Raw genomic sequence first — 72089 nt, 5'->3', positions numbered from 1 at the left:
CCAATCGACGCGGAATCCTCCGTAGATGGCTAAAGGCTATTTTGAATTCCGTTGATCTTTCCCTTTTTTTATTTATTGCCCAGCGAAGCGGACGGATTACAGCTAGTATATTTTTACTTCTATATGTACTTATATTAAAAGGGAAACTAAGTCCGCGGTTTTTCATACACAATTATCGCGTTATAGTTGATGACACATACATGTATAAAATTTTAATATGACACAGAATATATGTTGTAAAACAGTAAATAAGTAAGCTCAAGGCGTTATTAGGTCACATTGCAGTTGCGCATGACTTTGCAATGCCATATGCTGCAGGTGTGTGCGTGCGTGATGTGTGTATGATGTGCGGGAGCTTTGCGAGTGTGCGTGTTGCGGGTCGGAGAGTCGCGTACGCGTCCACTCGCCCGCAGCGACTAATAAATGCCTGTTTAATAAACATACCGCCTGTGTATCGCTCTAATTGCTGTCACATTGCTATGCCTATGAATTTTCATAAGGCGAGGCGTGCATTCATAAGATCATCGTTTATTCCTATATTCAATTCGATTAGAAGATTTAGTCCAATGCTACGTAACCTAAGGAGTTACATGCCGTTTGTGGTATCTGATCAGATCAGATCAACAGTGATTATTTTTCGATTAATTTAAATGTCCTTACTATTACTACATCTGCGTATACTCCGATTCAATATACAATATTTTACAAAATAAAGTTATTTTTGTTCATATTATGTATGCAGGCAATTTCGTACAAATTATTGTTTTATAGACAAAGAGATCTCGGAACTTGTTCTCGGAGTTAACGGTCGGCTCTTCCCCGAACAGCTTGCGGTTTCGACGGCCGGTGGAAGATCAACTTAGTGCTCAATAAATCTGTCTCTTAGCAAATTCACAGGTCGTTGCCCGATCGAACAAAGGCTAGCTCTGCTGCGTTTTTTTAACTATTCAGATACAAATGTATTTATGTTTCACCGTTGAATGTATCGCTAAACACCACCAGCGAAATAAAATATATTTTTTCTAAAGAATATTAAAAGTCAAACCAATTTTCGTTAACGAATTTAAAGTTAATAAATTCGAACAAAAGTAGGTAAGTGCTATTTACGCGTAATATACACATAGCACTTGCGTTCTGTATAATATACAATGAGATCATATTAATCAGGTACTTTAGTTACAATAGCGTAATAGAACAGCTTTTCTGCTAGTACCGGTATAACAAATCGATAAAAACAAAATATAACCCTTTGATTGATTCCATATCTTAATTTTTAGCGGAGAATGTTTTAAAAGCGCCCTAACATGTAGAAATCGCTGATCCGATAACTTACTTTAGGTGGTTATTTTTTTACAATGACTGTTTACTGGCTGAATGTTTAACGTGATTGCAAAAGGTCACTGAAGACCACGTCCATAGTATTCACTCCCAGAAGCGAGGGTAGGCCGCGCAATAAAAGGCGCAGAGAGCGAGCTCCGGAGGGTCAGTTAACTATTTTAATGGCTTTTTCTCTTCTCACAGAGGGCTCGGAGCTGCATTATTAAATTCCTCTTCGAAATTAAACGCTCTCGTGTCGTTTCGCATTTACCTGTCCGTTTGATTTAACTACAGCGGCCGGAGATCTATAGAGCTTTGTTTCCGTGTGCGTTGAACTTGTGATATTCATTAGCAAATAATGAATGTAAGTCTGTTTGTTTGTAGCATTCCGTCGAGACGAGGCGCGGAGTGGCGTGCTTTAGGGTAGGCGATATTTGTGCGATACTTCGCGTTTTTACAACTTGGTATATTAAAATGTATGTATTAGCTACGGCGGCGACCAGCGGCTAGAGACGGGTTATTTTAGTGACAATCAACGCCTTGCGTCAATATGTCGTGCGAGTCGCGGCGAGCCGGCAGCCAGCGCATACCGACACCACATACGCACACATGCACACGCCTATCAGAACAAACCGCTCGAGTAGATTGACATAATGGTCGAGTTGGTAATTAGTTTTATTTTCATTTACGAGCACTCGCGAACGATTTTAAAACAAAATAAACGACTCGCCTGCGATTTGAATGTACTCGATGTCGACTATACGACCGCAAATGCTATATCGATTCTATTTAACAATTTCTTTCAATGAAAAATTTCAATTCCATATCTTGCCTCGATCTCGTTTCTTTGTACGCCCGCGACGCTTATCGTCTTAGGTATCGGCATTATGGAATGTCAATTAAGACTAGAAGTGTCAATGGGCCGATACAGGTTCAACTCGAGTCGCTATACATAGATTTGTTCTTGTGCAAGCAAGTACAAAAGTGGTCGCCAGGGCAAAATTAATATCTCAGTCGCGCCGACTGCTGCCTGTGCGGTATCACTAGGTATGTGGCTGTGTCATTCGAGCGAATGCCTCCGATATGCAATACTTCCTTAAAGGTAAAGCGATCTAGAGTGTTAGTTTTAATCAATGGTAATTAGCTGCAATTATTATGTAGGTATCAATCAGAGGTAAGTGGGCGAGGCGGTATGTGGCGGGTAATGTGGCGAGACAATGATGCAGCGCCAGAATGCGCGCCGCGACGCCGCGCGGCTGCCGCGCCGGCCGGCGGCTCGGCTGCCTCGCGCAGAGCCGTCCGTCACGTCCATTGAGTGGCGCGGTAATTATAGCGACGCACTGCCGGGTCCGCCCCCCGCACTCCGCTCCGCGACGATTGATTTACTACTGATGCTATTCCTCTTGCGCGCTGTCCATCACGGCCGGCCAATATTCAATTAATGTCTTAAAGCAAATTCTAGAATTACCCACTCACTATCACCCCGTCGTTCTCTGAAATTTGAAACATAGTCAATGTCACATCTCAATTTAATGCAATCACAAAAAAGGACAGCGACGAGTCCGCTCACTTGAGCTGAATGGATATATTTTGCGTTCTGAAAACAACGCTAAAAAGTTGATATATCGGTGCACGGAGGAACGCAAATAGACCGTGGAGCAGAGAGCAGGCAGCGAGCGCTGGAGGTAAGCGGAGCAGGCCGGGTCGTAATTTATGCATGTTTAATTAAAGTCACACAGCCGGAAGAGCCACGTCAGATTGATGAGTCACTCGCTGCCAATGTGACAATTACATTGCGAATTCATTCTATAACAAACCGTGGAAGAATCTTAAAAAAATTAAGTAGAGCCCGCCGCTGCCGTGTTTATTTTACGATTCAGATTTTCAGTTGGGAATAAAGTTTTAATCTATATTTACAGCGGGTCCAACGCTCGGGGATTTGTGTACGCACGTTATTCAGGTACTATCAGCTCAACTTAAGATTATTTTTATGTTCGATTCGTATCGTTTTTGCTACTGCGTGTATAGAGCAAGGTAACGGGTGTAGGATATAATAATAAAATTGTATTTATAGAGCTTAACGACCAGCAAGAAATCAGTAAATACTATTCTTCACAAATACATTAACATTATCAATGAATGCCTTTAACGCTTTTTCTCGTAATCTCGAATCGATTAATGGATCTCATTTGTAACTGATTTTAACCTAAGATTTGAATTTATCAATTACCGACGCTTTAAGTAAGTGCGGGATTTTATTATAGAAAGGAATGCCTAATCCCAGGAAACATATATTCAATTGGGGAAACTCGGAGTTACATGATTATCTCTACTTTTCGTATCCGATGACCGACACTGATATTATATTACGAACAATTTTCTACAGCCACAGATAATAATTTGTTGGTTTGTATTCCGGTCAATAAAGTGCCCGCTGCCCAGCCAAGCATTCCTATTCATGCATTCAGCCAAACATTGAACAGCTATTCCTTGTCTCATAAGATAATTTGCTTTTTTATTTTGTATGCTTGTAGTGTACGAGGTATATATTTGTGTGTAGTTTACTTGTATATGTATTTTTGATTTTAATTACTAGTGTACTGAGAATTACAAACAATCTGACACCCGAATAATTTCGTTTTGCATCAAGTAAAAAACTCAGGCTACATTTTAAGACATCTCAGTAGTAAAGTACCCGCCTTGAAATATTTCTTAGTAGCGAAGACCGGCTCTGGACTTTTTACTGCGGCCTCCTCGGAACAGTAAATAAAATATAAATGACATCATGACTTGGTGGTGGGTTTGAGTAGATACTCTATCGCCAAACAGCAATACTAACATTTGTCGTGTTTCGGTTTGAATAGTGAGAGAGAGAAGTAAAGGTACGAGAGACTTAACATCAAATGTTTTGGCGCATTGAAGTCGATTGCCACTCCGCCTACCTATTCTCTGTAAAAATATGTAAGTAATTGTTTCAAGTAGTAAATAATAAAAACACACACCTCAGTCTACTCGGCTGAGGTTCCTACCCTTGGCATCACTCACTCATCTAGTACTTCGTATTGCTTCTCCGACCTGAATACAGAGTGGGTGAGTCTAATTACTTTTTTAAAGGGATTTTTTTTTTAAACCTTCAGTTTTATTGTTAATCGTGGCTTATGAACTGGTTAATATTTCCTACAGAACCCTTAACATCAGGTGGCGAATTTGCTCGGTTGTCTTACCAATATACATTTAATATATACTGAAACGAAAATGGAGTATCTACAAGTCTGCAAATTTTTTATCTTGCAATGTTATAAAGTACTCTGCGGACGATCTCTACAAAGACAATCTGTTGATTAATATGCGACGTAAATTGTAGAACCCTCGAGTCGGTTTAATTTGTAATAACAAACCGCACTACCGTTACATGCCCGACAGGAGAATATCTGGAATGTGAATCGACGCCGAATCTCAGCGTATCTAAACTCTACCCACGAGTGTGTCATTTCGCTTGTTCTCCTCGGTCCGTCCGTCCCACTGGTTTTTGTACTTTTCTGCCATATTGTCCTTCGTCGACTATCACACAATGGATGACGATGAGTTAGACTCTAATATGCCAGATATACGTATATTGTAGTAAATTAACCGCTTGTTAATATCGCTCCGCTGGACTAAGATCTCATCTCTCGAGGAGTACGTTTGCCAACAGGCAGCTCTTATACTGGGATACAGATGTAGAAATTTTGACTAACATTTTCGTACGATGAATTATAACAATCAAACAAACTAAACAAACGAAGGCTCTATACTGGTTTTCCGGTTCAACCTCGCTGCGGGTAGAGTAGGTACGTTGTATCTACAATTATATCAGATACAGAGTGTTGTGTAGACATATTATTTGAACGGTCGATACAATGTATCACATCACTATGCCAGGTATATACCTACTCCGTACGTGTATCTGATTTACTAATATTTGAATATATCGGTACTTTAAGTTTATATAAATTTTAAAAAATCAAACGACATTTCACAACTGTAGGTAAATTGAATGTTCAACAAATTGGTTTCCTGCAAATGCCTTGATTGGCTAATTAATTATACACAAGTATTTAAATTGCCGCATAACTTCGATCTGACAGGGATTATACTAAATAGCTAATGTTATGTTTACGCAGCATTTTTGTAACCGTAAATAAAGCTTTCCGTTAACATTGTTATCCGCTATTGTGTACATGGCGCGGATTTGGTATTAGTATTGTGTGTAGGTACATCATTACACAGTGTAAAACAAAGTCGCTTACCACTGTCTGGCCCTGTGTGCTTAGATCTTTAAAATTACACAACGGATTTTGATGCGATTTTTTTTAATAGGTAGATTGATTCAAGAGGAAGAACAAGGAATAATACATGCATAATACAGCGGAGAAACACTGATCATTTTAGAGGTTTCTAAAGTGATGTCGTAAATAAACACATTTTTTTCCCTTACATTACGTTTGCACTGCTGGCTGAACCCTACGAGATAGATCAAAATAATGTACTACAGTATTGTAAAAAGGTTACACCTTAAAAAGGTTTTCAAAGAAGTCTCCGATGATATATGTCTATCTCTTAGGGATAACTTACAATAACCCTTTTTTATCCTTTACTTTTCACAAGAAATAATGGCTTATTTTCGAAGCGATTTTAAGCAATACAGCCTTTCCAATTAAGTACCTAAAATACATTGTGCATTTAATATAGATCAATAAAGCCCTTTACAGCATGTAATTTAAATGAATGTTTTCGAAGATATTACAGATTTAAAGCGCAGGGACATAGCGGTTTGTATTGTCTAATGACAACAAAGCTGTGAACGTTGTAAGACATTCTGTAGTAAATATATTTAGTATCAGCATTGCACCCGCGCGAAGTCGGGGCGGGTCGCTAGTACTTTGATATAAATACACTGATTACTATTGAAATTTTATTAAGGAGGTATAATTGGATATTAGGTATTAAAGTAAACGTGATAACGATCTATGTACAAAATACGTTAAAGTGTACATATTATATTTGGTATGAACTCTCTACGCTCGCGACTTCACTCGTGCTTTAGACTGTTTGTCGCGACTGTCTGAATATGTAGATAAATACTTCAGTATTGTATAAAGGGTTTTCATTTTATTCGATATTCCAGCAACTATTGTGTGTTCTTTCATTCTATTTTCCACGATAGACATCTTAATCCACCGAGGAAAGGTGAAAAATATAAGTAGGCATATAATTTATGAATGTTTTGTCTAAATTATGTAACGGATCTTTGACGACTTCGTATAGGTAGATTAATACGACTTGCACCGGAAAAATCGTGCCGTTGACAGCTTCCACGTGTGTCTGCGAATATCACAAGCGCTTACAGCGCGCATGTCCCGCCCGTGTCGGCAGTGCTGTCTACATATCATCGGATGACCCAGGTGCCCATACATGCCCGTACACCTACTCGTTTTTATAAAAAAGAACCTTTTGACTCGTCACTGATTATTCCCATTTATAATTTTACGATCTTATTTTGCAGGACTTTACTAACACCCAAACCAGTCGTAGGTACATGTATACATACAACTCTAGACGTAGGTACAGGACGATACGTTTCATTGAATGTTGCTACCATTGAAATTTGGGGCCATTGATATTTTTCATAGAGTCATCTCATAGAGTTTACTGTCGCCGTGTCCGTCCGCGGGTGTTGTTGTTTATTATTTGATTGGATCCCGGAGCCGCAAAAAGTGTAATTGCCGCTGTCAGCGGGAAGGATAGCTAGATGAATGTGCGCGCTGCGCCGCTACGCGCACTATGAATGCTAGGACGGATGGGACACGCGCCTGTAACTTATTGTAGCCTCAATTAAGTCGAAGGCTTGACAAAGAAAATTAGTTATTTTAGAAATAAAATATATAATAGTAATATTCCTCCTGACCCATTTCGGACTCGACCGCTTTTATCTTTACAATCAAATACAAATACCTTCTTCAGTAAGAATTTGACATCTATTATATTTAAATAGAATTTTGCTGTCAATTTTGACCACAGCCAAATTCCAAACATTGCGCTGGTATAGTATTGTATACAGTTACATGTTTAGCACTAAAACTAATTAGAATTCATATAAATGAACGTATCTATGATAATTCCTGGGGATAAACAATCATAAAACAAAGAATGTGTACGATCAACGATAGCAGCCATGGTGAACCTAACGGTGAGGCATTAGCGTGAAGCGGCGCGGGCGCATAGTTTGCCCTTATCGGGCGCGGGCGAGGCGAGTACGGCTCGAGGACTACCAGTAAGTCATATCTAACCATATACGTGCTCATTACTTACGCTAATGTCTAGTATTTACATACGGTTGCGACAACTGTGCACTTCATTGCGCTTTCGCCGGTTCGGCTTAACTTCATCTCACGGCTCGGACTGCGACTGACTATATGACGCGATGTAAATCTTTTATTTAGTTTGACCTAGATTTGACTAAAATGGTTATTTAATTACATGATACCAGTTACTCTCCGCAACTAACAGAAGTGTAAAATGGCTAATATCGATCGAAATGTTTACATACTTATTAGGCTCTTTGATAGGGGACGGCTGTTGTCTCAAATGCTTTTGAAGCAGACGATCAAGTGGGCCACTAGATGAAAAAAATATAGATGAATGAATATGGATGACAAAATCTTTAATTTGCCGCCGGCTTGGGTTATAGGCTATTAATAGCCTTGTCCCTGTTATACACTCACTCACACGGGAAACCGGAACACGAAAATACAAGGTATTATTGTGTGGCAGTCGAATAAAAAGTAGGTATTATACGTGTAAATGTGAATTAACATTATTATTTAAGGTCATTATTTAATCGCATCCCGTGTTCGATAAACTGCAGCTTGATTTTTGTAGATGTATATTAGGAATTTTTAGAAAAACGGTCTGGTACCTACATGCCTTGTATCTACGGCCTACTAACCGGAAGTGAAGGTAGATTCGATCTGCACGTTGTACACAAGTGATATGTTTGCGGTATTCCTATTTTTTAACGCAGAGGAAATCTTTAGTTTATGCGTAAATTGAAAAAGAAAGAAAATATGTTTATAGCACATGAGTCAAATATTAAATAGATACAAATAAACTTCCTACAGTTAGAGTGTACAAAGGAGGCTTTTCTTGCTTCAAACGAGCGCTTACGGACAAACTTTATCGTGCGGTAAAATAAATAAGTAAGAAATTTGGTCAATTGTAAAACTATGACAACAGAAAATTATTGTAAACAAATATAAATATTTATACTAGGCGATAAAATACATCCATAAATAGATAAACCTATACCTAAGACATTATTTCTTAAGCAATTCTTGAAAATGTCTATTAAGAAATTTGAGATTGAGGTATTCCGTGGAAAATATAAACATTATACATGACTCGGAAACACGACTAGTAAATACTCACTAGTCGTGTTCTTGGGTCTTCAAAAGTGTTTGTGTTGTTTGAATAAATAACGTATTATGTTTATTAGTTTGAATGATCAGAAAACGCGTTTCCTAAATATGACCATAATCAGTTCGTAATATCTGCGACATGTTCTTATTTTTAAAACTAGTAAGAAGTTGCTTATTAACGCATGTTTTTTCTCAGTAATCGTTAAACCAGTGCTGTGCTCGACTGTCCCGCTCGCGTGATGTTCCCGTCCCGACACGTCCTGAGAACAAAATCGCGGGCGGGACTCACTTAATAAATAAACTTCTCCGTACATAATAAGATATCATGTTACAATATACGCATAAAACCAAAATTAAGAAAACATAAAAAATATTTATTACAGAAACACATGTAAAAAAAGATGCAGCAATGCTGAGTTCTATCAGTTATTAGGCAACCTGGACAACTTCTAGGAAAATACTAGATATAAACAAATATTACCTATATATTGTATAATATATAGGTAATATTTGTTATTGTATATTTTGTATAATATATAGATAATACAGTAAGTGTCTAGCCAGGCAATCTATCCGTCCGTAGGTAATGTTCTATTACATTATACATGCCTACCTAAGATATGTATCTTACGACACGGCCCAAATATTTTTACCTCATGCGTTAATTCAAATATCTAGTAAAATGTAACTACTGATTGAAATTTGTGAGCGTTAGTTTTATTGTTGGTATAACGCGTGTAATTACTATACACTTCTGTTCTGCTATCCTGATGTTGTGACGACTAAAATGAAGTAACGCTACCACTAACTTGAAACGTTTCGAAACTATATAACGACCGATAGGTTCGAGTAAGTCATTCGCTCGAGGTCTTGTCCCACGTGTCCCGTTCTTATCAGATCCAGTTTTGCGTCGCACTCGACGACACTATCCGTGACTAAAGATAGTCAGCTCAGCTCTTACTAAACGAGTTACGGCTACTACGGCTACCGGCTAGACCGTGCAACAATGTTATCTGGTATTGATCTGGAATTTGTATAACAGTTTTTCCTTATATTTATTTAATTGATTCTTACTCGATAGCGAGTGCGCTCTATTTCATCGATGGAGTCTCCGTATCGAACATGCTCTGTCAATCTGTATGTAATTTTTGCAACGTATTTGTTTATCTTTATAAAATTATGTTTTTAAAGTATATAATTATATTTTTATTTTATTTATTACAAGTTAAAAATCTAACGCATCTAAGTAAGAAAGACATTCCGTGAAATCAAAACAAAAATCAAAATATGCTTTTTTCTAGTAGGTTTTACAAGCACATTTGAATCGTCATTTTACAAACTGTATTAAGTGAAGCTACCGACGGTTCGGAATGTGGATTCGACCAAGAAGAACCGGCAAGACACTCAGTAGTTACTCTTTTTCAACATTTAAAAACAATAACATGTGTACATATGTACGTATATAATATATCCTGCCTGGAAGTCAATAAGTATTAGCTCCACGCTTTTTCACCATCTATATAATTTTATATTAAATAATATGTTTTTTTTATTGATGAAACTTTTACAAATGATTTGAACTTACGAATTGGAGAAGTTAAAAATATCTGTAGAATGTTATTATAGAATATAGGAACGTATATAAGTAGCTACTATTCCAAGTGTCTACTAACAAACAATCACTTAAGCACGAACGTTACGTCATGATTCAGTAATTAAGATAAGTTAGTTGTATTTCCGCGTAACCATTATTTCACCAGACGGACGGACAGAAATCTCTTCATACGCGCTTATGTATGTTTTATGTCGCGAGTTACCTTGAAATAATTACACACCGTAATTTACTGAGTAGATTGGTTTTATTTTTTAAATTCGTTTTGTAGTAAATGTCAAGATTGCAATTGAAAATGAAGAATACCTTGGTCTGAATAAAGACATTTTGATAAACTTAGATTATTATCATCGCAGGCCACACACACAGTCTGATATGTGTCTATCAACTATTTCATTGCAAAAAAAGTCATACAAGTATAGCAGGAAGAGGAAAAATAAACGCTCTCTCACTTAGCGTTCATCCACGGCATTGTTCGATAACTGTGAAAAATTGAGCCGCTAACAGAACAAATTGAGTGAAGTTACCTCGCGGGGAATTATGCCGGCCTGCCATATTCAATTATGTCAAAGCCGAACACAGAGTAGAAAATCTCTTAGCGTTTCGATCTTGAATTGTGTAGATTTCAATCAATTGATAGGGTTTTTATTTAGACTGTGGCACGAGGGGGATAAATGGAGCCGAGGGCGTGGGGCCCGGGTGTGGGCGGGAGGTGCGCGGGGTGCGGCTGTGAAATTGATCCGTTTATACTTCATAATCATTGGTGAGAGTGCGGCATTACACGCCCGGTGCGCACCGAATCAAAGGGGCCGATTCACCGAGCCGCTTAGAAATACAACCGACAACAATAAACTCATCCACACGAAATTGTAACCTTTGAAACGCAGGCGATAGAGTCTACAGCTGCGTGCAGTTTTATAGTTGCTATGATTAGTGGATAAAGCGATGATATAAATTCTTAATAGAAAAGTATGTGTATCGTGTTGCACGCACTGATATACCTAATGCCCCCTCACAAATTAGGCCCAACTATCTCGTTAATGCAAGAACATATGTAGTTATAGATCAATACATCCGACATACCTATTAGCGCTTGAATTCTTTGGGTTTTTTCTCATTTACTTAATGGGTGAATAAAACCGTGCCGACACAGCATGTTTTATGGATACTCGTTACAAAAAAATAAAACACAAACACGGACGGACGGATCCGACTGAAACCACCTTTGATGTTTTCGAAACCGCGATCTGTTCGTGTGACATATATTATGTACGGTATGTAGATACAGATAGACCGCTCATGTAGCTAAGTACCTGCAGCACGATACCAAAAGTCTGCCAAATTATTATTAGACCGCCACCACTTTCAATTGATTTCGTAAGCCATTTCTGTGCTCTATTTCTATGCATTACGATGAGTTTACGTTTTAGGCGAGTAATTTATAATTTATCTCCAACGTGTGATGTTAGTATTGCCATGAAATGTCCTGTGGTATCTTCACATACGAGCTTGTCGCCTTTTAATATAAACGTATGCTTAGACTTGTCAAACAGCCGTATTTAATTAGCAACAGACCAAAACTGTGGCCGTGATTCTTGTTCAATTACTTACCTGTGTAAAGTCGTGAACTAAAGGTTGAAACGTACCTATATGAAAACGAAATAAATGATCTCAATAAACCCAAAGCAATCAATAGAGGTGAACGACTCCATATCGGGACATGCGCAGATGTCGCGAACGGTGGCGGTGACCATTTAAAAACAATAGAGTTCCGGTTCCGCTGTGCGCGCGCGCAGACCACGCGGCGGCCCACCTGCCGGCTCCGCGCCTCGCCGAACTGTTGACAGCTCGCGAAGAATAGTTTAGCCCTTTATATGTCACAATTTATTCGCACGAACTCGTTCTTAAATAAAGAGCAGCCGAACCGAAACGATCGGCCGATGGTGCTGCGCAGTCATTGTTTCGGAAGCGTTATTGGGCGTTCAGATTATATCGTCTGCGGTAAATAATGCCGCGAGATATAGCACGAGCTAAGATAGCTGTGATTTTTATAAGGATAATTATTTGGAATCAAAGAGAAACTAAGTACGTACCTATATCTTCCATATTACTTTGGTGGTTTAATTTTCCACTGAAGTAACAGTCTGTAAATATACCAGTGTTGGGCAAACTTATTGAGGAGCAGTTTGAAAGTTTTCAGTACACAGCCCTACACGGCTCTAATGCGTTTTAGTGGACATACGGGTAGAACAATGTAGGTATCTGACACGTCGCAAGAATTCTTTTTTTTGTCCACCACCGAGAACATGATGAATTAGTGAAACAAATTAAGCACATTAATTTTATTTTTTTATAAAATAGGTAGTACGTGCAAATGTATCCCCTGAATGTACGCGATTACACCATCGCCTAAACGAAAACATTGGCGCAGTAAGAAATACAAATTACTCCCAATCGCCAATGCGCCGCCAACCTTTGGAACAACCGTTCAAACCGAAACACAGCAGTCAAGTATAAAGCCGGTAGTATTCTACCGGGACCCCTGCTTTTATTTGTCGATTTTCCCTTTTCTGACGAATCATTGCAAGGTCTACGGCGCGTGTGAAGTTGCGGAGGAACACAAGGAAGTCCCATTTAGTAAATGTCGTTGACGGAAAGTGTAGAGTTTGTGTCTAACGAAAACGTAGCGGGAAACACTTACTCACGAATAAAAGCAGAAGTATTACACACGATCATTATAACCATGAGTAATTTACACAATACAATGTTTCTTAATTAATTTGACTCCCAATTAAAGCGTGGCATAAAATTACAATTAATGTGAACAGATAAGAATCTTATATTTAAGGAATTGCCGTAATCGTCAGGAGTAATATAATTAATACTTTCAGATAAATACATTTTTATGTGATTTAATTTGAGCGGTGCCTCCACGAGGACGTGCGGGGCGAGCGTGATCGATAATATACTGTTTGTGGTTAGTCTGTGCGATAATAATTGCTACAGATAGTGTTTTGCTTTATTTGACACAAGCAAACGTCAAGGCTTTGCCCGAAACATTGAAAAACTGCTCGTAAATATTTTAATTTTTTATTTATTTAAACTGAATAATATAATTCAGTGAATGTACCTAATGTAATGTATTTGCACAGTTTCTCACAAGATTAGGCAACTAAGACCGTGACCAGGAATGCTTTTATGACTCATTGTTGTTTCAACGACCAGACGTTTAATGTTTTCAGTAAACTATAACTTTGGCAAATAAATTCCAGGAGTCACAAAGCAAAAACATCCATTTCGGAGGTAGAAAAGTTGCGACCGGTTTTATAATTATCAAAATACTATTCTAAACAGTTAAATGGAAAAGTATTTCATTTCGTACATACGTCCGAACGTTTAAACATTTCCGAGAAGCGATGCCGATAACAAAGGGTTGCGTTCTTTAATTCGCTCGCAATACAATGAAGGAAAAACGGTCGTTTTTATCTTCAGCGCGTTTGTCGGAATCCGTCAATCTAACAAGTGTCGACGTCGGTGTCGCGGTGTCGGGGAGAGAGGGATAGACGAGGGGGACGAGCGGCGGGGGGAGTCGCCATTAGCACACAATAGCGCAGCTGAGGTACTTATCAGATCGCGGTGACCGCTTGACCCGTCAGCGCAGACTGACCCTCTTAAATGGTCAATTTACGTTTTGCATATATATTTTTTATTATAACGATAACATATTATAGTCTATGGATCTTAATGTAATATCTCGAATACTTTACACGCTACGCTGCAAATCAGTCATTTACTTATTACCATCGTAGGACAAAAAAATATTCCCACATATCTACAATGGGTCTCCGTATTTTTACGATTTCGATATTTATTAAAAATAGACTTTATCTGATTCGTCAGACGTTCGACAAAGAAAATCCAAAACTTGTATTGAATTGAAAGGTGGACTTAGTCTCTCTGCGAGCCCGAGCCGCGATGTCAGTAATAAATCCAAATCAAAAAGCAAAATATGAATGTCACAATGTGGTGAAAGTGTTTGCCATTAATTTAAAAATAAAAACTCAATATATTCAGGAACTCTATCCGTGGTGGGGTGGTCAGCGGCTTCCGGTGGTTTTTGCGACGGCACGTGTCCGTCGATGAATAATGTATCCAGGATCGGTCGTGGCTCGTCTGCCGGCTGTCCTGTTCACTTGTCACCGGCCAGCGCTCCGCAACCGTCCCGAACGATGTCATTTTAAACATTTATATTACATATTTATCGAAACATTTCACGTATATATCAACATAATTGTTTAAAGATCAATCGTAACGACCACTTACGTTTCTACGTATACAAATTGGTGAAAAGGGATCAGCGAGATAATCAATCGTTAGTTTAGAAATAAGATCTCAGATGGCACGAATAGAGCAGCAGGTTGTGGTCTGAAACGGCCAACGCACGGCGTCAGACAGCTAATGCGTTTTCCTTTTCTTATATTTATATCTGCTATAAAACATCATGTTGACATCACACCATGGCATAATGTATTTTAAAGAATTGTTTAATATACTGTAATAAATAAGATTAGATTTATAAATCTAATTAAGATTCACGACACTGGGAATGTACAAATACATATGTACACTCCTTTAAACAGTACGAACAACATGTGTATTATTTTAATAAGTACTTAAGTTAGATGGGTACCTACATGTTTAGTCAAATATTCCGATTTGTATGTAGGTCAAATAAAAGTTTTGCAATAAAAGTGATTGATTATATGACTGTTTTGAATTTTACGGCCGTAACCCGTGTGCGTGTGTGTGCGTTAGTGTGTGATGTCGGCGTGTACGCGTAGTTGTAGACGCATTCTTTCGAAGCAACTTCGATAAGCACACGCCGCCGCCGGTGCCATTTATCACTAACTTTTCGCCTTACAAAACTTTGGTTACGGAACGTTACGGTCCTAACACGCACTTTAACTTTTTAAGGAGCGTAGTATTATATGTTGGGCGCACTCACTTTGACATTTTATTAGGATTTAATGCTGCAATTAACTTAAGCACATGCGTGGACCCAAATTAGGGAGTCACGGATTTGGTCGAGTTATGAAAATGTATATCAAAAAGTGTTACATATTAGTTCATTTCATATGAAGTATTCCAGTATTTCTATATAGCAATCGATAAAAATATCATTGGTAGGTACCGCCCGATGTAGTAGCTGACTTTAGCGCAGAGATTCGCTATGGTTTTTCTGCGTCCGAAGATAAGCTGTGTATGAGAGTGAATGTTATCGAAATATATATGAACTCGTGTATTTTCACACACAACGCCGACTCCGAATACGTAGTGAGTCGCTATGTACATCGCTAAGCTCGGTTGAAAGATTGAAAATTGAAGCAAAAAAGTAATGTTACGCGTTGCTTTTATCTTTCTCTTGCTTTTGACTGAATTCAAATTCACATATTTAATACCCATAACAGATTTCATAGCTTATTATGAAGATTATAATTTGCCTGCACAGTGCTTGCCTACAGACTTGATCGTCTAAACCATTATTCCGTTTGTTCCCCAACTGCCGAAACTTGTACGTACGCAGAGCTACATGTAACGAGCCGGCCATATGAAGATTATAAAGTAAATGAAGTATTAATCATCGCTCCATTAGCGAACTTCCTAAGAGATTAACTTTCGAGCAAGTTGTGCGTCAGAGGCGAGACTCCACTCGCACGATAATTACATCCCTCCCTGTGACCTCGCACTGAGGAACTTAATTACAGCTCACTGGATGAGTATTTTAATAACAGCTTATGGACGTACCCCGGATAAATAAACGACGATTTACATATATTTTTTTCCGACATTTACACATTACATTACATATATTTTCAAACTAGATATCTACTTGTCTGAGAAAATTAACATTAAACTGTAGTCGAGCTTTTAAAATTCTTATATATTATGTAATTAGAATATGTTATTATAATACATATTATTCTCTAAGTGACCTTTATCTCGAATATTTGAGAAACGCTGCTTCCCAAAAAACTTACTAAAAATTATGCAGCAGTGAATATACTTTTACCAAATGCGATTCGCTCAGTAAGTAGTCATAGCGTTTGTTAGTGATTTTCAGGGCGTTTTACTGCAAATGGTCTTAATTTACTGGCTTAGCTACATGTAACTATTTACTGTACGTACTATCTCTTAAATGTTTTACATTTTAAATCAGATTTATATCTTTTTAAATATAACCCTACAACTAAATGGTAACAGGTTGTGTGAAGTAACGATTTGTAGAAGTATGATTTTGCTAGAGGTACCTATCAGGTTATGCAGTAGAGACGAACGGACAATTGTATTCATTCATTCGGTGATATTAAATTCACGTATAATAAAAATCGATGTACGATAATCTATTCATGAAGAATATGGCAGGTCAGACGGGTTCGGAGCCTCGTGTCCGAGTCACAACGAACATAATAATTGCGGTGTTGAAGACTTCCTTTCGCAATGTTTTTGCTAAACTTGATTTATCATTTTATTTCAAAATATTTTAAATTAATCAAATATCTACTTATCATCAAAAACTTCCCGTCTACATTTAGTCTAATATTTACCGGAGTTTGTTATAATTGAGTTGAGTTGATATTTACTGAGGTGAATAGACCTCGGCTATATTAACAGTAAACCTCTCAAAGCCCCGACGAGGTTGAACGGCTCTTATATTAATAAATTTTTTTAATTAACTTTAATTACCAAGATTGTCCTAGCAGTGTCTTCCAGTGAGGGTGACCAGGAAGTCAGGAAGAAAGGAGCTATTTTGTTATGTATAATAATAATCCTTTAGAAAACAACTTAAAAAATTAAAAAAATCGCCGAAATAAGTTTCCATGTCTACGTACAGTTCAGGTGTACTTTCACAGACTAAATATATAATCTATACCTACTTATATTATAAAAGCGAAAGTAGTTCTGATCCTTTTTAACGGCCAAACCGCTGAATGGAATATGTTAAAATTAGCTATGAAACAAACTTGAACTTCAAGAAAGGACATAGGCAACGCGAGCGAAGTCGCAGGCAAACAAGATGATTCACAATTATGTTCCGCGCGTTCCTACTCTCTTTTGTTTTACAATCTTAGATTTTAGTTTCTTGTTTTAGGACGGATATAGTTTATATAATTATATATTGTATTTTTTCTGGACGTGGCTTATTAGTTCCACTTTCCAATTTAAATGTAATTTATTTTTTTACAGCAATTATTATACATACATATAACGTTGATATCGTAATGCATACCTTTAGGTAGCTCTATTGTTATGGTTAAAACTCCCGATCTTTATAGATATGGAGATTTTTCTGAGATGAAAGCGTACCAAATAATGGAGTATAAGCGACAGTCCCGTACCTTTACTTGTAAGCGAGCAAAGTCGATGCGAAGTCGGGTAATTAGGTGTAATTAAGTTTTCGGCCAGAATTTCATGTCCTAAAAACATCTTCCACTTGGTCACCAAGTCGCGGAGCTTGATGGCGCAATCGGCGTCGTCTCACCGTAATTACGCCACCCTTTGCGAATAAATGTAAAGCGCAGATAGCGGAACGCGCGCACTCGACGATAATATTAATAGAAATATATAAAGTGCTTTAACTTTTGATTAGGCCTGATGTTTTAGGAGGAGGGTGATGAGTGTTTTGTTTCACACAAACCTAAGTTCATCACATGAGTGAGTTGGTACACTACAGCATCGGACTGAGCCTGTTCAGCTTGTATAGTCTGTAATAGCCATTTAGTTTATTATGTAGTTTATTTTGTTTTTATGTTGCCATTTCATAAAGCTAGATACGGAAATATCATTTCGCCTGTACTCATTAGGAGTGATTAATAGAAATTGTTTTACTACACAAACTTAGTATAATAATTTTACTACATTCGTTTAGGAACAATCCAATGGCAGTGAGCACAATGACGCATACACTGTACGGGAATGCAATATTTTCTTACGTATTTAGTGCCTGTCAGCGTTTGCCGTCGATAACAATATCGACACAATAATTTAAAATGATATCTTAATGAACTGACACGAACTTTGGATGGCTTTATTAGATGTGTAAACTTGTAAAAAATTCTGGTAATGAAAATAAGTTCCTCCCTAAGCAGCGTGGTTATGACTACCTCTTTGGTCTAGCGACTAGATAGAGATCAGACTAGAAGATACCGATGTTCTAGGTATAAGACCCAGGTCGAGCCGATAAAAAGCTATTGAGGTTTTCTGTAGCGGCTTAAAAAACTTATTAGCAACTCGGAGTCTGGATGTTGGAAGTTTGTAACCACAACTTCGTGAACCGGAGCGCACCTGTGTATGCAAAATCAAATCAAATCAAAAATCTTTATTCAATATAGAAGTGTTTACACTTGCTTATTGATTGTCAAAAATCTACCACCGGTTCGGAATTTAGCACCTCGGACCTGAGAAGAACCGGCGAAAGAAACTCAGCGGGATATTTTTTTTTTTTTTTCCATTTTGCATGTACAATAATAATTATATTTTAGTTATTTGAAACAGCCTGGAGGCGATCATTTCATTCCCAAGGTGTGCACACACGTGTATTATACTATGCCTAATATGTCTTGCGTAGTTGGTGTACACATCATCATCATTCAAAGATTTCAATTATTAACATTAGTTAGTTGCTTTGATTATTAATAAGAAAACAAATTACAGGTACCTGCCAAGAATTTTAATAAATCTCGTAACAATAAAGACAAGAAGGGAGACAAAACGAGTCAAGATAATATAAGCGTCTAGCGATAATACGGTTTTTGTGAAAAAAAAACAACTTCGAGGATCCAAGCGAAAGTGTACTAATAAGAATCAAATTCTGGTAAAAATATATTCGTACTTAATAGTACCACCCGCTTTCACTGCGTAACCTACGACTTGAATTAATACTTACAGTAAGAATATAAGTGTATGAATTCGTTCCACATAAAAACGTTATAAATAACGTTCTAGTTACTTAATCTGCCACATCACCGATCCCCTCGCGATTGAAATCGAATATCGATGTCTCGGCGCATTGTAATTGAAGTGCGAATACAGTTTTTATAGTAATAACTGGATAGGTATGCAGTTTTTACCTAAAGTCATATTAATTATATTCCTATTATATTCCGCGGCATTCCTCACTAATTGGGCGTTCTCGAGTTCGGCTCGTTACTGCCTGCTGGCTGCCGGTTTTGAGTACTCGTTTAAATAAAACGATGAATCAGATTGGAAATCACTTTGTTTACAATTAAAATATATAATTTAAATATGGTACAAAAATATTGATTACCATAGACCTTCGACGGAGTTGTGACAAAAACTATACTTACTTATTTTAATTTGTAGTCAAACTTTGAATACTAATTGAGTCATTAAAATACTCCCGCTCTTATTAAGGGCATATATTGTATATTATGTGTAATAACTATAATATCGCTGTATTTATTTTAACTAATGTAGTTACACCTTGACATCTCTGTCGTCAACTCTTCGTCCGCTATCCAACGGTCGCCTGCAATAGATCGCTATTTAAGCGGCTGGATCGCCTTCTTACGTACTTTTGTAACACTTATTTTATAGCTGAATGTTATTTTATTTGTGTACATTACGTTACATAACATTAACAGTCTGTAAATTTCCCACTGCTGGTCTAAGGCCTCCTCTATCTTTGAGAAGAAGGTTTGGAGCATATTCCATCAGGCTGCTCCAATGCGGGTTGGCGGATACACATGTGGCAGAATTTTGATGAAATTAGTCACATGCAGGTTTCCGCACGATGTTTTCATTCAAGAGATGAATTATAAACCCAGATTAAGCACATAAAAATTCAGTCGCGCCTGGGTTTGAACTCGCAATCATCGGTTAAGATGCACGCGTTCTAACCACTGGGCCATCTCGGCTCTATCTTTAGCTCTATATTTGAGTACAATGAAGCGAATTTTTTGGGTTGTATATTACGACAACAATACTATATTAATAAACATGATTGTGGCGTCAGTTATATGAATTTCTAGACGATTCTATTCGGAACCCGTTGTAGTGTTACGCTCAGTTTAAACTTTAAATAAAAGCGTTTTAATAAAAAAATATATACAAGGCAATCTTTTCTTTCTCTCCTTCTCATAGTCTGCCCATACGACCGGCTAGAGAGTCACCGCGAGTCCAACGGCTGTACGGAGGTGATTTCCAAGAAAATAATTTCACGGGAATAAATCACATCAAGAATGCAGTTATTGTTTTATTTTATATTCACTTAATACCAAACATGTGTTCAAAGATGAACTTGTGTGCAAAGATGAACTTGGAATTGTAATTTTTGTTTGTTCAAGCAACGCGTGAAAAGTACTGGATTAATCCAGTAGGTACTGATTAATTTTTATATACCTAACTTTTAACATTTCAAATCAGACTTTAAAAGTTATATGCACTTTATTATATTTACAATAATGGTAGCCTGATATACTTATAATAATGAAACTACTCCACTAAAGTACCCGATAGAAATAAAATGAGAACTGCGTAATAACTAAAAATTAAACGTGGACGAGATCGGATCAACTAGTGATCAAAAAAAGAAGAATTTGCAGGCAGATCGTTTAATTCAAATAAAGTTTATAATTATACTTATTTCAATAAAAGTTAAAAGCAAAAACGAATAATATTTTAATTGAAAGGCGTTTCACCATTGCGAGCAAAAACTCATTTGAAAACGATAACATTGCAGGTAATGCAAAATATCGAGCGCATTATTTACAGCAATACGCTACTTATGTTTACTTCGACACAGTATCAACTTTAAGTGCAGGGCTGTTACTTGAAACCAAGATGTAAAAAGGAAAAATCTCTTATGAATATTCAGATATATATTCAGTAAATTTAATTTGAAACCGACTTGCACAATCGCTAACAATCATAGCAATTAAAGTGTTATTTGATAATAATCAATAGGCGGACGAAAGGTTAGACCAGTGTGATGCGAGTGGAACTGGAACCGGAAAGTTGACAGCCCTAAGCTAAGCTAGGCTATAGTCACAAAAACGGATAGGTAACTGTGCTCGGCTAAAATAAGGAATGGTGTTCGACATTTGTGTACGTGTATACTTACCTGTATGCTTTTTATCATACCTAAACATTTTGTTCTGGTTTTGTTTGGGAAGGCGAAATAGGTATGTAGGTACTTAGTTCTAAAAATAATTAAAAGTCCCATTCAATTATTCCATTTGGTTTTTAAAAAAAAACGTGAGATAAGTATCATTTTTCAAGTTATATTTTTGAATTCTAATTTTAAAGAATAATCTTGCTAAGTTTTATTTACATGTTTAGGATGCTTCTAAATTCGTTGCAGATATTTTTAATAGATTTACCAATTATTTATCAATCTATTTTTTTTTCTTCATTCATGTAATTTTTTACTGCTTGTACGACCTCGATATCGCTACGCAGCCTGTACCTACGCTGTTGAATCATTGAGGCTTATAATAAAGTTTTGACTTGGAAACAAAAAGAAAAGCGTATCTACTTTATAAAAATGTTGCTAAATTAACTTTTTGTTCTGCGAATCCCGCGGTTTCACCCCAAAGACAATAGACATTAGGCATAATGGCGAAGACAGAGGACCCAACGCACAATGATCAAACAAACGTTATTCTTACATTGTTTGAGTCCCAGCATTGAATTATCACCTGGGAACGAAAGTTGTCGTCGGCGTCGTCTGCGGGTAACGCGGAAGCCGGGCGGAATTTTATACAGGGATTGCGAACAGATTTAATTGTCACGTAGGATTAAGTTCGGATTGTTTGTACTTACTTGTTCATTAGTGGGTGATACTTTCACTCGTGCGTACCCTCTGTGGTGCACGGGATTGTCATATGTCCTATGTCTCTGATAGGGACTCTTTAGTACCTATACAACGATGACTTTTGTTAGCAAATTAAAGTTTCAATTATTTTAAAAATAGGTATTAACATTTCATGTCTTGAATTAGTTACTAACAATACGTATATTTTAAATGAAATGAAAGATACGATTCATTATATTCTATTTAAAATGTTTAGAATTTATAAAATATTTTAATTAAATAGGTAAATATAATATTAACCTTTAAGTAGGTAGGTATCTAATTATACCTATCATATGTAGGTAGGTATAGATATGCTAAAATGGAAGATTCTACAGTAGGTGAGTACATAGCTCTGCTTTTACTTAGGTAAGTACGTAGGTTCCTACTTTACTACCTACGTAAGCAAAATTGGGTTAAATGTACTGCTGTTGTATCATAAAAAATCTAGAAACTAAATTATATACCTATTTCTTAGAAAGCATTTCTTAGAAATTTTATTTTGTATATGGACTCTTTTAATTTAAAGTAAAAAAATATATAGGTAGGTATTTGTAAAATTTTGTAAATATAATCCAATTTGTTTGTTATATTGAGGTAAGGTCCACGTTACCTATTACATAAAGACCTTAATGTTATTTTTGCAGGACATTCAATCTTTTCGATCGAAAAACGTATCAAATTGCGCGGCTCTATTAACTCGAGCGGTCGTGATCGGCCCAGCGCAGGACATTCCTGCGCGCGCGCAGGGCGGAGCCACTTTGATCTCGCCGCGACACGCCCTCCGACACACAAGCACAACCTCACCACATTATCGGCACACGGAGCACAGACAAACTCCGCTGCAATGGTTTATTAGAGTTAGACACGCGATCCTTAATCGCCGTCGCTCAGTGGTTACTGAGAATAACATAAGAAGTAAGCTTCGTAAACGTAAGCGCTCCTATTACTGAGGGCACGTTACATACAAGTATTAATGAGAAACGGTCGTTCAGTATCACAATTTAAATAAGGACAATTAATATAAACCTCATTTAAAATCACTTGGACGAAAAAGTAAATGAGTAGGTAGTTTATAACCAAAAATACTAATATATTGACGTAGGTAGGTACCTCCATAACAAACTCGTAACTATTTGTACCTACCTTATAGTAAACGGATTCGGTGGTCTAGTAGCTTAGAATGGAGTAAGTTCATAAGAGAGTAATTTAAGGAGGCTTAGGATTCATTATCACTCATACGGGTTAGGCCAATAGGTAATTAACCTATAGAGTTTCCCGAAATTTGGAAGTAACTAGTGTTAATGCACCGAGCCCTCGAAAAACATGAAAAGATATTAAAGAGCCTGCAGCTGTAGGTTCTCTTTCCGTTGAATCTTAGGTATTTGCATTCCATCGGATTATGAAAAATAAAATACTACCTATACCGAAACATGGAATAAGACACTGTAAAATAAACTAACGAAATGAGGGTATAAAAATTACACTATTGTTTGCGCAAATATTTGTGCACCAGGTGTTAGGTACGGATAGATATATTGTGTGTGTATTTCAGGATACTTTATATAAGTAGGTTAACCGACCTATTGATGAGGTAAAATTATTTAACTTAATAGTTGACATGCAATAAAAAAAAGATCTATGCAATTTGTCTACCTGTCGTAATGTATTGAAATAGATCACACCTTTGAACCAAATTATAGGTAGGTATATTCATGCGTATATCGATTCCCCCGACTCTTATCATTGCTCTGTATAAACACTAAAGTTAGATGTCGCAAACCAACTTCTAAATTATTTTCACTTAGAAATGAAATACCTATATCATACTCCAATCCAATCACCGAATTTGGCGAAATTATAAAGGTAGAAACCGCTTCTTTATAATTTCGCCACACTCAGTAGGTTCCTACTTGCTTGCTTGCTTTCTACTTGCTGATAATCCATCTTCAGACATGTTCACGCCTAAATTGACACATGTGAAACATATCATATGACAATATATAATCTAGCTTTATTTTTGTATAACAATGTATTGTTTTTACTAAATAAATTAATATGCTCTGCTCATTGTAACGGAATGTAGATTATGTGGGTATGACTATTTTGGGTAGGATAGATTTGTTTCGATGCAGACTTTGTTAGTGACATAAAGGTTTAGGTATGATTCATGAAGCTAGCTTTAAAAGTTCACCTCGATTTATTTTACCTACAGACTTGTATAATAAAAAGTAATCATCATAAATTAAATATTTACCTACAATTTGTGATATCACACGCGATAAGTATCTAAAACGAATGTAAATTTAAACGTAAGTTCTTACTTAAACGTAACTTTGTAACTTAAATATAATTAATTTATAAATAACCAGTTTAGATAAGAGTAAGTATTTTTATTTATATTTGCTTATTCGAGCATTATTTATAAGTGTCTACTTCTTTCGTGCAACTTGAATTGAAACTTGCAAATAACATGTGATTACAATCTACCTATTTATCTTTGCATAATAAGTTCAAATTACTTAAAATTAAATTGTAAAATTATCTGAAGTTAATATCTATTTTAAGCAGAGATAGAATGATAAAATTCATTTCATCAAAGTTGGTATTATTTTTAAATTCAACAATCCATGAATGTCTCTCGACATTAATTATATCAAGTTATTCATCCTTATAGAGCGACGACTTAAAAACGCTATAGTACATATGTATGAAGAAGCGAGGCTGGTCGCCGGGTTTTAATTACTGCATAAATACGTTACAGAAAACACTATCAACGGTAAGTTTTCATGTTCATGGCTTTTGTTTAATTCGCGACAAACGGACACAGATTTTAAATATCACGTAGGAAGTCGAATACGCGACAGAGATTAATCGATGTGTCCGAGATTAGAACGGCAATTATAATTTGAAAACAATACCAGATAGATTGATGTTTTTTTAGGCCTTGAATGGGGACAATGCTAACACGTGAATGAAAATGAAAAACAATACCAAAGCCGACACGGGGTCACTATTCCTTTAAAACTGTATTCGCTTGGCGGTTCTGCAGTATTAGGTAGATATACGCTAACCACTAACAAATGAGGTAGTCAAATGTATTAAAATATTTGGGCAACCCCATTTAACCTAAGTATATGATGCTGTAGGTATAATGTATGTATATGCGCCGTCTTAAGAATAGCGCTCGGGTTCAATCAGAGTCCTGGCTTGCAAGATTCAAAAAAGATTTTCAAGATTTTTTTTTATTTTTTAACCGGGCACCACACCGCTGTTCCAAGACTTGACCATCAATGGCGAGGCGTCATCGGCGGGTTTTTCGCCCCCTACATAGTCGCTAGGTTCATGATCAGATAAATCTTCCGTCAGATATTTACAATACAATATTAAATCAGTGTTTGGACTCGATGAGTAGATAGTAAAAAATATAATGGCGTAAATAACAACTCAAGATTTTTTTTTACCGAGATACCTTTTGTATTTAAAAAAAAATGGAATATATAGTGACTGAATATCTTTAGACATACCTATTGATTTCTTTAAAAAAAAGTGTCATAATTGTCATTTTTTTGTTCGCATTAATCTTCCAGCAATCGTAAATATTTAAACGAAACACTTTTACAATCTTAACGAGCTTGTAAACAGTGAACTACATACCGGCAACCCGATATTCGTAAATACCGCTCTAATCAGGGCGCAACATAAATATGACAGAAGGTCCTCGTGAAGCAGATTGTAAATCACTCAATTAGCGCGTTAAATCACGTTATCTGTGATAAGGAAGAGATAGAGCGCCGGCTGTCGCCTTTACGAGCGGTTATGTGATGTTTAATGTGGGCAGGCGACGCCGCATATGATTGATGGCGACTCGGAGCGCTCGCGACGTCAACGCACTCGGACTGGGTTAGGCCTAGTGTGGCTAATACTAGGATAAGGTCGGAAGCTTACCGCTTTTGTCTGTAGTGTTATTTCAATTTCAAGTATCATATCCATTTCGAGTAAAATAATCTAAAGGGTACTTTTATATTTTAAAGGCAAAACTAATAAAGAAGCTGTAAAGGGGTATAATGTATGTCCGTAACGACATAAATTATAAACAAAATGTCACGTTTATTTTGACTAAAATTTTTAATTAATTTTATTTTTTATTTTGAGTAAAACTATATGAGATACCTACCTGCACAGTGGGCGTTATGCCCATTGTATGATTGTAATAGATATTTGTCAATTGTACTCAATAGGTATTCGATACCAGCCAGGCTGTAAATGTTCCGCTGTCGGGTTAAGTCCTCCTCCCCTCGTGAGAATAGGGTTTATTACAAATCAAGCTCAAAGGATACACGTGTGGCGAAATATTTTGCACGTTTATCTACGATACAGTATTATACATTCACACTTGAGACAAGTAGGTACGTAGGTATATAACTAATTTATTTCTATGTGATGATTATTTATTTATTTCTATTGAATTTATCTATATTATTTTAACAACTAAACTCTTTTATCATAATCCCCATTAAATTAATAACTCAACTTAACGGTCTTAATGGGAAATAAGGTAAAATTTAATTTAAAATGATTGTATCGCATCGCCGCGCTCTCGCCAATGTATGCGCGCGCTCACTGGGATGACAGCGGCGCGATGACGAGATGAATCAATAGTCACTCAATGAAATCTAAATATAACTTCGGACGGGACCTAGATTTGGATGAGCAACTTCTGAGTGATTTGATAAAAGTGAGAAACGCATTAAAACAATTTGTACGGTGATAGCCCATTGGCTAGAACAAACGAATCTTAACCGAAGACAACAGGTTCAAAAGTGGACAATCACTACTGCGTTTCGAATGCTTCGTTCGTTTTCTAATGTATCTATCGACGGCGAAGTAAATCATCCTGAGGAAACTTCCAAGTTGGTAGTGCTTTATGTATCGCATTACAAAGTAAATTGCAGCAAAGGATATATGGTATGATAGGTTGCTTTTTAGATCCTGCATTGAGCACACATAGTGCGAGCATCTATGTGCGAAGGCACACCATTGGCGTAACCATAAGTAGCTTTTTCGGGCCCCAATGTGACGCCTGCCTGTTGGTTTAGGTGATTGCCGAGCGTGGGACGAGAAGTCAGATAGTCGGTATTAAACTCCTGAGAGCTGGCTATTTTATAAGTTAATTAAAACTGAAATTGTAATTATCACAAAATGCAAAAGTAACTCTGTCTATATAAGGAAATTTGATATGAAGTAACCGAGGAAAAATATTAGCTTCTTTTTGATGCCTAACACCTTACGATCAATCCCTTAAGCTGGAGCGAATCCGCGGGCGACAACAAGTAGTTTATATACCTGTGAGTTGTGACACAATAGTTTGTGGTAGTGGTGGAAACGACCAGTTTTTAGAACATAGGACGACCATATGTCCATGTTCTTCTCGTAAAAATAGCAATATAGGTAGATAAGTAAATAAATTGCGGATCGTTTTTGGAGCAGTTTTTTATAAACATTTATGAGAGCCCTTTTCGAAAAAGTTTTTAAATAGATGAAACGTTTCGCTCCCCGGGTCACCTTTGAATCTAAGACCCCACGCGACCGCATCGGTTGCATGGGCATCGCTACGCCACCGAGGAAGACTTACCGTGAGGCTCGTGTGCTTGTATGCCTTACTAAAACAAATTAAGACAAAATGACGGTATCTTTAGTTTCATTTATTTGAACTCTGTATTATCAAAATAGTTTATTTTGCTTAGTTCATCTTCATTTTTTTTATTCTCCTCGTTCCTCGTTAAACAGACGTTTAGGTGCGTAGGTTATTCTCACAACTCGGACCGATAGTTTTATTTTTATATGTGCGTTTAAATATGTATTGTATAACTTTATGTCTGAGTATGTATTATCTATTGAGTTGCTAACGGTGTAAATGCACAATCATTAATTATTTTGATCACAGCGTCGCTTGAGCTCTTCCACATTTGCAGTATTTCTATTCCAGTTCCCTCCTATAGTAGGTATTATATTTCCTTTACAACGCATGATTGGCGCAAAATTCGGTGGTCCGGGGAATCATGGAGGCGAAGAGTCCTCTTTTTACTAATTATATTATAAGCAATATTTATTTTTATTTAGTAACTAGAAATTAAAAAAAAACAACTTTTAACCCTATTACCGCTGTTGCGACGGGACGGTCAGTTCGTGAAATACCTAATAAAGACATAAAAATGTTTATATTACTATAATATATTAACAGAATGCGGTAGGTGTTCGAATATATTGATCAGTCTCTTTAAAGTTATCGCAATAATGTCGTAATATATGAATAACATCTTACTATTCGTACCTATTACAAGGTATTTAATTATTATTTAAGAGAATGATTGTGGTGCGGCCGGTAGAGCCGAGATGGCCCAGTGGAGAGCCGAGATGGCCCAGTGGTTAGAACGCGTGTGTCAGATTAAGTAAGAAATAAATAAATAATTAGACAATTACAAACTAGATTTTTGACAATCAATAAGCAAGTGTAAACACTTCTATATTGAATAAAGATTTTTGATTTGATTTGATTTGAAACAAGGCTTACACTATGTATTGTATGTTTTAATCAATTCTGTAATAATAATAATTTAATTTAAGTTATTTTTGAATTGTGTTGATAACATTGATATTAAATAAGAGGGTACTTTGACTTTTCTGTTCAATATTGTGAGTCACGTGATTTGTAGTGAGGCTTATATAAGTGATGGAAGCTCGGTACAGAACACTTTACTTTTACTTTTCAGCTGCTGCTAACATTAAAGGTACGATATAATTTTGTGATATAGTATAATTGTTATTGCTTGTTAAATTATTGATGAATATATGAATTGTGTTTTTGCAATTATCAATATACAAAGTTAGTATTATATATACAAAGTTAGTATAATTGTATTTAACTAACATGACTGTATTTTTGGATATTGAAAAGAGTAACTACTGAGTTTCTTGCTGGTTCTTCTCGGTAGAATCTACATTCCGAACCGGTGGTAGCTTTATTTTAAATAGTTTGTTAAATGATGATTCAAAAGTCCTTGTAAAACCTACTTGAATAAAGTATATTTTGATTTTGATAATGGCTAAATAAATATTTGTGTTTCATATATAATCTTTTATTGTCCTATAACCTTAAAATATAATGAAGTAATAAAGAAATAGAAATTATCTTAAAATATCCTGACATAATGTATTGAGACTCTATAAAAAAATCTAACACGTGCATCTTAACCGATGATTTCGGGTTCAAACCCAGGCAGGCACCACTGGATTTTCAAGTACTTAATTTGTGTTTATAATTCATCTCGTGCTCGGCGGTGAAGGAAAACATCGTGAGGAAACCTGCATGTGTCTAATTTCAACGAAATTCTGCCACATGTGTATTCCGCCAACCCGCATTGGAGCAGCGTGGTGGAATATGTTCCAAACCATCTCCTCAAAGGAAGAGAAGGCCCTTAGACCAGCAGTGGGAAATTTACAATGCTAATGCTAATGCGGCCGAAAAACACAAACATGCAGGCCCATCAAATATACCAATAGAAATGATAAAGGCACGGACGTAAGGTCTGTGGATATTTAATTATGTTAGAGAAAAAAAAAATCATACCTTTAATAGGCAGCCTCATGTGGTTTTTATTTTTATTTTCATGACCATCAGATTAATTATTAGCAAGTCTGTGGGTAAGTAGGTAGGTACTTACTTGCCATTAGAAAAATAGTTTCATCCGGACAAATTAGAAATATTTGACTATCTGTTAGTTATTCCTGTGTTGTTTAAGCTGTCTCGGTTGTTGAGGAGAAATAAATAATTATTTACCTATTATTATTATTTACTTAATGAGAATGCTTCGACGCGTCCGCTCCACGACGATGAAACCGTTGTCTTCCCGAAGCATGTCGACCATTCCTCGATAAATAACGTTAGTGAAACATGATAACTAATGATAATATTATGAATACTCACGGATCATTTAGTAGTCTAATTACAATTATTAATAGCATTGAGGAGCCCCAGCTACTCCAGCAGGGCAACGGCGCTGTTACTGTTTTTATATACTTATTTATAATTAATTTTAATTTAAGTTTTGTTACATTTAACACATTAAATTATTGTTCTTTATTATATTGTTATTATTTTATTATTTGTATTGTAGTAACGTTACGTAACTATATATTGCTCTTAGATCATTTTATCTTCAGTATTTATAGTAAGCTGATTATAGTTTAAACTTATAAGAGTTTGAAGAACGACACTCATTAGATAGCTAGAATACCTTTACTACTTAAAGCAATGTCAATTTTGCTAAAATGTTCTTAAAAAACATTTGCCATCAATTTCCATCAAAATTTATGATACCTATTGACTAAATTACTACTACTACTTTTGAATATTACTTTTGAAAATAATTACTATTGAATTTTATACGATGGACGAACGGATGAACATATTAGATACATACCTACATTTTACAATAGTAGGTAACGTAATGTAGTCCCTTGCCTCATCCTCTAACAATAAGTAACAAACAAAAAATGCAATCAATTTGAAGCTCTCAACATTTCAATATGATATCATCGAGACATCGAAGTTTAATTTACAACTCCCCTCTACGTAGATAAATACAAGATACCATCGCTAATTTAAAGTTTTGGGCCTTTATTACAGGCGTCAGGTAAAGTCGGACCTTCGTCAAATGCTATGTTCTATAGTTTTTATATCTATCAGACGTTTAATCCCATTGATATAAAAATAAATACCTACGTAGGCAAAAAACTGAAACGACACTCAAAAAAGAAATAATATGTTAAAATAATTTAGATATATCTACTTGAATAGCTGTTACGTTTCGTTATTTTCTTAATGGATTGATGATTGTGATGACGATTTAAATTATCTATGTAGGTATGTATTATGTATTTACCTATCTCTGTAGCTCGTAAGTTCCGTAGCGCGAAATCAATCAAAATATACTTTATTCAAGTAGGCTTTTACAAAGAATTTTGAATCGTCGTTTTACAAACTACATTAAGTGAAGCTACCACCAACAATACGATATCAAATCGTTCTACGATACAGTGCTCACCGCAGCGGCTGCAGAAGCCCAATACTAATTAGACATATCATCTGCCCGCCGTACGCGTCACCGGCCCACCCACGAGGACGCACTAGATTCCTCGTCGGACGTTTTTTTACGCCCTAATTAAGCTAATTTATCGAGACAATAAGAGAAATTATCGTCGGCGACCGTCGGTTAGTGGCCGCTTTTATGAGAGGTATTAAATTGTCGGGTTTAAGAGCGCTACCGCGCTACACCGGCGAGTTCGACCCGTTCTTTGATGCTCCAATAAATATGAGAGATAACATCTGATAAGGTTCCAGCGGACTCGGGTCGAGAGCGGGCGGTAGAGGACGCACACCCTTCTAGAATGTGTTCCGATTACAGAGGTGCCGATCCCGCGGTAGTGACGATTAAATGTGATTTTATGGAGGAGGCTAGTCAATACGCGTTTTCTGAATGGATGTTCGCGTGGGACGTTACTGTCTCGGCGACATGTAACACGCATTCTTCAACGTTTATCTAAATGTAACTCGACGAATAGATTATCTATTTGTGCGGTATGCGGTTATTTGTCACCATCAAATCTCGTTCGAGATATATTTAACGTAAATAGCTGTAAAGGCGCGATAATTGTCGAGTCGACCGTCTATCTACCCACTAAATATAAATGTTTGTGATTCCAATAATTAAATGTATCGAAGATTGAAAGTAGTAGTGGCGATAAACTCAAAGCTACTTAAAGAAACATAAATATCACCTTTAGAATAAAAGGAAAATATTGCCAAACCTATAGGTACTTATCTACCTACCTACACTATAAACTGTCATGGCGATGTAACCGTAGACAGGATCTTTAGGGGTTTTTTTCGCATATTTTTTCAACTATGTAAAACTACTTTGATGCTGTAACAGTTGTGATAATTTCATTTAAAAAAAATTAATCATGTTAAGGAAAGTCTAAACACTAGACTCTAGTTGCAACAATAGGGAAACAACGTGTAAACTTTAGATTAATGAAGAATTATGAATGCTAAAATGTAATTGTTGAATTCAAAGTAAATAAGTAATAATATATAATAATAAATGGTAAGTACCTATATTTTATTGGCACATGACGTTTTGTATTTATTTATATCACTCGTGCATTTTTTTTTATTTACACACTTAGAGAAAAGAAACTTATACTTATCTAACATTACAGTAATCCAACGCCTTAGTTAAGTTGACGACCAAAACATTATTGTAATAATTCCTCAGTTTACATTTAAATTTAACAATATAATTCAATTTATAAAATCACATAACTAATTAAAAATAATATCAATAATTCAATGTCAAAATAATAAAATAATTAAAAATAGACAAAAGAACATTCAATAAACAATAACAAAATAAAATATTTAGGTACATTACATTTCAAAAAATTAATTAACTTTAATGTCAGATTAAGTCATGTCAAAGAATAGTTAATAATGTCATACCTGATTTAATTTTATATCAAATCAATCACAGAGTCTATAAAAATAATCATCCGTATCACACGAAACGACCAATTTTAGGCTAAATCAGCGTTATCTAAATAAACTAATTGAATAAAAATTTAAAACTAAATTGAAAAAGCTTCGAAGCTTCAAATTATGTACGACGATTAATTATGAATTTTATCAATTCTGTCGATATTTTTGACAAGTAATAGGTAGGTATTTAGGTACTAACTACCTAGGTAGGTAGGTATATCTATTAAAATTGGAGCAATTTTGAATTTTGTGCCTATACGAACATATAGGTACACTTTCGAGAAATGAATACTTAATTAACTAAACCGGTAGTATAGGTAATGAAGATCCCTTATTCCATAACGCCAAGACATACTTGTTATTTGTAACTTTGTTTGTTTGCAAACGTGATACTATATTAGATATTCTGACTATTTGTTATTAACTTTTTGAAATCGGCCTTAAAATCTACTTAACCAAAAGTTATTAATGACACCATTTCATTCAGTGCGATCATAGTAATCGTAGGTACATACATATATATATATACATACAATGTGCCTTAATATTTAGTGAATCCCTAATTAACGTGTATAATATAAGTACTCCTTCTAAATAGGTAATGAATACGACAAACAAGAGGATATGTACTTATATTTAAGTACCTACTTAATTATTTGCAATAAAAAGCCTGCAAAACTGAATTAAACTTAACTACTTATAGGCCCCGTGCGTATCGCGATGCGCCTACTGTTGCGCCATCTCGCGGAACAGTGGTGACAATACGTAGATGCCCAGCTGACTGGCGCCTTCCCAAGTAGTACATGATTCATACGCACTTCGAGGTCATTATTAATCGAAAATAATTTACGTTATGACCTCGACGATAATCCAATGTGGTTTTCAATCAATCAATTTACATTTTTTTCGTGCAAAATCGATATCAAAAGGTAAGTAATGTACCAAAAAAAATTAGAAATCCAACCCTTCCGAGTGAATGTGTTGTCGCTTATTATTGAATTGAATTTTAGGTAAAAAACTGTTCGAAAGCAGGCATGTCTCCAACGTGAGAGAAATTATCGATGTAGATGGTAAACGTATCATCGAGGGAAGTGTTACCAAAACTAGGGTAACAAACCCTTCGTACGATGTTACGTTGAAGGTATATGAAAAAAAAATATATTGTAAATTGTATTATTAAGATCTGATGCAAACGACACTAAATCATGAATTTTTACAGTTACTTGTATAAGGATAACAACTCGTTGAAGTAAATATGCAAGATCGTACATTCAAGTATTAGTAAGCTGAAGTGGCAGTGGGCTGGCCATATTTGTCGTAGAACCGATAACCGTTGGGGAAAACGTGTTCTAGAGTGGAGACCGCGTCTCGGCAAACGTAGTGTAGGACGTCCTCAGGCAAGGTAGAGTGACGATTTGCGCAAGACGGCTGGCAGGAGCTGGATGCGAGTTGCCGAAGAAAGACCACAGTGGCGTGCATTTGGAGAGGCCTATGTCCAGCAGTGGACGAATGCGGGCTGATGTGTGTGTGTACATTCAAACTAAATAAGTATTTTTAGAGTAATTGTAGATTCTAGTTTCATAGCAATTTCACTAGCATTTTGCACTAATAAATTAATGCTTTACTCTTTCGTTTTCCTCAAAGCATGATGTATGGCACTGATGCTGTGGTCCTTGTCCGATTAAAAACATAATTTTTGTGTTGTTTTGTTCATAACTATAAATTAATGAACCATTCGATTTTTTTTTTGTATCCAGTGAACATTGAATATTTCATAGGATCAATTTCTTTGTCGCTTGGCTTTTTAACTCTTACACTATTTTATTGTTATAATAATAAGAATGCATTTTTATAGTTGAATGGGGACCGCACAATATCCACGACGCAGTGTGGCTGCAAGGCCGGCTTATCGCTTCGAGGGTCGCTGCATCAGCACGTCGCTGCAGTTGCCATTTTCATTAACAATGAAAGTTCAAATTCAAAAACTGATCAGCCACAAGCTTGGAATCAATCAAAGAAGAGTCAGCTTGAAAAATATAAAAAAGGTGCTACGATAGAAAGTCTCTTTCCTACCACGAAACGTTTGATCGATTGGAATCAAAAACACACGGGCATCTAATAACTTTCCGATTGATGCAAAGCTGTAATTGATGAATAAATTGATGATTATATTGTTTTGTATTACAAACGACAAAAATGTATTCAACGTTAATATGTAATAGACAATTGATATTTACCTATATACATACCTATAGTATAATCAAATGAATTATCAAAATGTTACATTGTTCCACTCTCTTGTGGATAACCAAATGGACAGAGTTTAATATTATTTCTCTTAATTTTCATAAAATTAAGAGAAATAACCGATTCTTTTTTCATTCCATTTATTTTAATTCTGAAATGTTGTTAATTTATTTCATAATGCCTGTTATATTATACATTATTTAAACATTTAAAACAAAAAGAACTAAGTGTTGTTATAACAACATTAAAATTACGTTACCCTTGTTTATTGTTATGTATGGTACGTAGCGACATCTAGTAAGAGGTAGAGTAATCTTTTGATAAAATTTGAACTACGCTAACTACATTGCGAGCATTGGACGTCGTTGCATAATTATGAAAACAAACGTAACTATTAAAAAAGAGGTAAAGTAGTAAGATGATATCTCAAAATTATAAAATACTCAAAAGTACAGACAAAAATATTCTCAAAGTATTTAAGGATATTTTGTCTGTATCAAATTAGAGTTTTGACATTACGATTTGACATTTCGATTGCAGTAAAGATTTGACAATAAACATTGGTCGGCTGGCTGATAAATATTTTGCACATTTAATAAATAAAAAATGTTTATTCAAAGTAACCCTTTATACGCATGTTTGAGATAACGCAATGGGAACTTTAAATATTGCTGAATGGTCCCCGGACCAAGTCGCAGAATGGATGTCAGGTTTGTACTGGGGTGTTGCGACTTGCGAGAGCTATGCTTTCGGAGGGTGAGTCACAGGCGGTGTTTTGTTGCAGGATTGGGACCCAAAGTGGCGCAGTATGTGCCAGAGCTACACAAGAAAGGATTAAATGGCGAGAAATTGCTGACTCTTCGATGTGATGACTTGGAATATCTCGGTATTCACATAATAGGCCACCAAGAATTGTTGTTAGAGGCAGTAGAACATTTACGAAACTTTGTATGTATTGTATTACATTGTATAATTACATATATAAGTGTCTGTTGATTCCATAACTCAATTTATTGTTCACAACAGCCAATTAACACTTATCTGTTTTTGTGTTGTTGTTGTTGTTATATAAACTACATTACTTATGGCTCTGATATAACATATTTGCTTTACTCTCTTTTGATTCATATTCATGAATGAAGGAGAAATATGGATTGGTTTAGTTATTATAAATAAAGCTGAAAAATATTTGTTTTTAATAATTGTTAACACTCTTTCAGCACTATGAGATTTCAAGAGAATGTGTGCAACAGTTAGCTCTACGAGTGTCATCTGCAGCAGCCTCTCTAGCTCGAGCGTTACGTCATCATGTTGACGCTCGCTTAGAGACTCACTCTTTGGCTGATGTTGCAAGGACTGTGCATGCTGTTAAGCCTCTCGTTTGTTGGTTAGATAGGTAACTGTAACTTTGAGTATCATAATTGTTAAAGTTCAGTCGTGGCAAATTATTCCGCATAATATTATCTTTGAATATTATAGCCAAGTGCCATTGCATGTATGCCTCTTATACACTTGACATATAAATATATATGTATTAAGACTTTGTATCTGGTAACTAAACCTAAATCATGTAAAAATAATATTACTCATAATGATTTGCCATTTGAGCAACATAGATTCAGGCAGACTGTATCATGATAAATAAATAATTAATAACTGCTATTTATGAAATGCTATGATTTATTAAAATTCATAATAAAAAACTTTAGTATTTGTGATAGCAAACACAAGAGGATTAAATGAGAATATACACATGATGGGACTTACCAGCCAACGGCTTGACCAACTACTAGTTTGTAGTCAAATTCAATGTAGCCACACTTCAAATAAAATAAAACATCATGGCTTCAGAAGTTATGTTGCCCTATATGAGTATTTTTAGAAAATGTATTAGAACAATAGGGCAAAAAAGTATTTTATTTTATGAATTTATTCATTATTGTTATTTTCATTGTAATTAAATATTCTTTTGCGTAATTGCACGTGACCTTTTATTAGGATTTCTTGAATTACATGTATTTAATTTCAGGTGGCCGCTGGGCTCGGGGTCACCGCTTGCAGAACGTAAGGCGGCCCTGTTGAAGCTATCGTTGGAAGCGGCCACTTGTGCCCAGAGAGACAGGTTTGCCGAGCAACCTGCCCGAGCGGTGGCCGCGGCCGCAGCGGCAGTCGCTGCCGTCGCGGATTATATCATTCAGGTGATTTCAGATCGATTATGGCAGCATTTTCACGCATTAAGGAAAATATAACACCCGTCCCGTGCGCGTACGCAGGACGTGTCGGACCCCACCATCCTGCAGCCGGCGTGGCTGGGCGCCGTGTCGCTGCGCCAGGGCGAGCGCGCGCTGGGCTTCGAGGTGGTGCCGTCGTTCTGCGGACACCACCAGCTCGCGCACATCCGGTTCGCCTCGCCTGCGCACGCCTCGGGCCTCGTGCACGAGGCCGACGAAATCGTGCAGGTACCGCCCCCCCCGCCGGGATAACTGCTGGCAGGAGATCCGCAGACCACCTTGCAAATCAATCAATCCGGCACTAATTGTAAAATCAATTGCAATTTTACATATTAAACTGCAACTAAAGTATGATTTGGTCACTGAATGGGTTGTATATCGATATGATCAGTGTTGTCTTTAACCTGGTTTGGTAAATTGTGTAGGTAAAGTGATTTGATGGTCTAAACGGTGACTAATTTTAGGTAGCAGTGGCTAGTATTAGTTTCTAGTAGAAAAGCAAATTAAAGATAAATTAACTAATTGATAACGAATTTAGGTTAAATTTTAATGATATTTGGTGGCGAATGATTCGGTACAGTGGTAATCGTGCTGCAGGTGGGCGGGAAGTGCGTGATCGGGTGGAGCGGCGAGGCGGTGGAGCGGCTGTGCGCGCACACGGCGCGCAGCGGGCTCGACCTGCAGCTGCGACTGCGTCGCCGGGGGGCCCGCGCGCTCCCCGCGCTGCCAACCCCCCCGCTGCGGGCGCCGCGGCCCCGCGCGAGGCCACGTCTGCCGCCCCTGCACGCACATCTCAGATTGCACAGGTTTTCAAGACTTCCCTATATTTGGTTCGATACGTCGTTTGTTTCGAGCCTCGAGCCCCGTTTCGCTCCGTGCCCGCAGGTACGAGCTGGAGTTCCCCCGCGCCGAGCGCGCGCCGCCGCCCCCGCCCGCGCCCGCGCCGCGCTCCCCCTCGTCGTCCGACAGCGAGCTGTCGCCGCCCGCCTCGCCCACGCACCCCGACGCCAACAGGTGACCAGCGCGGCGACCTCTCCTCGGGGGCGTATCTCTCTCTATACCGAACGTACCGTATTCAACGTTAAATGTCGTCCTTCCGTCAGGCCTTAGATAAAATTTATTATATACAATATTTATAAATTTAACGTAATATATGTAAATTCAGTAGATCGAACGTAAGCAAGAGAGTAAAGGAAAAGTTAGTGCACGATAAACCGATCGCTCACGGCGTGGTGTGTCCGCAGGCTGTACCCGCCCAAGCCGGCGGCGCGGCGCGCGCGGCGACACTCCGTGTGCGGTGCCGAGCAGCCGCCGCGCCCGCCGCCCGCGCTCGAGCGGGTGAGTGCCGCGCCCGCGCACCCGCGCCCGCGCACCCGCGCACCTACACACCCACCTAACGCCGACCTCCCTTACAGTTCTGGCGGGAGCTGCAGCAGCAGCGCTGGGCGCACGGCGGCAGCCCCGAGCCCGACGACTCCACCCTCTACCGCCGCGACAAGGTAATTCTGCGTTTTGAAGTTGAAGTTGAGAAATGTTCGGAACCGCCGATAATAAACGTATTCATTTTTGTAAATCGTTTCAGGCGGTGTCGTGCAGCACGGGCCTCCAGCTGTCGCCTCGGCCGCGGACCTGTCTGGGCGTCCCGCGCCCGTTGCCCGCTCCGCTGCCCGCCCCGCTCGCCGCTCCGCTCCCCGCCCCGTCGCCCACTCCTCCCCCCGCGCCCGGTCGCGGGAAACTCGACAAGAGTCACTCGACGCCGGCGTACGACTTCGAGCCGTCGTCGGAGCTCGGCCCGCTGGCGGCGCAGACCATCCCGGAGTCCCCGACCACGCCCACCGCGGAGGGGCCGACGCTACCTCGTCTGGAGAAGGCGGGACAGATTCTCGACTTCAAGAAGTCGAGCTCGCAGATCGAGGAGGCGATTCAGCAGAGAAATCGACGAGCTAACGTCGACGACGAGAGAACGGACGCTTTCACCGACGAGGATATTCGACCGATCGACGAGGACTCCAAGTTGGAAATCGTCGAGACCGTGAACGTGGTGCTCAGCGACCGAGTCGAAGCGAGCGAGAGGACGGTGTCGAGGGAATTCAGGAGGATCGAAAAAAAGGAGACGAGGGCATCGACGAAGGTTTCGGCGGACGACACGAGTAGCGACGATCAAATACCGATTCCTGTCAAGTAAATTTTTCAATATGGATTACTTCCTTATTCTAATTCGGGTTTTTAGTAAAATTCAAGACTCGATTATATTTATATACTCACACACCACCACGTCGTTTCAGATACCCCAAGCCACGAATAACCGAACGATACAGACCGACCGAGTTTCCCCCCGAGCCTCCCCCGCGTCCCTCGCACACGCAACGGGCGCCGCGCGAGCCCCCGCCGCCCCCGCGGGACGCGCCGCCCAGGGAGCCCCGCGAGCCCCGCGAGGCGCCGCGCTCGCTCGCGCAGCCGTCGCAGTCGCTGCAGTCGCTGCGGCCCATCAGCAAGCGCGACATCCAGCTGGTGGTGTCGGAGCGGCGCGCCATGCCGGCGCTCAACGGCGCGGCCGACGCGCTGGCGGCCGACGGCGCCGCGGCCCCCGCGCCGCCCGCGCCCCTCGCGTCCCCGAGCACGACGCCGTCGCCCGCGCCGCCCGCCGCGCGCGGCATCTTCCCCACATCCAAGTCGCGCAGTCTCAAGAAGAAGAACTCCATCCTGGCCAGTGAGTGCGTTTGAAGGGTCGTTGTGTCTCGTCCGTGCATACGTAGTGGTGACCCACCTTTTCCCCCGAGAAGCGTGAGTCGAAAGAATCTAAATCGTAATCTCAGTAGTCCGTAAGCCTCAGAAGGGAAGTCTTTAAAAATGTAAACCACGCTCATGGCCTATACTATTATCCGGTACGCAGAGCGGCGCAGCGTGTCGGCGCGCTCGCTGTCGGCGCGCGGCGCGGCGGGGCGCGTGTGGCAGCGCGTGCGCGCGCGCGCCGGCCCGCAGCCGCGCTGGGCCGCGCGACACCTGCTGCTGGCGCACAACCTGCTCTACGCCTACCGCTCGCCCGAGGTAGCCGCCCGCCCCGCGCCGCCCTGCCCCGCGCCGCCCCGCCCCGCGCCGCCCCGCGCCGCCCGCCCTGACGCCCGCTCGTGTTGCAGTGCTCGCGCGCCGACTGCATGATCTACCTGGAGGGGTTCACGGTGTGCGCGGCGGGCGAGGTGAAGTCCCGCGCGCACGCCTTCAAGGTGTACCACACGGGCGTCGCCTTCTACTTCGCGTGCGATACGCGCGACGCCATGCTGGCTTGGATACAGCTCATCCACCGCGCCACGCTGCTGCCGTCGCTGCTGACGTCCGCGGTGAGCGGAGCTCGGAGATGACGCCGATGACGATTACCGGTTCGTTACCGGTTTCATTATAAAACGTTTTCAGATGGAGCTGTCGAAGCAGTTCTCGGAGACCGATTACTCGGAGACGGAGTCGGACAACGAAACCTCCGAGAGGCGAAACGAACGCGAGAGGGAGAGGGAGAAGGAGAGGGAGAGGGAGAAGGAGAAGTCGAAATTCGGTTCCCTGAAGAAGTTGACGCATCGCGCCGGACGGAGCGAGTCGCAGGAGAACGTGAACCAGGCGGCAGCCACCAGCCTCGACAGGAAGTACCTGAGGTTCTTCTCGAGAGCCAGGCCCAAAGATGACTCTAAAACTGCGAAGGTATGTGTTCATTTCCTTGGTATGATTTTTTATATTTTTATTTATGCGTACAGAATAATACAAATTTCAAATAACAACTGGTGCGTGAAGTTTACCAAAAATAAATATGTATGTGCCGCTGCACCGACCCTTACCTTCCGACGCACTCGCGTTGCAGGGCAAGCAGTCGGGCGTGCCGGTCCCCACGGAGCACTACCGCAGCTACCGGCGCGTGACGCCCGACGCGTCCCCCGCGCCCCCCGCGCCCGCCGCGCCCGCCGCGCCCGCCGCCGCCGCGCCCCGCGCGCCCCCCGCGCCCAACAAGCTGCCCAAGCCCATCAACTACATACACGCCTCCAACCCGAACTTGCTGGACTTCGAGAAGAGCGACTTCGTGACTAAGCCGACCATACAGGTGAGCGACGGCATCGGCTCCACGTCTCGAGTGAAATTTTGCTCCTCTCTCTATCGTTAGCTCACTCTCTCTCCCGTCGAATCCTAAACGAAATAACATCGCATCATTTAAACCTGCATCAGTGAGTAGAGCGAGGGTCGCCCCGCAGGTGCCGAAGTCGAAAGTTCACAAGCCGGACAACTTCGTCGGCTTCGTGACGCTGGAGGAGTTCATGCTGAAGAAGCAGGAGGAGGAGCGGAGACAGGCGCACAGCGAGCGCGCCCCACCGGGGGCCGCGGGGGCCGCGGGGGGCGCGGGCGGCGCGGGGGGCGCGCGCGAACTGCAGCGCCGCCTCGACCGCATCGTGCCCGACGTCATCTACGGCGAGCTGTCGCAGCGACACGATGACGGGTGAGCGACGCTCTGCGTATACTGAACCAGATTGTTTGGAAGTTGTTTAGTTTAGTACGAGTAGTTCGTTATTCTAGCGGCAAGATACGATGGCCGTTTTGACACATTAAAAAAGTGATGTGAAATGTAAATTTATTATCGATATAATATATTCAAATCTTTGTTTTTTTGCAAGTAATTTAATTCAAGTTATTGTTGCAAGTAGTATCTGATTAAAAAGGTTTAATAAAAAAAATATAAAATAAGTTTAAGTAATATATTCGAACGAAATCAATTTAAATCAAAAATTGGAATTAGAATGAATAACTTTATAAACACATTACATAAAAAAACACAAATATAACACCGAATACGAGGTCGAGTGTGAGAGTGTGACGTACACGTTTACGCAATAAAATAAATAAAAAAGTTATCTTCGCGGTACCCTAATATTTGTAGTTTAGAAATCACATTCGATAAATTTTGTGACTAACTGCACGTCACTATTTACAATAAAGAACAACAATTTGCTCCTTTGATGTAATTATTTATTAAATACGAAACTTCATGAGCGGGCAAACGTCAAAACGGCCATCATAGCGTGCCGCTACTATAGTTTGTTTAGTTTAGTATTTATTTTATCTGGGAGTGGAGTGTAAAGTGTGCCGTGTCGCGTGTCGCAGGTACGAGCCCGTGGGGCCGCGCGCGCCGCGCCGCGTGAGCGCCGACGCGCACTGCGGGCCCGCCGCCGACGTGAGTACGCGCACTGCGGGCCGCCGGACTCGTTCCCCAGTCCGTTCGCTCAGGGCTCGCGTTTGTGTGTTGCAGGCTCGCGCCGACTGCCCGCAGACGCCGCCGACGCCGGCCGCCACCGAGAGGTTATTTCTTACCTTTACGATTCCTAGTATAAAGTCAACGACAAGGGGACCCCATCGGTACTATCTGCGTCGGCGAGTTCAATCACTACTGATGTTAAAGAACTAAATTGTAACGAGATTTATTCATTACAATTTAGTTCTTCGGGTGTCTTTTTAGGGACCTCTGTATCCACTGTAATGTAAAGTGCAGGAGAAAGTTTGTGTGCTATACAATTTTAAAATTTCGAACGGCTACAGCCGTGGGTTCGGCTAGTAAAAAATGAATGACCGATAATATTCAGTTTAATTGCTATCCAGGAGGAGGATATGTGAGGCAGAATAAGATAACATCAAAATCTTCGATATATTTCTCAGCAAATAGAAAATTTAAACGAATGTCGATAACACATCGCGTTTGGCTCTTGGCGCGGCAGCCGTCCCTAACCACGAAAGAGAGAGTCCGGTACGACGTGACGCCCCTCGTGTTACGTCCCCGGACAAGTCCGCCGCTATAGAGCCGCTCTGACGTCACAGTGTGTTCCGCAGCTCGGGCGGGGTGTCGCGCCTGCGGCTCATGTTCGGTGCGCGACGGGACCTGCAGCGACAGGTGACCACTCCACTCGTGCTAATTATAGAAAGGCAGGCGAGGCTGACCACTCGATGGGTGGCACCACCGCCCTAGACACGGGTATTACCCGTTTTTTAAAATGTCAATGCAACCCCACAAACGTAGGAACTAAAATATTCTGTAATCGTTATTGAAATTCAACAAAGGTTTGGCCGTCGAATAATCGTGAGTCGGCGGTACGTACCCCAAGGATAATCGTCGAAGGAAATGACCGCCCTATGTTCCAGGAGAGCAACCGCTCCGAGCAGTACCCGCACCTGCAGTGCCCGCCCACCTTCCAGCCGGAGACGTACTCGCTGTCCCGCCCCCCGCGCGACGCCGCTCCGCCCGCCACGCGCGCGCGCGACTGACGCGCCGCCCCCGCCGCCCCAGCCGCGCCCGCCGCGCCCGCCGCGCCGCCCTAGCGGTCTGCAGCGCGCGGGCCCCGTGCGCTCCGCGGGAGTGTGGCCGCGCCACTTGCGGCGCCGGTACCGAGTGTGTGGGAGTCGACTTGTTGTATATACTATTTTTTATAATTTTCGATTCATTCGATCGAATATATTATGTTATGTGTAAAGAATAATAAATAATACCGGTCTCCCTCTATACGCCTAAAACTCTCCGCCGTCTCCCCCGGTTGCCTGTTTAGTTTTTAAGTGAGTATTGGATTTATTATAAATATTTAAAAGTGTGCTTTCAAAAAAGTATTTACAGTATCAGTTAATACCGACTGTTTTGTATCAAATATGATTAGAGAGACGAGCGCTCCGAAGTTTCGTGGATCCATGTAACGCTAGTTGTAGTCCGGGAGCTGGAGACACTTTTCACTCACGCGTCTGTCGCGGGAGTTCCGTCCGTGTATTATTTGTTATTCTTGTTTTGTCTATAATTTCGTTTTAAAATTTCTTTATTCCTAGTATTTTTCTACAAGTAATTATAATTCATATTTTGTTAGTTATCGGATTCCAAGTTATTGACAAAATTATTTATGTACATTAAGGTACTTTTACACTTTTGCAAACGACTTTGGGATTCGGACATTTTATTTACTCCCTTCATGAGTTATGAAATATTCGTATTTGTAGATATTCTATTCGGTTTGTAGAAGATACATTTTGTTTCGAATTTTATTAGTTCGAATAAAGACTAATGAAAAAAAAATTGGAAACGCACACGTAACTTTTCCGGGTACTTTTTATTCTAAGGTTTAGATTTAATGACTAGGAGGTCGTCAAAACTACAAGATTTCAATTTGCAATTTGTGGAATTTCCACAGAATAGCATGGTTTTTTATATAATATTACTAAAAGTCTGAATTGAAGGTTGTAATATATCTGACGACGTTTTGAAAACAATGCAACCTTTTAGTGCACGTTCACACAGACGAACAGTCTTTACCGGACCGCTAGTACTTTTGTTTGTCTGACAGTTGTATTGTTGTATTGCGTGCGGTCGGTATTTGACGTGCGAACTCGTTCGTGCAACCACGATACCATGGCCGACAAAAAGTATCCGATAAAACAGATCACTGTGTGAATGTAGCCCGACTCGTTGATAAATAAATTTAAAAAAAAAAAAAATAATAATTTGGAAATTTCTAATCTGCCGTTACGAAAGCGAATGTGCCAAAGTAATATTTGAAATTATACAAATATGAGTATACTATAAGGTATTTAAGGTATATCTTTTTTTTAAATAGTTTGTATATTTGTATCCAAGCTCATACAACATATATAAAGATGTAATATCTAAAAATTAGTAATAAAATTTACACGTAATATAAAATAAACTTATCGACTTTACTGTTGTGTAAAGTCAGAGGACGTAGATTTTGAAGGAGTCGTCACGGCGACTGCGGTACGAATTAAATCAAATAAGTTTCGAGGAGCCAGGAAAGTTTTATACGAAGCTCATTTTACGCAATAATTTAATCTATCTAATCAATCATTTGTGCAATCGTCGTACAAATAAACTCTCCAGTAAAAAGATTATATTTCGTATCTAAATAATTGACCTTATAAATATAATAATAGAAATATTTAATGAATGAAAGCAATTCGAACATCTTTATCAATGCTCAAGTTCTCTACGAACTAATATTAAATTATTCGAATTATTATTTTGATAAAATATTGATAGAAATAATATATATGAATAATTTAAAATGACTTTGAAATAATCGACGAAGCGCATCCTTTACACGACAGAGACTTGCAGAGAGAGACGGCATTCCTTAACCCTAGATCGGCAGTCACACGTGTCAGAGAGAGACGGCATTCCTTAACACTACATCGGCAGTCACACGTGTCAGAGAGAGACGGCATTCCTTAACACTACATCGGCAGTCACACGTGTCAGAGAGAGACGGCATTCCTTAACACTACATCGGCAGTCACACGTGTCGGAGAGAGACGGCACTCGCTGACAGTCACATGTGCTTTAGTTGAGTGTTGCGACTGTGTGTCCTGTGACAGTTGATGGCGTTTTTAAACGAAATAAAGAAAGCTGATGCGCGCAATATCTCAAGATCATGCGACCGGTGTCTACGATGTTTTGTTAAAGAAAATATTAGTCTTACGTACAAACTACGGCCTCTACGAATGAATAGTAAAATTATTCGCACTCGATATTTCAAAGTAATTTTATGCTTTGCCAGTGATAGTTACAATAAAATGTGAATAATTATTTCAAAGAGCTGTATGATTTTTCTAGCAGTAGTTCGTTGAAAGTTATATATATTTGCTTATTTTCCTAATCGTATAGTACATATTGACGGCTGGATATTGGTGCCAGCGAAGCATACGTCCGGTGTCGTACAAGATAGGGGAGGAGTTTATTTACAAGTAATACATTATATCGTTGTGGGGAAGTAAAACCAAATTAATTAAACTATTACGCTACACTATATTTTGATGGTGCAAATTGCTCCAGAATTGTTAGAAATAATGCACTTATTTAGTGTTTATTCATTCTTAGGTAATGCAAATAATAAATTTGAAAATGTTATTAAACGGTTTGACCTTGAAACCGAATGTCATATCTATAGCCCATAGGGGGGGGGGGGGTCTTTAGGACCCGTGATGGGTTGATATCATTTATGAATTTACGATTTATCCAAATTATACATCTAATAATTATTGTGCTCAATTTTATGGCTATACATTATGTTGCTGTATTATACAGTATGTAAATAATACACGTTATACTATACTAAATAGAATCATACATTCAATTTCTTAATTAAAGCGACCGTGTAACGAACTCGCTGTAAAATTTGTTTTGTGAAAAAAGTGTAAGGAGATTTTCGACTAAAATAAATGTAATTTGCGTGTGAGCAAATATTCGACGACTTTGGTGCTTACTAATGGTAGCTAAGTTTTAAAATTTACACGAATTTTGTATAATTGGAATAAAATTATATTATCGACTGACAGACGGACGTTTTTGAATAAAACGATACGTGTCCGACGTGTATTTCGATGAAAATTAATGGTTCTATTGAAAGTATTGGATGTACCGATAGCCGCTTGCTTGCTTTTGGAAGTAAAACCGACGCGTTACTTTGCTCGGGCGAACAAGTTTACGAATGGATTAAAAGTAAATCAATGTCTCATTGAAATGAAATGAAAACTGAATGAAATAAAATGTACAATAGATATTAGGTTCCTATTATAATAACTCTAAAGTCAGGGAACAAAAATATTAGGGAATTTTCAGTGTAGTATATGTATATAGAGCTTTATAGGAAAATAAGACGGACGAGTTTTATTCGATGTTTTTTTAAATATTTTTTTTATTAACGTAAGTGCAAATAAACGAAGTATACCCGGATTTGATAATACATTTCTAAACTTCACTTAGAAACTTATAGAGGATATTATAAATAATAATAATTTATATAGTGAAATTTACTCGAGGCTCATTTAGTAAAATTTAAATTTGTATAGGAATGTTAATTCAAATAAATGAACTGCAACCATAATCACAGCTTCTGTCGCCAGCGGAGTATACGTTTTAAATATTACAACCAGAGTGTGCAAGCGGATATAAACGCATGTGATGCTTCGTGTTCTGTTGTATGATTTGAAAGTTATTGTACTAGAGTTGTCGTGTGGCAGAGAATTGTATGCGATTTCTACAATTGACTTGCTTTATTTTACCGAAGCTTAAATAATATCGATTATATTATCCATAATATAGATAAGCCTAATTTCATTATATTGTAAGCGATATTTAGCGATGCTTTTATTTGTACGGCGCGTGTCCTTCGGTGCAAAAGTGTTTCGACTATAATCATATATTTTATATTTCGAGAGCATTGTTTTTCAAACGCCTTTGCACTGAGTACAATTGTAACAGTTATATTGCTATTTTTTAAAAGTGATACCTTTAGAATGTACAGGTTACAGATGTGACCGTAGGAAATACATGTTAATATAACTTTTCCAACAAAATATCGCTCTAAGTACAGTCGACAGAATAAGCGGTATTGATGACTGGCTGCCTCGGCCTGTCCTCACGTGTTACGTGTACCGATAGCAGTAGGTAATAAGCGAGCCGGTGAGAGGCATACTATACGACGTAGATAGGGGAAGTGTTGCTCGGTGATACTCAGCTTTATTGTAGCTAGAAAATGAATTATATAGTCTATATATTATTGTAATTTTATATATTTCCGAATGATGTTATTTTAGAAACTGCTCATATTTACTGTCACTAATGGTATTTGTGGACGATCAATGTATTCATAGTAGAAATAAACGTGACTACGAGAACGTCTGAAAACCCTCAGTGTGAGGAGGTCTTTGAAGAGAGCCGACCGATTTGCAGATGTTACAATTGAAGATTTTTTCTCACCGTTTATTAAAACAATGTGTACCATAAACATCGTTCAAGATGGATAAATATATTATTGTTATTAAATTCAATATATTATATGAGGGTATATTATTGGCATTGTTTATAAAAATTTTAGCCTATGTATTGTTCTGGCACCTGTGGTATATTATGTTGTTATAATAGGGGTAGTAGAACGACGGCCAAAACTAAAACCAGAGTGTCGGCGGTGGAGCTGATTACATAAATTTACCTGGTCAATCTACAAGAGAAGGAAATTGTAAAATAGTTGTTGGAAACGAATAGTAAATGCTGGTATTTTTTTCAGTAACCTATTATGTATTTTTATATAGGACGATACGAATTACGCTTGTTTTGATTATTTGACAATATTTTTGGGGGTCCTAGTTTTTTAGGAAAGGGGGAAGTGACCCAAGTAAGAGCCGCTACGACATAATATATGAAAACATGTTTGTACAGAACTAACGCTAAGGCTTAAATTTTTATAAAGACAGGCTTGATGTTTATATTTTTATAAACGGAGTGTAAAAGTAAACGAATGTTCCAAGTGCTTTTGTATGACGTAAAGATACAGCGACTAATTTAGCGCGTATATCAAACTGTTCAATTATTTACTTAATAAATTGATTTGATACATGTTGATTTTATTATAGTATATGTACCTACCTTTCGTATGTTAATAAATAATAATATGCTTGGTGTTTCCTAATCATCCTATAATATGTTATGTTTTTATATATTAAATACATTATCTATATGTATAAGCAATTTACCAATGACTCAGCATGAGAGCTCCGAAACTAAATCCAATATAGCGAGATTACTTCTGCGACGTAGACACTCACTAAGTTTTGGTAGTCTGTCATTATTGGATGAAATTTCATATTATAAATGTCTCTGTTTAGAAATAAAAAAATATATGTTCCAGCATTATTGCAAAACTACCCCATAAGGTGAAATAGGCGTTAAAGTTAATGGGGTGTCTGTCAGTTTTAAAGTAAGATGCATTTTCATTTCATTTTATTTTTTCGACAAAACCATAAGAGAACTTGGCTTTAATTAACTTAAAGAATTGTACGTAATAAAGTGCCAATACATAACATTTGACAAGATAATGAATACTATGCGCCACATATTTATAATAATTTCGTGACGAACGTTTGTTTGTTAATGTGATAGTTTCGTGTTGTTCTCGTTAAAGTGATTGTGTCAAAAACTTTAACCAAAACAAAACGTTCTTGCACTTTGATCATATTACAAAATCCTACATGACGTTATAATTATACCGAGTTTAATTAAAATGCTCGCGGTTTTCGTGCGATGCGGTGTGGACAGCCGTTGCCCGTTGCCATTATAAAATTATCGCGCCTTAGAAAATTAATTAATGTTCGTGAGTTAATCTTGCATAGCATTTTTACTGTAAATGTGTATTATTGTAAGTATTAAGTATTTAGTTTCGTTTAACGACTAAATCACTACATGTACTTATTACTATAGACCTACTTATCCAGTCTTCCAGCGGATTCACTGCCAAATATCAAATCAAACACAATATGATTTACAAATACACGACTAACTTCTTTTCACTTTATTCAATATCCTTTTAACAATTTAACGAATTCCTAACACCGCATACGCCAAGCTCTTGCGAAAGTTGTTATTGGAAATAATTTAATACAAACATTTTACTGGTTAGGGTTTAGTGTAAGTATCTACCTGGGTCCAGAGGTGTTGGATAGTAGATAGGCTATATTGCAATATAGGTACTAGGTAGTAGGTATACGTATGTAGGCTTTTTCTTGGGTTCTACTTCAGTTGTTAATACAATGTTTACTTAATACATAAAATTGTAAGTAAATATAATGTGATGCCTTCGTAAGCATTCTTATTTTGTTAAAACAACTCTAAGTTAACAGTTGGAAGTTTACAGCTCTGGGATTGTAAATAGCCCTCAAAATGTAATATGTTGTTATTTATTGTGTGTGTACAGAAAAATATTAATGGTTTTCTGAGAAAATGTGACTCTCGTGACATTGATACAAGGAACAAACACAAATGAATTTCTCCTGTAACTCGACTGCATAACTAGCTCTTATGTAGTAACTTTTTTGTGGGGTAATATATACGCTTTCATAAGATGATCCCAGAAAACGTTGAAAATGCTTAGGGCCGGATTAACCATGTCAAGGTCCCTTTTTTCGAAAATATTTCCTTCCGCAACGCAAATTAATTCACAATTACGATGTTTTGTTTTACGATATAAAGAAATAATGCTATCACTATTCAAATAGGTGAAATTTTTGGCTTTAATAATAACAAAATAAAAAAATAAATAATAATAAAGGTTTGGTTTGAAGGGATACACACAAAGGATAAATAAACTTAATTTGTATTTGTATTGATACGTTTATTATCGTGTTAAATGTTACTTATACATTCAAAATGACTATTATAATATTGCATCATACGCACCGCCAATCAGATTCGAGGATAGTCCTCGAGCGGAGGCGAGACGTCATCTTAACATTTTGGCGGGAAATATGTAGTGTTATTGTAGTCTGTGCCGGGAATTGTAATACGAAATAAAACCGGCGGGTAGAAAAGTGAATACTAAATAACTCGACATACTCGATTGTAACTGTTTGATATTTTTTTATATTAGTAACTATGCAATTATAATTGTGGAGTGATTCAAAATCGTGAAACTTTAATTAAATTGTATGAAACAGTTTATACTTTGTTTTGTGCGATTCATTCCCGATGACGCCCACGAGAGCTGTAACCATTTATAATGATGTCAAGCCTCCTTGACATCAACTATCCTCATAGTGGTAGTTCTCTCCGACCTATATATTATATACCTAAGTAATGAAAAAAGAAACACCAATTATGAAAAATAAAATTAATTTAGAAATGTAACGCATTTTTCTTAGACAGATAGATGTGAAGCTGAAGGTTTCGAGTGTAATTACGGATCCTTGAAACGACATTAAGATCATGTAATCAAATTTAATTTTCAAAGAAAAGGAAGCGACGATAAAAATGATTCTCATTGGACTTGTAGCGGACACAAAAGAGTGCATTACAGCTTTGGACCCGCGGTAATTAGTTTAATTAATAAACGGAAGGCGGAGAACAAGATCTAATTAGGACGGCACCGGTGAGTGTTTCTAATACGATATTAACTTTTTACTAAAGCCTGTCCTGTATTTCGTTTAATTAACTTTTTCATTTAACTCTTTTTTTGTATGATATCGCGTGTCCGAACAGTAACCCGATGCGGCCGGAATGAAAGAACGTCTTACACAATACACAATGTTTACGATCGAGCCGGACGGGCCGGATTAAGGAGTCTGGTGCTAAAAAAAGGTTTAGTTTATTATTTGCTAATAAATTAAATTATTTTTTTGGAATCAGTCAAATTATTTGGATATCTTGAATTATTTTGGACTCGATCAGTCTGGTAAATAGGATAATGGTAAGTGACACCACCACCACCATTAAACATTCCTTACATCGCCAAAGTGCCACTAATCTTGGGAACCAATGTCTGTAATGACACTGACTTACTCTACCTTTAAATCGGAACAATAAAACTAAGTATCGATGTTTGGCGGTAGAACATCTATATACATATCTCGTCTCACACAAACTCAGATATCTCGAAAGCACGAGCGTCACTCACTTATACTGATACACACCGATAATAATTATGGCCGATTAAATTGGTCGGATGCGCTTTCTAAAATTTGTATAAGTACATTTGTACATACAGACTATTTTTGCACAGGCCATAACGGATAAATTACCTATCACCGCGTACTATATAAATAAATACCCTGTAAAACCACGAATTCAGGTCAAGAATTTTCCAATTATACTAAATTTGCCACCAAAAAACCGTTTAAACATGCTGGAAATATAATAATATAATAATTATAATTAACATATAAGTAGGATAAAGGAATTCTGAACGGTTAAGGTTGTAGTAAATCATTATCCCGCAAATGAGCTTGCAATACCAATGAAGGTAACGTACCAGACAACATGTGTCGGAGGTAGGTATAGATTAGATCTAGTTAGCGTTATGCGAGACTTCACGCCGCAGCTTAGCTACAACTACCTCGGTTTGCTCAGAGGATATCTTGTTTGTTTAGTTCGATCCCTTGAGGTCTCGCTATGCATACATATGTGTTTACGGAGCGCATTGTGCATATACTAGAACTGACGTTACAGTTTAGTGTTCGTGTGAAGTTTATTCGCTTTAATGTAACTTCCACGTATATTATGAACTCAAGGCTATAATGACTGTTCATAGATTGGACTATATATTCAAGTACGTTGATTTCTCTCGTACTTGATCATAGATAAACAGGCATAATAAAGTTTTATAATTTTTAAATTGTTTAAAATTCTTCTTATTCACTTGCACAAATATTTATTTGACTTATAGGAACCATACCAATATACTTCTCATATATAATTTTGAATGTGAATGTATTTTTGTATCGTTGTTGTAAAAATCAAACATAATAGTATACGTGTTATTTTAATGTAAATTGATTAATGACTAAGTTATTTTTAATTTGACGTCATTGTAAATCAATGGGCCTAAGATACGAGTATAAAACTAAACTTTGATCCGGATTGATTTTGTTCTTTAAAACGCCTTAAAAAAGATGAGGTGAGTGTTATCAATTCGACCTTATAAATTGTTTTTGAATGTTCCACGATAGCTTTGTAGTTTGTGAACGGATTTCGGTAATTTATTTTTGACTGTTCCTGTTCGTCCTTTAATTCGAAAAAATAAACTTCAAACAATAATAAGGGCAAAAACAAATCGATTTATCACTGTGCTATTTATAATACTTCATATCTTCGTTTCTTTGTTTGGGAACCGATTTCAATAATTGTAAAATATTTTTTTTTTAATTCATTCAACTTCAACGAAAAATACTTTAGAATTGTATATTAGTCTATAGCTCGTAGCGGTTGCAAATTTAATTAAATTATTGTTAAAGAATTTATAATACTTTAAGAGTTGTGACACGTAAATTCACGACAATTCCTTAGTATGATTCCCTAAACAGCGCTGTCTCGTTTGAGCAGTGAGTTTAAAAGGTAATTTAAATTGTTACAGTTTGTTAGTATCACCCTTCTTTAGGAGAAGATTTGGATACTAAGTGATAGATTCGCATCCAGCACATGCATGTTGCCTAACGATGTTTTCCTTCAACGCTGAACACGATATGAATTATATATTATAAAATTAAGCACATAAATATTTAGTACCTATTTGTTCGGGTTAAAAAAATAACGAGTTTGTTCATATTTAAAAATGCGTTATGTTTTCATTGTCTAGCACCGACTAACTATTACTGATTAGATATTGTAAAATAATTATAATTATATTTATATTAAAATTAATAATATGAGATCCATCCAACTGATCGTATATTGAGGTATATATTTTATTAAGCCGTCGATCTATTGACAGAAGCCGTACACGGCGCTATCAGACCACAGATTATCTAAATCAGTACACACAAGGTGTTAATTGGGTCCTCTGTCTGCATCAAACACTACAGTTGATAGTAATCGGAGCAAGTGCTGAGTAAATAAGCCACGGACTGCAACACGAGCGCTTCTATAAATAATCTTTAAGTATTGACAAGTATCGTGGTTTAGTCGTTGCAAGGGTTCGATGCAGTTCAATGTGTCTGTATCTGGATGGATGTCAATTATATTTTGCTTTTACTTAGAAAATAAAATAATAATTACTTTTACTTTTATTGTATTTTATAGGCAAGCATTAAAAACTTACTTATATAACAAATAACAGTTTGAATGGTAGTAATCTAGAGTAGTTACAAGGAATAGCTTCTACAATTTAAACCCCGTAATAGGTGGCGCCTTGTCTGTATTAGAAGTGTTTTATATTTCTAAACGGACGTACATCACCATACACCTAGGTGACCGATTTATTCGTATATATTGTTAATATTTTTTTATTGTATACCTACTTATATAAAAGTATGTTAGATTTATTTAATCATATTAAGGCAGCCGGAAGTTGATCTTCTTCCTGCAACACGTTGGGCAAACAGAAGTCCCGAACTTGGCCATTTGTAAGAAAGTCTATTAATATTTTTTTTCACGTAGAAAGAACACACCGAACTAATGTCACTTTTAAATACATTTAAAGTAAGAGTCTGTTAGTGCCCTGTGTTGGACGAGGGCTTCCTCTCACATTCCATTTGGCAGGTTTTCTTACAAGGTTTCCGATCTAGTAAGTCATGTGGGCTCTGTTCATTTATTCTGGTGAATGTCGAAGATGAGAATATAATTGTTAACGCAAATATAACTCTTGAAAAAAAATATTTGACAATTCTTCTTTGTAATTTCGTACAAAAAAGTTATTTATCTATCAAATATTTATATTTGCTGTACATTTGTAGCTAGTGTATAAAAAACGGCAATTTATTGTTCCACCGTCGCCCGTATCTTACACATATTAAGCAGTCGGTTCGCCCGAGCACTTCGCTAGATTGCCCTCATATCTGATTTCTAAGACATGATAAAAAACATATCATCCGCGGGATTACACCGGAGTGATGGGAACGGGATGACTTTCAGCTGTATTTTCATTTTATGTTATATTAGAGAGACTGTCTGTATCCGAAATTGTGATCTTAATCTATTTCAAGAAAGATAATATTAATAAATAGTCTTGTTTTTTTTTTGGAAACTTAGAAGAAATAAACACACTAATGTCTGCGACTTTGTTAACTGGACGATGGATATGAAATGCTCATGATCATTGCATATGTATGTATGTTTACCTGTTCCAGTAAAGCTTCTAAGCCAATGAATGATTCCGAATATGTACTTTATTTATAAATATGAAAATGTTACGTTCAAATATACGTCTAGTAATGTTTGGATTATATTTTATATCCATATATTGCCCACGCAGTTACCAGTAATTATACCACCATTTTAAATCGAGAGAGAGAGCCAGTGTCATTACAGGCATGTGTCATATAACACTGTTGAGATCTCATAGTTTAGGCCGCGGCAGCTATTCTCCAACTTTAAGTTTAGCATAATAGTAATAGTGAAAAAAAAGATGTACTCTCTATTCCCTTGTTCTCATAGTCTGACGGGACGGCATGCGCTGCGGCTGACACGACATGAAAGACGACTGACGGACTGAGAATTACTCGACAGAAAATTCAATAACTTTTTGAAGGCTATCCCGGAGTTTGGACCTGGGACCTCGGGCTCTGCCTCCAGGCCATGTATAGTATACATAGATAATATTTTTATAATATTAAATTTTCAACACAAAAAAACTAAATACAACAACATAGTGACGGTATTCGCTACGATATTAAGATTCTGCAGATAAAATATAACTTTGCCAATTAATAAACTCAAATTTTGTTTTAGAAGAACACGTATAAGATAATAATGTTTATAAGTTCGTATTTGTTCATAACCTCCAGTTATGTATAAATTTAATTGTTTACTTATTCCCGGGTCGTCTCTTTACATTTAATTTTAACCGGTTACATGATGATTTAAAGGCTCGTAAACTTATAACGGCCTACTTGAATGATGAATATTGTTGCTTTTGAAAAAAATATTTATGTTTTAAGTAAATCAATCGTCACTTGTTTTTTTACGGAAGTTAGTATGTCTGAACTCATCGATATTTCACACGTGCAAAGCCAAGGCCTGTCGCTAGGCAAATAAATTCGAAATCAGTTAAAGCACATGAAACTATTCTCGCGTCCAGATTGTCAGTTGCACTAACAGGGTGACTGGGCGTTCTGGTTTCTCAGGACAAGTACTGATTTTAGAAATAGTACGTAGGATAGTTTATTCGTGTTAAAATCATTTATCCTGTTGATCCCATGTTATCATGTATATCCCATGAGTTTAATGTGTTTATGTTATGTATTACCTAACATAACTTTTGTGATCTGCTGACCTTATTTTGATCACGGTGGCTATTCTTAACGAACTAACTAACTAGGGTATGTAAAAATAAGCGTTGTTAAATTATGAATAGCAATCGATACCACCGTACAGAGATCAGGTGCCGAACAAAAGGCTTAAAAGGCTAAAGGACGAGGCCGAGGTTGAGGCACGTATGCACCGTGCTTGTGCTGAGAGTTTATTGTCAGAGTAATCCAAAAACTTTATTGGAACCATTGATACTTACGACTGTTTTTTAGTACCTCTGTGTACTTAGTATGGATAAGATCAGTTAGGACGAGGTAGCTGCATAAAATATTTATGACCACCGCATTTCAGTTCGGGTTTCCGTACAATGACGATGGTGATCCTACAGTGGAGGCATAGGCGGTACTTTATTTGCGTTGGCACCATCGCAATACATCTTCCGTGTCGCGTCGGTCACCGCGCGGCGCCTCCCGTGTCGAACCGCAAGCGAGCGGTGACGGCTCACGATTTATTTATAAAGTACTACTACTTCCTACTGTATGCTTGTAATTATATTATTTTCCCATATCATATTAAATAATTATGTATGTTATATAGATTTTTTTCTGAATATATATGTTTAATCTGCGTCTATTGCTGTTTAAAAATAAATAAAGGAGCGTTTATTGTGTCAAAGGTTTTTGAGGTATCAGTAAGTAATGTTTCCATTTTGAGTTTTAATATGATCAATAAATATACAACTTTAGATTTGATTACTAACTCTGTCATAGTACATTATTTGTATGTTTCTAAAGCTTTTTGTATAAAATACAGCGGTAATCATAAACTATGCAGATGTTAGAAAACAGTTGATATTTAAGTAAATCCTCTTAATAGTTTAACCACCTCATTTATTCTATCACCTAACAGTTTGATTAGTGTGTTCCAGTTTGAAGGGTGAGTGAACTAGTGTTTAATATATAGAAGTACAATGAATCCAACTATTTGATCCAAGGTATTATATGTTGGATCCAACACGGTTGTGTAAAGTAGTTCATTCATCTTATGTGGTGAAGGTGAATAGGCGATCTACTCCTTCGCCTGTCTACGTAAAATAAATAGTGATAAAATACAGTTTACCTATGAGTTAATTACCACTACTGCATATGTATAGCAATATATGGAAGTCAATATTGGGAGTTCTGACTGCAAACCATGTAACCCAAACTTTCCTCACGTAATAATTTGCGTATATTCGTGAAAACCGCATGTTAATCGGTTCGTTAGATTTTGCTTTCGCTACGTTTAGACTGACAGACAGACGAGGCAGAAGGACTGCTCGAATGCAAACATTTAATCGTAATTAAAATTTTCTATATCCACTTAGCTTTACCGGTAATCTATCATTTAACATAATATTTTTATGTTTGCTTTAACAAGTAACAGATAATAATTAAATAAAACCTAGTAGTTAAACCCATCGCACCATTTTCACGACTAACCCCCTCCGGCTTTATGAAGTCATAATTTAAAATAATGTGCAGTAACCGTGTACTTAGTTGTGATACTTTACGTTGATATTTATGTATATTTTTTCTACACTAACAATGTTGAATTATAATACTATCCGCATAATCCCGCTAAAGATACAATCGACGCTCCCGCGTTGCTATTACGAGTTAAACAAAGAAATCAGTCAATAGTTTATTGTTTTGTCTCCATTGTTCTTTGAGTATTAACTGATGCCTACTGGCGCGTCCGGTCGTGGGGAGCTAGAGGAGGTGGTGACGGGCGGGAAGGGAGGAGGAGGAGTTGGGATCAGTTGCAGTAAAACCGGCAACTATTTGATCTGCAGCCGCAGCCGGCTCTGTATCCACGGAGCCGTCCATATCTCAGCAGATACAGCTTCTGGCAGCTTCGGATCGATGGACGCATTAAAGATACTGAAAATTGGGTTACGACTTTCTGGCTCTTCAGTAAATAAAGCGTTATTCGTTTAACGTCTTTGAATCATTTTAACTTCAATGGAAGCCATTGTTTATGTATTTATCGGAAACCGTAACCGATTTGGATAATAATAATTTTCTTGAATTAAATCTCGAGGTACCGCTTCGATTTACTTTATATTTTTTATTACTTTAATTCTCAACATATATTATATTAACGTACTAAAAAAACTTGTAACAATAACTATTTAAATACTATTTACATAAAATTTCTGCAACTTATTTTATACCTTAAAAAGGTTTCATAATTGAAATTAGTCATAAAAAACCTTAAAAAATGATCTAGTTTGAATAAAACACCATCAGTCCGTTTTCTGAGTAAAATAGTCGATAATGTTATTAAAACTATTTATTTAGAAATTAAAACAACGTTTAGGTTCGTAAACAAGATTCATATAATTCGATTAAATAATTACGAGCGCTATAAATGGCGCTAAATAAGGCATAATCTCCATTACATTTCGGAGACGGATGTTAGTTCAGCGGTGACGTAGGACGGCGCGCTGTAATCTGTTCGGATTACCGATTAACATAACAATGCGAGTAATTTGATTTTGTGCTTTCGTGAACTTTAGTTCTATTAATTATTATTGTTGTTTGATATACATACATGGAGTATGTGTTTTATTATTGGTAAACAGTCAAATAGGTCCGGTTCGTGGTCGGTATTCCTATTGAAAGGTCCTGGAAGTTGGAAATATGTACATTAAACCAGTTACAATGTACACTTTAATGTGGCCTGCTTATTTGGCTTTTTTCTCTTGACCAGTGCCGCCGTAGAGTCGTTCTGGAGAATAATATCAATATCGATGTAACCTTGATCGAGTTTCTTAAAGGTTCATTAATTAAAAATCGTAGCAACAAAGAGGTTAATATACATGTATTACGACCTTTTATTCAATAAACTAATTAATAACTTAATCTGTTTTTATGTGTGGGTTCAATTTAACAAATTAATTCTAAACCAGATCCACAAAATCGATAGAATGGATATTTTGCACACTCGTGTGAGTGCTGGTGAAACCATCAATGAATACATTAAGTTTTATGCGCTCAGCACGTGGATTACATAAAAACTTGTTTTAGAAAAGCGTCTTTTGATTTGGTAACTTATTTTTAATTTGAATGTTGTTTTTATTTGAAGAGTAATTAATTTGTTTTATGGAAAAATCAATACATATTTGTAAAGAATATCTTTGAAAACACTTTTTTAATTTTTAGGTTCTTAGTTTATATGTCACTCAAGTTTGTTCTGGGAGAGTTGATACAATAAGACCCAACAGAACAGGAACGAACTTGCGACTCTCACATCGCTTGGCATTTTGTAAACCGTTAAGCTGTTGAAGTTTAACTTCACTCAGAAGTTAGTTACATGTCCAATGTATTAATTTATTGAAGTGAATCCTGTAACGAAGGTAAAAGTCGAGATTTCGTGCGACGTTTCTTTACGTAACGTTTTTAAGAATGCCGTTTCCAACTATAAAATATGATTTCATAATAACAGACCTATCGCCTCCATGAAACCACTGCAATATTTTTTGGTATTCATATCTCTTTTAAAACATTTACATTTATTCACTGTCATAGAGTTAATAAGTTTGTTTAAATGCAAGGTGCGTATCGTCGCGAAGGACGGAGGGCGAGTTGAGGACGGAGGGCGGAGGGCGGAGGTGTCTCCTCAGAACTAAGGAAATAGAAAAACTTCGCTCGTTTGCAATGAGCACCGGAGGATTATTTTTACGGTCTCCAACTACTTGTTCCACGTCGTATTGTTTGCTTCAAATGTGTCCGTTACGACGAGAAATATGCGGAAACTTTACTTATTATAAACATCGCGTTTGCTAGATGTTTTTGACTTATTGTGAATTTACTTTAACCCAAGTTACTTCACTATTTTATGCAATACATTCTAAATTTTATTATTAAACGCAAAAGTTTAGCATTTTGAATAGGTACCATAATAAAACATGAATATTATTATTGGAATAAAAAAATCTAATGTTACTTTTTTCTGTACTTTAATTGTATTTAGAAAAGGAAACCGTAGGTTTGACATGAGGGCTGTGTAATACAAGTCTAAGTACACGAACCGATTCGATACAGTCTTTAGATTTATAATTAGTCTTGATAATGTTACCAGTAACGAAATAAACGCTCGCGGCGCCATCTCGTGAGGAAAGAGAACTCGAAATTTCTAACAAAAAGTTGTCGGCCCGAGGCGATTTAGCGTTACCCTTTTGCGCATAATTTGTTTACCATCCTCCCCCTATAACCCCAATATGTTTCAAATCTCAGCAGACATGCTCGCTACGGACGGTATTTTCTTATCGATACCTGAAATGTTAACTTTGAAACAAGGTTCGAGGTTTCGCTTTCCTTTTTCCCGACTCAGCGTTTCAGGAACATTTGTCGAGGATTCCAAAAAGTGAATTCCATTAAAACGCTATTCATTATTTAATTTTTACCCGCGTCCGCACAGCTCGGCCATCGTCGGGTTTTAAATTAAACAGTTTATGCATCTAGAAACGAAGCAAATAGCTTAATATTATATATGTGCGTACGGGGCAATCATTATTAACCAGTTACACTATTGTGTGATTTATTTTATTTTACAATTTATGAGATGAGGAACAGCTAGCAAATGTCTCACTAGTGGGCTCTGGTCTCGTCTCCTTGTGAGGAGATTTGGAGCTTATTCTAATGATTTGATATGAGTATAGGTAAAAAAATAAGCCTACTATATGATGATATATTAGTAACAACTAACAATACTCCTCATCTTCCTCACATGACGTTCTCGATATGAGGGTCCGAGGATGTGAATGACCCTAACCGCACAGTCAACATTCGATATAATCAATTCCCCTACAAAACGTTTGCTTGCAAGATGTTTTGTAGATATAGTTCGTGCTAGATATACAATTGTGGTGTTATGCAAGTAAGCTTGAATTGTATTGATATAGTAAGTCGGCACATATTGTTAAACATACTGTTATTGTATTATTTATTATAAACTAACTCGGTTAACTATTACATATGATAAAATTTGAGTGTCTGCTTGTAATATTAAAATAATCGCTTTTTACCAAATGCATAAGTATGTATACACGGTATATATACCAAAATATATTTTTTTAAATTTCTGAATGTTTGTCTGCCTGACTTTTTGTACCGTCTAATCTCTGGATCGGCTGGACCGATTTTGACAAGACTCTTACTGGCAGATATCTGATGTAATAAGGATTAACTTACTCTACAACAATAACTTTTTTGTTAAATTCAAATGCGCACGAAGTCGCGGGCTCAGCTAACTAATAAGAACAAACTAATAAGATCGTTATCTATTTGCAGACATAAACAATAAAAAAAATGATGTGAAACATATATTATAAGACTAATTTGTATACCGCGACGGGATACACCATGACGCTCTCTTATGCCACTACACCCCATCTCTGTTGAATGAATAATATGTTTATTTTATTATTAATGCTATTATGATTTTATTTATTTTACTCTATTTATTATTTCGATTCACCTTTCTCTTTATTATTACATTGACAATTACTTAAAGTTATTAATATTAAATTCTGGTATTTGATTTAGGAGGACCATTAACGGTGAACACGGCTTTAGTTGCCGCGACTAATTTGTTTACCGTCCTCGGGTTGTTGAGTCGACGTGCAACAATGTGAGTGTTAGCACACGTTGGCTTTGTTGTATGAATACTCGTCTTTATATCTCTTGCGAGTTTAATGAAAGATGTCACTAAGCTTTTGTTTCGTAAGGACTTTAATGTAATGGTACTTCAACGCTCTGAAGCGGCGAGCTGTTGTATTCATTATTGTGCTAAGGACTTTAATGAAACTTGTTAAAAATTCTTATTTTAAATACGTACCTATTCCGATTTTTTGCATCTTTTACTCAGGTTACAAAAAAGTTGTTTGATTATTTCGTAGACACATTAGCATTTTCACATATTTTGGAATATGTCATCCACTGTCTGGGTATTCACAGTTATTGTACATAAATTATAAATAGGGTAAAAAGATAATCAATACAAATATTATACAAAATACTAATAGTAATCCGCGCAGTCTTGACAGAAAGCCTGACGTAAACAAAATACGTACTGAGTTAATAATTAACTTCCAACCAAAAAACAAAGCGGCGTTTATAAGCAACACACAATGTTAGCATAAAGAATATCGAATTTCAAATTTCTGAAACAAGAACGTCTCGACGCACTATCTCGCTATCGCCGAGTAAACAGTTTATGCAAAACTGAATTGAATAAGGGACGGGTCGTGGGTCGCCGCGTGCGCGACCCGCGCGGGCGGAGTGCCTACGCTCGTGCTGTCTTCCTGGGTCTTTTATTGTATGTTTTAGATAGAGAATTTTTTGATGATTTGATGTTGTTTTAATCTATCTATGCTTATTTCCTTAAGAGTCAATACTAAATTGATGGCTAACATTATGATTAACATTAAGATGATGGTCAGTCGAAAAGATATATTACTTCGTTAATATTACGAATGCGGTTAATGTATTTTGAATTTAAACACATGTCTCGTTTTCGCAATTTTTCATGCAGAAAAAAATTCAAATTCATTAAATTTGGCTTGTATCTTCCTACATTACCCAAAGTATTAAATCAAATGACAATACGGATGATACATTACCGTGATAAGCACTTAAAGCTGCGTTTGTAGATACTCGTTGCAATAGATGCTCTAATGCAAAAATAAATATGTCTTATTTTGTACATAAGTCAACTAGTAGTCGCTCGCTTACTTAGGGGTTGATCATCAGGTTTTAGGTATACACAAGCAGCCTATGTCTTTCTTTAAGGTTCAATTTTGTTCAATTCCAAATTTTATCAGATTCGATTCAATGGTCTGGCCGTAAAACAGTAACAGGCGGACAGACAAAGTTACTTTCGTATTTATAATATTAGAATAGATGTGTGCCCTCGATTTGTAATTTTTGTCGTAAATTAAGCCCAAATCTTATACTTTTCACCCTCATCAATATTTTCGTTTTGGCAACAAATTTCTAGACAACTCTAATATCTAAACTGTATGTTTAATTTTGTTTAATTAAATCTTATATAACTTGCAATGGATTTTCATTCAGTCAATTTATGATTTCTTTAAAAGCGTCATTTATTTATTTGTATACGTAAAATTATTTTCACATTTTGCTAATATTGACGAATCATCCGCAAATTATACACAATGATGTTCTCAAACCATTTCCAAAATGTACTACATCTTCTGGTATAATTTTTATTACAAATAAAACGTAATCACATTTAATAACAAAGATATCACGAGTATTACACGTCTCATCATCTCGATCATCTTATTAAACACAAGAAGCGTATGTATAATAAATACTAAAGTATCCAAATAATGTCGTGCAAATTTCGCTTAACAAATATGAGCATAACAAGCTCGTAATAAATTACTGTAACCCGTAATGGAGTCCCCCAACTTCCACTGAACCACGATGGAAATTAGCCTCGCAAACTGTTTCGACTTTTTAATTGCCGTCTCTAGTTGAAACATTCAACTTTCTACGTTAATAACAAACTACCTGTGATAATATTTTGAGTGGTACACTTGTAAATTATTGAGAGTACACACGAGGGAAGGTTTCCTTTGATGTCATTTTACCTTAGGGATCATTGAGAGTAGTTTTTTCTTGCAAGTATGTTTTAGTTTATTTTTATGATTATTTTATTGCTCGTTTTGAGTCACGGTAGATTTTTGTCATAGAATTAATTTGAAATTTTGTTCTTATTACTTTTGAAATCATTTATTGGTGTTAATTTTGCCTTCAGAAGAGTTTTTGTTTGAGTTTTGTTCCGAATTACGTCGCATACGTTTATAATATAGTGGTTGATATTAGTCGTAATAATCCAATTTCAGTCAGAAATAAGAATTCGTGCAAATTATTCGTCAAAATAACGTAATTTTTGCCACAAAGGACGGGACGTTGCCCGTGTCATTTAAAATTAAAAGCCAGCTTCTGTTTTTAAAATATAAAGTCTTCCTATGCGCAGTAGGTACTGGGCTACACATAATATGCGTCCTAGTAAAAAGGTATAACTATCATTAAGAATTTAATGGCTTAGCGACTATATTAAAACATAACCATAACACATATATGCTCCGAGTGATCATTAACTTCGGGAGTCAAGACTAAGGTCGCTTACTGCAAAATATTTAAAACATTAATTAGGAAAGTTAGTATAATTAATAACTTCGTATAATAAAACAAACTTCATAACATGTCTTTCTATTTGTCTTTCTAGTTGATGAATTCTTAACGCGTATGCTAACAATTACTATGAATCTAACAATACCTATAAATCTACCAATGGCTGTGCTTATATTATTTTTAGTTACCAGGGACTGAACACGTTCGACCCCAAGGGTAAAAGGCAATGTCCATGCATGACGTGATGGTAAAGGTTACAAAAGAGAAAGTAATGGCCTCAAAGAGCTTACTGCTGTGCTAAGGCCTCCTATCCTCTTGAGGTTTTGAAGTTAATTTCATCACGATGCTCCAATACGTTTTTGTGGATACATATGTGACAGAACTATTGGCACTAATTTAAACACTAAGCACATTTGAATTTAGAAATCTGGGTTCGAGTCAGTTATTTTCGATAAGGACGTGACTAACCAGCGGGCCCCATCGTGTCAATGATAGCGAAAAGAATCATTTATTTCTTTTATTATGATAACGTAAGTATTTATTTCGTTCGAAATAGTCTACGGTGATCGCACATCATTGAAATATATTTTTCATAGTTCAAATCTTGAATTATTGTCTATTTTGAAGATATAAGATTTAAGAACTTATAAAATATAACATATGAACATATCCTTGTTATTACATACTAATAAGCCATTAAAATATCAAGTAATATAATATTTTACATAACTAACAAAGCACTAATTTATTTTCAAAGTCGATTATAATCTCTCGATTAACTTTAACAAAGGCGATGTAATTAAATATTCTCACTAGAACTTTTGACTTGGGCACATCAATTACAAGGGTGTCAGAGATGGAGGGTGGAAGGGTGAGTTCGGTAATCGTGTTAATTGAACAGCCGCGATTGAGTCGTTTCCGTGACTTAAACACCGCTTAGTCTGTTGTTACAACTTTTAGAGTGTTAAATGCTCGCAATCAGCCCTCAGTACTACAAAAATATACGCCAATATCTATATTTTCTATACATACAACAAAATTGTAGTGTCTCTTTGTAATATTAAAATAAACGCGTTTTACTAAATGCATTCTTATGTATACACGGTACATATAACAAAATAACATATTTTTCAATTTTTGTTTGTCTGTCTGTCTGTCTTTTTGTTCCGGCTAATCTCCGGAACAACGGGACCGAATTAAACGGGACTTTCACTGGCTGATGTAATAAGGAGTAAGTTAGCTACAACAATAACTTTTTTGTTATATATAGCAAGTTTAATTATATTTAAAGAGCGTTTTTACAATACATAAAGTAAATTATATAATTATATTTGGTCTATAAAATTGTCAGGAGGTCGGATCAATGGATCACCTGATTCCTTAACATCGCGACTTCTTAGAGTCACGGCACTTACGTTAAGTTGGCACTTTAATAAATATTAATCATTCCTTAAACCGCCAATGCGCCGCCAACCTTAACCTTAAGTCCTACATATGAAATTAGCGTTTTGTCATACTGACCACTTTGATTTGAAATATCACCTCTTTGGTTAAGAATTCCTAATTCAAATTTATTAATTCATTTAGCTGGTACATTTGAGTTTTGAAAACAGCCATTCATTTGTTTTTTCATTTAATGATGTGTACGGTGGTGGTGTCGCAAAAGAAAGCACGGTACGTTTTTTATTTCAACGTTTTCTTCCTGGAAATTTCGACCTTCAGAACCAACCCCGTGGACGGTCGGAGACCAAAGTGGAAAATGAAGAATTAAAGGCTATAATGGAAGGGGATCCATCACAAAGATCATCACATAAGAGATAGCTGCAGGTTTCGGGGTAAGAGATAAAACTGTATTAATCAACTTGAAGCAAATAGGGAAAGTAAAAAAACTTTAACAATGGGTACCTCATGAATTGAGTGAATCGAACTTGCAAACACGCGTCGACTGCTGTGTTACTATGCTCAACCGACACAATAATGACGGGATTTTAAATCGAATCATTATTTCTGATGAAAAGTGGATACTGTACGATAATCGAAAGCGCTCGTTGTAATGCTAACTCGCTGAAACCTTGAGACCCAGGAAAATCCTGCCCTAAACGAAAATTGACTCAGAAAAAATTACTTGTGAGTGTTTGGTGGACTAGTGCTGGTGTCGTTCACTACAGATTTCTAAAATTAGGCCAAATTGGATTACGGCAAATACCTATTGTCAGCACCTGCAAACCATGAAGGAAGATTAGCTAGCTGCTAAACAACCGAGATCGGTCAAAAAACCACTGAGATGAAGTTAGATGAGCTAAAATTGGTATGTCTGCGATATCCACCGTACTCCCCGGACTTTCCTACAACATTTTTTCTAGAATTTGGGCAACTTCTTACAAGGAAAAATGTCAGTGTTTATCGGCTAAGTGATAATTTACCGTCAAGCACACACCTGCTGCCATATGCTCATCTTCCCCACTAAAATAAATAAAAATCATATGATTTAAGTAAAGTACGATTGATAAACAGTAGACGGAAATGTTACTAACAGGAAATGTTTAAGCTCAGTGAGGGCAAATCGTTAGCGAATTAGCGGTATTTCCTGTTAACACTTTGTTATCTTAACTCGTTTTTATCGTTCTATTTCGGGGTTAAATCTCTAGGCTAGGAGCTAACTGAATATTGCTATTTATATCGTGGTTACATTTAGTGGCAGAATTTCGTTGAAATTACACACATGCAGGTTTCCTCGCGTTGTTATTCTTCACCACCGAACACGAGACGAATTGAGCACATGTTAAGATGAACGCGTTCTAACCACTGGGCCATCTAGGCTTTTATTTTATCTGCAGAATTTAATTCTTTAATATGTAATTTGACATTTCATTATTTCAATGTACTGCAGAATATATAATGATGATGAGTAATTTGACAAAAAGCGTTAGTGAAACCGGATTATAAGAAAATAATATATATATATATATATATATATAATTTTTTCTCTTTGCTTGCTAAAGGAAATGGCAGATTGCCTAACTATTATTTAATTCGTATGGTAGGGTTACTCTTTCAAATTTTATAAACTCAACTTTTCATCGTGAAATTTTTATACATGTTATCAGGACTATAGATAAGGATATGGAGTACCAAATGCGCGAGGCCCCGGACATAGCTAGCTAAAAATAAAATCAATATCTACTAATATTATAAAAACGAAGTGAATTCTGTCGGTCTGTCTCTGTGCTTGCTCTTTCATGGCCAAACCGAACCGACTCCGAACCGAGCGTAGGCGCGGGTAACCGGTAAAACATAAAGCGCCGTTGCCGCGTGAGTTTATGTGGCAACATGCAGCCACACCGCGTTAACGGCTCTGGAGTAGGCGGAGGTGGCCGATGAGCGATGATAGAAGCTTAGGCTGGGTATACATTTGAACATTTTGATTTATCGCAATCAGGGGTGTCGTATCAAGCATATATTAAATATTGTTAAAATGCGATCGAATTTTTGCTAAGGTAGCATATATTTTAGTTAATAATATTATCTTTGTTATATAAAGCCGATCGCTTAGTACGTTATCATTGTAAAATAAACACGTATCACAAATTCAAATTGCGACATTACAAACTTTGAAATGTAAAGACATCAGTTTGGCTCTTTAGCAGCTAAAGAGCTGGATTTTCTGTTGATTTTAGCTGTTTATTTTTACGCTTGACGAGCTAACAGCAACACCGGGGAAGCTAAACTTAATTTCCCGTGCAACTTGCTGCTTTACACTGCTGCTAAGCGCGCAGCTTAGCGCACTTTTGACCTCCACCCGTGCATGTTAAACACGCTTATACACAATGGTCTTATGGGCGGGGGTTTACTCGCAATTTGCATACAATAAAACTTCTTGGCTCCGTAACGACAGCGACGTGTCTCAAAAATAACCTTATTAAATAATATGATTCGAGTCCAGATACAACACGTAGATTTTCTAAGACACTTGGGTTCAGATTACGGCAAGCGTACAATTTGTGCGTGCTTCATTTGTGTCAAGCTGACCAACTGAGGTACAATTAAAATTCGGGCAAATTTCATAGGCTATTGAAAGATATTTTTATGATTTTAATAGTATATTATGGAGAGGTTCACATATGTAAAAATAATGATTTGACCATAGATATATTTAAGTACAGATTCATGGGATAGATTCTACAGTAACAGTACAGTACAGTGACAGCATATATACTTTGTGACTTGGCCCTGTGGTGTAAAGTAAATATTAAATTATTTTAAAGGTATCTTTTTTATATTCTCAGAACATCAAAGTTTCACTATTTCACATAGGTATATAAATAAATGGTAAGTTTAAATGAATCTTCAATTCAATCAAATTTTAAATCGGGATTTGAAAGCATTCAATTTGTTCACAACTGTTCTGTTGCTTGGTGGGGAAGCACACGATTAATACACTCGTATTAGCGAGGCTGCAACCCGCAGCGGAGCAGTGACGGATTAGGTCAATATCTTACTCCTACTTCATTTTGTTATCAACACCACAAACCAACGTGTAATAAAAAACACATTTCTTTAAATCTTTACAAAAACTTTAACAATTTATCACGAGGCTGAAGTTAGATCCTCATACCTACGTACATATATATGTATGTTACAACACGCTACATTGTGTATTCATTACAGTACGAAGTATTTTATAGTATTCGTGGTACGAACTAAACTTTCCACTTCGCATTAGCAGTAAATATTCAACTTGGTACATACGTTAAAATAAACGAAAACTTAAACAGCATCAAACTTCAGTAAAGAAAGTACTGGAACGAAATTAACTGACTTTAATAGTACTACTTACTCGTACTCGGATAATGGCTACGTATTACGGTCACTGTTATCGTAATTGTAGTCCCGCATAACCTTGATGATAAAAAGTCGGGGTATGATGTGACTATACAGAAGCGGTATGTGTTCTTTTATGGAGAATTTTCGAAATTCTTCTTTATTTTGCAAAATATTAACCTAATCCTGATATTTCTGTCAATCAAATTTTGTTTACAACGAATACTAATAATATGGAATTATTAAAATTTAAATAATAATTATGTAAAAGTATTCTACTCAAAAATTATATCTAATGAATACGGATTATTTATTTTCCGAGTGCCGTCTTATTTTTTTTATGTAAATATTGTCCTTATTTCTCACACTGCACAAAAATAATTCTACGAAGAATTAATCATAACACGAAGCCACTTGGCTTCTCTTATTTCAAGTAACCTATCAATGAATATTTGTTTTTTAAGTATTCCATACAAAATAGTAATTACTGAGTATCTAACTGGTACTTTTACAGTACCATCAATGAGTGCAAAATACACAATACATAGATGGTTTAGGCTTCATTTAAAATGACGTTTCCAACGTCTTTGTTAGCTTACTTTAATAAAGATATCATGTGTCAATTAAAAAAAGGTTAAGAAGAAGGATAGACAGACACGTAGCATTGTATCACGAGAGTGGCTTTTTATATCTCGAGCTGCAGCGACCATGCCTCTTAACTTTCCTGTAATATTTTACTCTGCAGCTTCAAGAAATTTTACGAGTTTCAAACTTTGCTCAACGTTATTCATTGTAGATATAATAAAATTGTTACATAAGGTACGTTTGTACATTGAATATTAAAAGAAAAATTGTGTCTCAAGGATAGTTTAGGGCACAACGAAAAGTAGATCATAATATTGTTTCTATTTTCAAGTAAAAATTGCGAATGAATTTTTGCCTGAATCTATTTGTCTGGAAAATAAATAATTTATAATGATATAATATAAAATACGTATTAATGATAGTTTGACTTTTAGATTTAACAAAATAATAAATAATTAAAATAGTCACTATTTTTACATCATAATAGTATATACCTTTATGCTTACGTTGACATTACTTTACATTGAACGAGTTATAAATGCAAGACAAAACGTCTGTGTGAGTAAAGCCGTGGGCACATAATAGAGTTCATTCTATCGAAGTAAAGTTATTTGTTACGACTAGTTAAATATTTAATTTACTAATTAAAAAGTCAGAAATTTTAAACTACCCTTATCCTAATTATTAAAATTTCATTATTTTGCATGTATTTTAGACGAGATAAAGGCTATGATGAAAAATATGTCGTAGAAAAGTGTTGTGAATACTATAGTACATGAATATTTTTTGTTTATTAAAGAAGTTTGTTACCTTGATTTAAAATTTAAGAAAATCATCTCCTAATAAATATATTATAAGGGGAATCAAAGGATTCGTTCCTTATTGAGAGTAAGTTATCTTTGTAGTTAGTGAACCGATTATAATCATTATATTTTTATTTATTTAATAAAAGCTTACAGAAGATTTAATAAAAAATACTTTATCTATTTACACTTTTGAATCCAATACGAGATAAATTATTAAGGAAAAAAATATTGTTGCGTCTAAATATGACGATTCAAAAATATTTGTACATACTGGGAACAGTTGTACGTACAAACTATGATTTAATTCGGAGAAATAGTATGAAGATTTGAGTTTTATCCAGAATAAATTCTAGTATAACTCATATATAAAAATTTAATCAAAGGTTACTAGAGAGCGAGTCAGTGCTCATTCCACATGTCCCCAAACATTTCAATATTAAACCGACGTCACAAAAACGGGATCAAAGAGACCATAATCTGATTAGGGACAAAGTGAGTGATCGAATTATGTTGAAATCTAAGTCGCAGGACGAAACGTGTATCGCGTTAATGACCTTTTAATTCGAATTATACACGTGCTCCTGAACTCTAATTTGGTTTTAAATGTTTTTTTTTTACGTCGCCTTATTGCCTTTTAAACGTTTTTATGTAATTAGGTCTGAAAATTTAAGAATAATTTTATTATTCTAAGGTAAATTTACCCGCGGTGGAGAATGTAAAGTGTGGATAATTTGATTTATTCAAGTGTATAACGTCTTTATCAAATAATGTCATTATAAATAAATTTAAAAAAAATTAACAATTTTTTCTTGCATTATAACTATTACTGATCAGAATATTCTGTTCATTAATGTTGGGGTGTCTTCTTCTCAGTAAATTGAGACGGTATTATTATAAAATCTTCTTAACATGTTTTTTTAGGAATTGTTATTTCACTGTCCTTAAATCAATTCTTAAGATTGAAAGTTCCTTTTTTTAGGCGCAATAACTTTTCCGCAATTTGTGGAAGTGTTTTTGAGAAAAGGGGCGGAAGTGAGTAACAGAAAGCTGCGGAAACGCGATTTATTTAAATTAACCAATGAGCCCGCACGGTGCTGAAGTTGGCCATAGGATGATTATCCTATTTTCTGAATTTTCCTGACATAGGAAAATCCGGAAATTTTACACATCACACTACTCACTATTGTAAGGCTCGATCGTTTAATATTTTCCTCATTTAGCGACCGAGGCAATATTTTTGTCCTAATATATATAAGGCCGCATACATCGCCTAACAAAAGATTTTGATTTGGTTGATTGACTCTATGCAGTATCGTAAGTATATCAAATAAAACATTTAAAACTTTGAACTTAGAATACATAACGGGTCGTTATAAGCAATTCTGTTATGACAAAGAAAACCTTATAACAATTTTCGAAGTCCATTTACGTAATTACTAAGTTCATAAATTGTATAACATTAATCACACAACTATAATAATACAAGCGTTATTATCGTTACGTGATAGTATCGGGATATGTAGCTCAAACAGCTATAATTCCTTTTTATCCGAGCGCGGATCTGCTCTGCTCGGTCCGGCCCGCGG

At 37.0% G+C, this 72089-nt stretch overlaps 1 protein-coding gene across 2 annotated transcripts; it reads left to right on the top strand.

Moving 5' to 3' along the window:
* Positions 1–35638: 35638 nt before the first annotated feature.
* Positions 35639–44679, top strand: Cnk (connector enhancer of ksr). 2 transcript variants are annotated; one of them, XM_064215124.1, is made up of 20 exons: positions 35639–35815; positions 35890–36053; positions 36326–36501; positions 37135–37303; positions 37379–37564; positions 37934–38142; positions 38222–38350; positions 38581–38674; positions 38752–38835; positions 38919–39517; positions 39622–40046; positions 40230–40384; positions 40474–40674; positions 40748–41026; positions 41184–41420; positions 41569–41810; positions 42473–42542; positions 42618–42667; positions 43193–43253; positions 43502–44679. In XM_064215124.1, the coding sequence occupies exons 1-20, from the start codon at positions 35758–35760 to the stop codon at positions 43622–43624; spliced, it is 3711 nt and encodes a 1236-aa protein (XP_064071194.1). In that variant the 5' UTR covers positions 35639–35757; the 3' UTR covers positions 43625–44679. The 2 variants fall into 2 exon arrangements, with proteins under 2 accessions (XP_064071194.1, XP_064071193.1); XM_064215123.1 differs by having other exon boundaries at positions 42473–42667.
* The last annotated feature ends 27410 nt before the right edge of the window (positions 44680–72089 follow it).

This window comes from Vanessa tameamea, chromosome 6 (assembly GCF_037043105.1).
Source record: "Vanessa tameamea isolate UH-Manoa-2023 chromosome 6, ilVanTame1 primary haplotype, whole genome shotgun sequence".
In the NCBI taxonomy this organism is placed as follows: Eukaryota; Metazoa; Arthropoda; class Insecta; order Lepidoptera; family Nymphalidae; genus Vanessa; species Vanessa tameamea.
The sequence above is the reverse complement of the archived record's forward strand: the minus strand, read 5'-3'. Positions and strand labels throughout refer to the sequence as shown.

Excerpts from the sequence above, each read along its gene's own strand:
- Cnk (XM_064215123.1), top strand. The coding sequence starts at position 35,758 with ATGGGAACTTTAAATATTGCTGAATGGTCCCCGGACCAAGTCGCAGAA. Across the intron at positions 38,675-38,751 it reads CGCCGCCCGCGCTCGAGCGG|TTCTGGCGGGAGCTGCAGCA; the intron begins GTGAGTGCCGCG and ends CCTCCCTTACAG. Across the intron at positions 41,811-42,472 it reads TCGCAGCGACACGATGACGG|GTACGAGCCCGTGGGGCCGC; the intron begins GTGAGCGACGCT and ends CGCGTGTCGCAG.